Raw genomic sequence first — 72,089 nt, forward strand, 5'->3', positions numbered from 1 at the left:
ATATATATTGGAATCTCTTCATCTAAGCGTATCCAAAGCCACAATAATCTCTTCATATTTGAGAAAGCCACATACATACTGGTTTATAGAACCTACTCATGATTATGATAATTATTATTATTATTATTATTATTATTATTATTATTATTATTATTATAATTTCGTTATGTTGCTAACAGTATTTTTATCAATTTCTATCGACTCTTATTTATAATTGTATTTAATAAAAGTGTCTTTGTAAATGTGTTTAATAAAAATATCTTTTTTATAATTATGTTTAATGAAAATGTCTTTATATATGTATTTTTTAGATATATTTCTTTATACATATATTTAAAATATAATAATTAATTATTGTTGAAAATAAATTGACCTTATACTTTTCCTAATTATTATTATCCCTGTCCAGTCTTTCTCATTGGGTAATTTCTGCATTTTCATAGTAAAATACATATATTGTTCTTGCATGATTTTCTTAATTATAATGTTATTTTTATGGTACATAATATTGTTTGATATTGCAAAATAAAACATTTTTATTCATAATTCATATATATTATTAAACTTTCGTTCCCTCTAAATTTTGGTCTCAAGTTCGGGCACTTTCAAAGAGAGCTAGCCAGTACTACATACATCTAACATGATAAAAACTAGAGAGGAGATATTATCTATCTCATCACATTCCAAAGCAATGAACATCTTATAATAATGTAATTGGGTAAACAGTGAACAACACAGAAGAGCAGTCAAAAACTTGACCAACCCTGTCTGCATGAAGACCCCAAGATTAGGAAAAGTAAACGACTAAACTAAACAATACACGGTTTGTCCATGCACATGATGCATGTACAAACTAATTAAGTTTTCCTCCTATTTTCCAAAGAATAATATAAAAATTGACTAGAATAAAATATGAATACTACTACCCCATACAGAATCATTTATTTATCCTTAACAATACATACATACGTATATTTACAAGCGCAACCTAGCTAGCTAGTACCGTACGTACGTACCCTAAAACAATAGCAAGTTGTTCTTAATGTCATACCCCATCTTCTCCAAATTGGGCTGGACTGCAAACTTAATCATTGGTGGTGGTCCACAAGTCAAAGCCAAAGTATCTTCGGATGCAGGAGGAAGATGCTCCCTCAAGATACTCTCCGTGATGAACCCCACACTGTATTCCCACCCTTCTCTTTGGTTCTCCACAACGTACCAAATCTTGAACCGTTCATCGCTCTTGGCCCACGCATCAAGCTCTTCCCTCAGCAAGATGTCATCCTCGCTCCGGTTCGCGTAAACCACGTGCATCTCGGTTCGGTCCTCAGGGTCCTTCAGGATGGCTTGGGCAACTTGGTAAATTGGCGTGATTCCGGTCCCACCAGCCAGCATGGCAAGCCTCTTTGCAAACCGGTGGTTTCCGTGAACCGTGAAGTTTCCTTTGCCAGTGTACTCTATGTGTCCCAACGGACCCTTAATTTCCAAGAAAGAACCAATAGGAAGCGAGTCCAAATGTTGTGACATGAGTCCTCCGTTGGGGAACTTAGGATGCACGTTCTTGAAATAAATCTTAACCACCAAATCAAAGTGTCCCACTTCATCGACGTCGCTAGATGGAGTGTACGCACGCATGCAGAGCTTCCCGTCAATGTTTGCGCACACAAAAACATGCTTGCCAACTGGCAAGCCCAGGAGCTGGTCCTCCGACGGCAATGCGAAACGGAAGAGCCTAACGTCGTTGGAAATGGATTTCTTGGACACCAGCTTGCATGGGATTTTCTCCCGTGGGTTGAGTGCCACGCTTCGGGTCGGTGTCACCGGCGGAACCGTAACTTCATTTATCGGAGCTAAGTGAGTGGTTTCGGAGTTTCCATGGACAGTGGTGTTAGGGGAGGAGTCGGAGGAGGAGGTGTAGCCGGTGTTGATGAGCTCGCCGATTCGGTAATCTTCGAGCATTTTCTTGGCTTTGTCGGAGTGAATGGCTTCGAACTCTTCGGTGCAGTCAGTGCCGGCGTTGATGAGGATGCTGTCGGTGCCGCCGGGATGGTCCTTGAGGAAACGAGTGCAGTCGTAGACGTGGCCGTGGACGATGATCCATGCGGATTCAGCGGTGCAGTGCTTTCGGACATCGGAGATGGAAAACATCTTGGAGGAAGTGTTCATGAAGGGTGTGGAGACACTCTTCTTGAGGGATGGTGTGGTGTCAGAAGATTTCTCCAGATGCCTCTCCTTCGCCATCCACCCACCGGATTGGTTCCCCGGTTGGGTTGGGTGCTCGAATGATATTCCTATTTCACCCCTGCTGTGTGCCTTGCACATGTTGGTTTTCACCCTGAACCAGCAGTTGTTCATCATGCCCTACATATTACAAATACCTATTTAGTTTTTTTTTCATAATTATTAATTATATCTATTTTTTAGATTATACTCCCTGGTGAAAATAAAAATAATTATTTTACATTTTTTTGATATTTTTATTTTTATTTAAATGTATTAAATTTTTATTTTCACAATTATTTTTATTATGGTCATTTTTACTATAGTGTGACTATACATAATTAAATGCAAATAAAACACATTTTACAACACATAGTCAGAATTAAATCCAGCTTAAATATGTTCTACATTTTTTCTCCAAACAGTATCATTATTATAATAAGTTAGGGGAAAAAGAGAGAGATTTTTTGTTAGATGTTTGTCTAGTCAAGAGAAGTAATTAAGGCCACTAATTTGGGGTTGTGGTTGGGGGAAGTAGCCGCCATATATTATTCTCTAGTGTATATGAAAAAAAACAATATTATAAAAATATTAAAATTAACTATTAAAATTAGTTACTAAAATTAATAATTAATATAAAATATACATTAAAAATAAATTATATAATATATATTTATATATAAATATATTAATAATTAATTTTAATAATTAATTCTAATATACAAATATATTTAAAAAAAAAACATAGAGAAAGGTAGGTACCATAACATTCCAATTGAGCTTCTCAGGCTGGGTGTTGAGGGACTCATCCCAAGCACGCACCGCAATTTCCTTGGAACCAAGGAGGTCGAGCACCTCCACCTCCAACGACCAGAAGCACCAGCACCAGTATTTGCCGTATTTGTTCGGCTTCTCTGGGTGCTCTAAGCTGCACACTTGCCACGTCTCCCCACCGTCCATTGTAACCTCAACACGTGTCACCTTTCTTCCACCCCCTGCATGTTCATCAACAAATTAATTAATTAATTAACCTTACTTACAACCTCCAAGTGGACAGCAGTCGTATAAACACTTCATTTCAACCGACTGCCTACAGGTTCCAATATATATACCACCACTACTTGTCATAATAATTTGAAATATTATTATTCAACCAGTTAAAAATACTATTTAATTTAACTCCGCAAGTTCCAATTTATATTTTCAGTGATTTTTTTTTTCAACTAGGCCATGTATCTACTTTCGTAAAACAGGAAATTCAATTAATTGGTGAATCTTTTAATTTCTTGGTGTGCACTGTTATGAAACACCGTACCATCCATAGTTTTACAATTAAAGTCGTACTTTGCATCTATTTTTTTTCTTCAAATAGAATATTCAACTTTAACATGTGCTTACCCTAAATAATCACCAATTGTTCCAATCTAACTCTATGTTATTTGCTCTTCCTTTATTTAAAATTGAATCCTTGCAAAGCCGTTCATTTCCATATATAACTATCAATTTTGTTTTTTGGCCTTGCATTTTGTTTCCGTGAACAAGACACACACATATATCCACGCACTTTTGGAAATTAAAAATGATCAACCAACCAATAGCAGCAAAACATGACAAAGCTTCTGATGATTGTTTTGAGATAGTCAAATCCATCCAAACAAACTCGATGTAACAAAAGCGAATATTTAAAAAATGTATATAATAAAAATAAAACCGGTAAAAGTGCTTCGAAGTGTGAGAAATTAATATGAATGGAGATCTCAACTAGTCATACCAGAAAGTTTGCAACCAATGATTTCCCTTTCAGGTGCATGCGCACGCAGTTATTGGTGTATTTTACCAGTGCTCGGATGTAATTCTATTCATTCACTTTTACAAATTTTGAGAAATAATTTATTAATTAAAAAGAGTTGAATTAAATATTACTGCAAAAGTGAAGGAAAAGAAGAAAAAATAAGAAGAGAAGAAATTGTGTTAATCAACTCACCAGAATATGCGTATCCCCTGAGTACATAAGGCCTCTGAGTAGTCCACGAGTTTATCGGCAAAATCTCGTCATGGCACGGCGTCGTTATCACAGAATTTATGTTGAGCTCATTGATCAAATACTCTGGCTTGTACCACCAAGCTAATAAAAAAGATAATAAATTATTAGTTACCCTTAAAATTGAAAAAAAAGAAAAAAGAAAAAAAGAAAAAAAATACCTTCTGCATTGGCAAGTTCAGCATCCACATGAGAGGGGAGTACTCTGTTATCTTTGTAGTGGTAATAACTGTCAGATTGCTTCGGTGTAACTATGATGCGTTTCAACCATTTAACCATGCGTCCACCGATGAATCCGGGGATGATCATTCGAACAGGGAAACCGTGATCTGGCGCTAAACGCTCGCCGTTTTGCATGTAAGCCAGGATTATATCGCGGGAGGGATCCAGTGCAACCTCCCTCAGAATACTCGTTCCGTATTTGGATCCACCGCCACCTGGCAGATCCTCAGCGCCCTCGAAGCACACGTGGAGGGCGCCCTTCGTTTTGCTCATGATCCCGCACCGCTTCAACAAACTCCATAACGGCACACCTCTCCACACCGACGTGGAAATCGCCGCCGCTCCCCAGTTGAACCCGATGCTCTGCTTCACCATGTTTTGTTCCTTGCGCCGGTTTCCTGCGCAAACAAGCGTTGCAGGGAACTCGCGGCTTGGGAAATCGTGGAGGAACTGGTCCATGGTGAAGTGTGCGGGACGTTTTACCATTCCGCATACTTCTACGGACCAGTCCTCCCATTGTGCCTTGGGAACAGGCCCGTGGTTACGTACATAGTGGATTGGGACCGGTGTGATGAAGCCATGGTGCATAAGGCGTTGTAGCGGTGGCTCAGAGTTAAACGGGTGCTTTCCGGTGAGACGGACGAGGGAGGCGTTGCGCTGGATCCAGCTGTCAGAGGTTCCATCGTCGCGCGGGTCGTAGATTGAAGGTTCCAATTCAGCGGTTCCCTTTTGAATGAGGGTTTTGAGTTCGGCGACGTCGTTTTCGTCGTCGTCTTCGTCGTCGCTTGAGCAGGCGTTGTCTAAGTTGAACGGGGAGTCAGGTGACTTCTTGGGGCGCGTGAAGTCCGGATTTTGCGGGAGTTTGTTATAACCGCGAATGGGGAAATCTGAGCGGTTGTTGTTATTATTGTTATGCGAAGGCTTGAAAGTGCGTACGACGCCGTTTAAAGGGGTTTGGACTTGGAGCCCTGGGGCTGGGTATTGACGGTTATCAACGGAAGCCGCCATTGCGGAAACTAGTGGAGAGTAATGTGTTTTAGTGGGTGAAGAAAATTAAAGGATTTGAATGAACATGGATGCGAATGGTTGTTGAGTTGAGCGAGGGAAACCAGGGGGGGGATAAGGGGTGTTATATAGGGAAGGTTTGAGGGAAGGACAGAAAGAAACGTAGGGAAGGTACGCCACACAAATGAGAAAGGAGTTGTAGTAGTGGTAGCATTAGTATACAATATGTCCCACACACACTGATTACTGAATATAGTAGGCGTTTTTATTTAGATCAGGTGTACATGGTTTTGTAAATATTTTATTTTTGGTGTTAAAATTCAATGATAATAAAATGTGACAGAAATAATAAGCTGTAACCAAAAGTTTCTTTTTTTTTTTTACCGAAAATAAAGAGATCCGAATTTACTACCTCTTAGCTAATTATAAACAATAAAAATAGATTATTATTATTATTATTATTTGAGCTTTCTTATTTCACCATATCTTTTTATAGAATAATAGATTATTTGAATGTATAACATGATGTTTGGTTCACGGGCGGCGGAGCTAGATTAAAAATTAAGGAGGACTAAAAATATTTATATAATTAAAAAAAGATTAAAATAAAATTTTAGGAAAGATTAAACTGAAATTTACATATAATTTACATGTAAAAAACTAAAATTAGGAAGACCATTACCCCCTTTGCTACAATGTAACTCCACCCCTGGTTCGGTCCAATTTATGCATGTGAGGAGAAATTTACACGAGATCATTGAGAATGTCTTCGTATAAAAATATGTTCAAAACATTTTTTTTCATTGAATAATAATAATAATAATAATAATAATAATAATAATAATAATAATAATAATAATAATAATAATAATACACAGAAGATAATAAGTAAAAATCGACACAAATTAAAGTCATAGGCTATGCATGTTGGTGGGGTAGTGATATATGGAAACATAAATATCTGCTATTTTCGTGTGTGTACAAACATAATAAGCAAAGACATAAATATCTGTTCATTAGTTATTATATATGTGGTATAATTTTTTTGTGAACAAATATAAGAATAATATTATGAATTTAGTCGATTTGTGTCTCAAGAATATATACAAAAATATAATAATAAAAGATTTAAAATTTTTATATATTCAATACACTGAAATATAATCAAGTTCTTTTTTTCAATAATTTTGTATAACATTTATTTTATAGTGTTCTTAACCTATATTTTTAAGATACAAGTTAATAAAAATCCATTATTTATTATATGTATTTTTTGTATATTTTATTTTTTATTAAAAATGATCCATAAAAATGAAAAGAAATAAAAATATCTTTTATACCATAAAAAGAGATATATAATGAAATGTCCGCGAAAAATAATAAAAATATTATTATCAAAATATAACAGGTAAATAAGAGAGATAAAAATGAAGACGAAAAAGGCTATATAACAAAGTTTTGGGTTAGGGATACGTGTAATACACATAATCCCCTTTATGTATTTGATTACTAACGTAATAATGTTAATCAAATCTTAGATTCAGTGTGAGCATTTTCCCCCGCAGTAGAACCCCCCAACTTGGCATAAATCACTATTAAAAACAAATGATATTTTTGTAGACAAAAACATTTCCAACACGGCAACATTCAAAACATAGTGCATTTCTGTTAATACCTCAAACCTAGGTGGAGGTTTTTACTTTAAACACTTCAGTTGTTAAACAATGATCAGTGACTTCAAGAGGGTGCACGTAGCATGGTTCTGTTAGAAAAATTTTCGTGTATATATATATTATTTGATATAAAAATACTATATTTAATTATTGTATATTTATATATATTATTTAAATTATTTTTAATATATATTTTATATAAATTACTAATTTAGTAATTAATTTTGGGTGTACCTTTAAGATTAATTGTGATGCTAGTTATCGTGGCAGTGGTGTTCGACTTGGTTTTGTTTGTGTTAGCAGAAATTGGAAGGAAAAATGGCAACAAGGTTGACTGGGAAAAATTGAGAGTCGTAGCATTTTGCAAAAAAAGTTATTTGCTATTTAGAGAGGCTTTCTTTTAGCATGAGACTCGAGACAAAGAGACATTATATGTGAGACAGATTGTGTGGAGACTTTTACTATTGTCAATAATTTACAAGATTGCTCTGGGTTTATTGATCCTTTGGTGTTAAAAATCCGTGATACCATGTCTTGGAAATGACGTGCTGATCTTCGATTGATCTTGAGAGATGCAAATACAGTAGCAGACATTATGACAAAATTCGCAATGAAGATCTTTTCTCTCCAAGTGGAGCTTCCATTGCTTTAAAAAAAATTAAAAGTAATATTCAGCGAAACTGTCTTTCTTAAGCGTTTCTTATTTTTTTTCTCTCTTAATTTTTGTTTATTTTCTTTTAAGTTACCAAAAATTTTGGGTGTAAATATAACAACCTATTTGATACACTCACATATAAAGGATTCTTTTCTCTGCATGCATGGAGAGCCATTGGTTCCCTAGTTTTATCAATAAATATTTGATCTTTTTGACTAGAAGTTTTTTAATTAGCATTTTTTTTCATAAAATACTAGTAATATATGTTAACCATGTATAATAATTACACATAAATAAAAAAGATTTCTGTGTCTCATTGAATTATATTATACGAAAATATTTAATAATAATAAAAAATTAATCAAAATTAATTAAAATTTATCTTATTTAATATTTATTAATTATTATAACAAAATAATAAATATTAAATAAAATAAGTTTTCATTTTTTTTTAGTAATACCGCGTGTATATATAAAGTTGTACAGAATTGTATATTGTAATAGTTTATACAGAAGTGGAAGAAGGGACACTAAAAAGGTAAGTTGGTTAATTAATGTAGAATATGGGTAAAGTGCATGGAGACATATATGTATCTAATTATACAGCGAGATGGTCGATTAAATACGGTCTAGATGGTATCTGGCCATATAAAGCCTATGCATATATATGCACCCTTCAATGCACAAAACAATACAATGCAAATTATTAAACTCAAAGTGATCTATATGCTTCCCACGTACATTAGTTTATGTAGCAAATAATTCCCACCACTCCTTCATGCCCTCACAGCTTTTTTTTTTATTATTTTTAAATGATATATATGAAGTTAATATTCTTGCATTGTGAGGATATGCATGAGAGATATATGATGTTTTCTGGAAATTGTGATTATATGAACATATATCCATCAATCCATGACACTGCTCATTATTATCTTCTTAATATAAATGTATTGTTTTTTATTTAATTTTAATTATATTATTATCCTCTCTCAATTTTAAAATATTATTGTGACATTGCCTACTAAATACGGTTTTCTATTTAAATTAATAAAAAATGTATTTTTTACTTAAATATGTAAATTATCAAATATTTATTCATATAAATTATGTAACGTATTTTAAGTATTAAGACTCATATATACATGTCAGGCTATATATAGAATACAGTTAAAATGTTTATTCATTTGAGAGATTTTATAAATTTTAAAAAATTTGTCACACCTTTAATTTAGTACAAAAATTAAACTATATAGTTTGCTGTATTACGTGTGCTTAAGAAGTATTAACAGACAAAATACGATGTGGAACGTAATCGAGGCATTAGATTTTGGAGGTTGATTTGTCTATCGAGAGAAAAAACATATAAAAGAAGAAAAAATGTGTGATTTACGTGTAAGTTGTGGAATAATTTTTGTTAGTTTATCAATTTAATTACCAAAATAACTTAAATCACTTACATTACTGTACTTCGAAATTAATAAGACATTAATATAAATTTATAAATTAAAAATACACATACAACATATCAAAGGTGATAAAATAGATCGAACTCACCAAATTTCCAAAAAAGGTAGATTAGACTATGATTTAGAACCTGCACGGCCAAATGCAGGGGTTTTTTGAGAAAAGAGATGGATTAAATTCTGGACCAAATGTTATTTATTTATTTTTATTTTAATAAAACAGTAATTAATTTTACAAAATTAATAATTATATAATTTTTAAATATATATTTTTTATTTTTTTATTAATTTTATTAATTTTATTTTATTTTACACTTTCATATATATATTCAATTTATGTGAGTTATTTTTTAAAATAAAAATAATTTTATTGACAGATATTATTTTAAATAATTTTATTAAAATTAAAATTTTTAAAAAAATTAATAAAAAATTATATAATAATTTAATTATTTTTATTTATATTTAAATAATTTTTTATTATTAATTTTATTAATTTTTTTAAATTAAACAAATTAACCATCAATCTACCATAAAATAAGATGAACTAGTATTTTGACTCGTACTATTTTTAGGACGAATATTGACAGGACAGGACAAAGCGAAACAACTTAATTACTCAACCCTACAACATATAGATGTTATATAATCAAATTTTAAAAATGAATATGATGTAAATATTGTATTGTTTTTACCCAAACATATTTTTTGTAAAGTAATTATGATGTCGATAACAATTACTTTCATTATATTTGTTACATTATTCAAAAGAGAGATTATTCTAATTCTACATTTAAATAGAATCAATAGTAAATTCCACCAAGCTTTTAAAAAGTTAGACTATATGACATGTATTTAGATCTACTACTGCACGTAAAAATATCTACCAGCTCACCTTCTCTATCTGAGATTATTAGATATATTTAAAACTTTCTAGATACTTTTTTTCTTTTTGTATTTTTATTATCAATTGTATGTGTGCGAACCTTTTCTCTAAATATGTATTATTAGTGAAAGTTAATATAAATATGACAAATTAAAGAATGACAATTAAAATATCATATATAATCTTATTATTATAAGAAGTTAAACTAATTTCCTTATGTTAACACCTGGTTTAATATAAGGTTAAAACTCATGTACAATCGACTTTACATCATCTAACAACTCTCAACTATTAACTTCACGTGAAGTCAACTGAACCTGAATTTTTATTTTAATATAAAGAGATCTTAATTGGAAGAGTTAAAGCGTGATTTCTACGTGTTTTGAGGGTGTTTAGGAAATTAATATTGATATAAAAGTATTAATTATTAATTAAATTACGGCCAAAATAATTTTACATAGATCTTGAAGCAGAATATGAGTATTGGAGCCAATTAAATGGTAAGAATGAAGAGCCAGGGGGTATTATAAATCTACATGCTTGTGGCGACTCGTTGGTTTAACTTGCATGTTATTTATTTAAGTCCCTCCAAACAAAGATTCCCATAATTAACCACCATATATAAATTAATTATCAATGGAGAGCATATTATAGATATATAATTTTAATTTTTAAACGCTAAAAGGGACAAGAAACAAATGGTTAATACAAGTCTCAATGACTATTAAAAGAAAAAAGAATAATGTCCTAATAAATTAGTTCTTAATGAGTTTTGTTTCAAACATATTAATTTCTAATGAAAAAGGTAAATTAGTCATTACCATTTTAAAATTGTAGACAAATTAAAGACTAATTTATTATTTTTTTGAAAATATATATTAGGGACAAAAGTTGTCTTTTATTTTGTTTAGAACTACTTTATCTAATATATATATTCTAAAACATAAAATACTAATTTGTTAATTTTTCCTAAAAAATAATTTATCCAAAAACAAAAAGGGTATAAATAAGAGAGGGACAAATTTTCCAAATTGAGAAGTGGCGCATCGTCATTCCCAACAGCCAAGGAACCCCAAATCATGGGGCTGCTTTATATACCAAACTATGAGAGTTAGAGAGGAAAATATGGATATGGATCACAATAATTTTCAATTTGCCAATGAAAAATATAAAATTAAAATAAAAAATAATAACAATCCAAAAAATAATAAAGGTGAAAATATCAAAATATTTTCCGTCTAATTATTATTATTATTATTATTATTATTATTATTATTCCATCTGAAAAAAAATTATCTAATAATCAATGGCAGGTACTGCTAAGTAAATTATTAAATTTTAAAATTTATGATTATATATAAGTATTTAGTAAATTCTATTAATTAGTTAGAACAAACTTGATGAAAGTTGTGCATTACAAAATAACTTATTATTAGTGATAGGTAAGTAATATTTTTTGTGAACAAAAATAAAATCCAATTGACAACCAAATCCTAACTGATGGATATAGATAACATTTTAAATATCTTGGAAGTAATTAACCTTTTAAGATGTATTTTAGGTACAGATATTTCAGTATAAAAATGAAACTAAAAAGAAGAAAAAAAAATATAGAAAAATGAAAGGGGCATATATAGTGAGAAAATGAAGGCGGCTACTTGGAGAGTTTTAAGGTCAGAAGTTGGCTCTTTGGTGAACCCTGGAGTCACCTCTATTCTCTAATTCCTTTTTTTTTTTTTTTTTTTGGCCTCTCTCTCTCACACACACATTCACATCTTAGCCAAATTACAAGATCACCATTCATGAGTTAGTAAGCTCAGAAATTTCTTCTTCCCCTCAATTAATATCACCCAATAATTATATTACTGTCAACATAAAATGTGCTCCTCAAATTAAAATTCCGCCTAAATGTGGAATATACGAAATAATATTTGCATATCTTTTAAAATATTTTAAGTTGTACACTTTTTTTTAAATACTGTATAATTATTAGAGTTTAATTTTAATACATTGATAGTGTAAAAATATTTTACAAAATCACATAATTACATCTGTTTTTTTGGATAATTATTCACGCAATCAATAAAAATAATAATTATTTTTTATAATGTATCGTTACGAACACACATGTAAAATTTTACACGACATACAGTATATTAAAATTAAATTTATAGTTATTGTTTTTTTCTCATTAAATTCACCTTTTTTATAAAATTAGAAGATGTACACAAGAGTACACTAAAAAAAGTGTATAATATAATTTAAACTCAAAACTGATTTAAATGAACATTTTTAAAGTATTTGTGAAAACATGTTGGATTAAATACAACCATTCATGTTTAATTAATTCTTAAATGAATATTTGGAATGTGAAGTTTAATTTTTATAAGACTATATATATGTTTATAAATTAAATAGGCTAATTAACAAATACTTATAACTATTATGGTAATAACTTATTTTTTCTTATTGGTTCAAAAGATTAGATGAGTTACTACTAATAATAATAAAACAAAATTAATATATAATAAAATAGGATAATATATTACATCTAAATATGAATATTATTGTGGACAAATAAATACAACTTGAAGATATTGTGAGGACGAATGAAAAAGAAAAAATAGATTCGAAGCATTTTTTGCATATTATAATTATAAATAATGGATTATTATCATTATTATTATTATTAATTATTGAAGTCTATGCCGACTCTCTCTCTCTCACTGTCTCTCACAATCACAACATAGGATTGTAACGAAAGAAAACCACAACTCATATATGCATTTGGTGTGGGATTTTTGTGCTTTTTTTTTTTTTAATTTGTTCTTGTGATTCCATATTTACTTGAACTTGTTTTTCCATCCACATGTTTTCTGCTATTTCCATGTGGTTTCTATGCATGCTCTCCAATTGATTAAGATAAGACACAGAATTACTGAAAGCAAATCATCACCAACTTCAATTCATTTGTTACATATATGCCAAATATGTGGTGCCCCCTAACTTTATTATTTTCTGTCGCCTGATATTATATATGTCCCCTATATAAATTTAATTTTGATGCACCGATAGCATAAAATATTTTATATTAATCACATTTATTTTTTTAATAACTATTTATGCAGTTAATAACTCAATATAAAAAATATTTTTATATAATTAAATTTATGTATAAAATTATTTTACATTCATAATGTATTAAAATTAAATTTATAATATATGTTACATATTATATATGTACATATTAAAGATTATTAGAATAGTCTTTAAATAAATATGATAGTTAAGATGTAAATACATATTATATTAAATAATTTAATTTAACACATATCAAATATCTAACAAGATTTTCATTCTCATTTTTATTATATAAAAATTACTCTAATAATCTTTAAATAAATAGCAATTATTTTATATATTGTATCTATATATGTGAATTCATCAATAGTTACCCACATATTCACATTTACATTGTTTATACAATATTTATACGGTATGAGTTCAAAAGATGTTGATTATTGCTACATGAAAAAGAAAAGACAATTCAGATTTTAAAGGGTACCATTCATTGATTTTTTCTCACTTTCTACTTTCAAGAGAGATTTCTTTTGATTGCTTGTTGGAGAAAAAAAAAAGGGTTGATTCATGCACCACTAGCTAGATTCCTAAGATCAGATACTAATACCATCATTATTTAGCGGCTTAAAAAAAAAAAACCACGGTTGTCTTTACTCCTTTTCTTTTTCTTTTTCTTTTTTATTTATTTATTTTTTGCTTCTATGACTATTAGTATACCAAAAGAAACAACAAAAGCGCAAATTGATGAGAAAATAATAATCAAGTTACATGAACTTTTCTTTTGAATATTGTTCTCTCCTTATTGCAAAGATTTTTTTTTTTTATGTTGAAGGAGGAAGACGAACACAAGAACAATGAAAAAAGGACAAATTAGAGTTCGAGCAACTTGATCTACATGTCAATATCTTAAAGTCACACTTGCTTCTTATGTTCTATGCTCTCTCAAGTGCCTATTTTCTTATTCCTACCGAAAATGAAATGAAATATAATTTAAAAAAATTTAATTTTGATACTTTATCAGTGTAAAATAACTATTTTATATGTGCATTCAATTACGTAACGTCACATCAGTAAAAATAACTATTTTTTATATTAATTACGGATTATTAAAAAACAGATATAATTGCACAACTATTTTATACTATTAATACATCAAAATTAAATTCTTAAAAAAATATATGCACTTTTTCCATAGTAAACAGACTAAGCTAACAACAAGTTACAACTGGATCAATCAACATAAAAACATATTATATAGTGTGCTTAAATACCGTGTTATATATTAATTATACTGCAAAATGTCTCTTTTCACTTATAATACTTTTAGGTTGCTTTTAAGTGTACATTTATGTATGTACTAAGAAAATTCTCTTTTACGAGTAGTAGCTAGGAGTCTTCAATTCCACTCTAAACCGAATAAAAAAAAAAATTAATCTAAAAGGAGGTCATTTAGATAGAGACGCCTAAAACGTTTTTTTTTTAAAGATATTTTTATATTGTGTTTTAATTGGTTTTTGTATAATTTATTCGGTGTTCCTCATCACATATTATTAAATTTCTCAAAAAATTTTCTTTCCAAAAACAATAAAAAACATTAATTTAGACTAAAACAAAAAAGATAATAGATTAACTATTAGATTTTTTTAAAAAATTATTTACATAAAAAATATATCACATTCATCAAAATATATATATATATATATATATATATATATATATATATATATATATATATATATATATATAACAAGCTCTTAAAATTTTTATAAATAAAAAATAATTAATTTTTATTCGTATAATATATAAAACAATTACTATATTATTATTATATTATAGATTAAAATTTACTAATTTAAATTTTGTTTTTATTTTTAATATAAGTATTAGAAGTAAATAAATTTTTTATAATAAGATGTAATGTAATAAAAAATATATAATATTAATTAATTTTTAAAAAATTTTAAAAAGATGGTTTTTTCTAATAAAGTGTTATTAAAAAATTAACATTATAAAAACTAATTTCAACTAATATGATATAATAGGTTATTAAATATATTTAATACAAAACACATTGAATATAAATTTTTATTGAGTTTAAATTTCAACTAATATGATATAATAGGTTATTAAATATATTTAATACAAAACACATTGAATATAAATTTTTTATTGAGTTAGAATATTTTAACATCATTTTTTTTTGTATCTTTTTAATTGAGTCTTTGATTTTTTAAATTATAAACCTTATTTATAATTAAGAGTAATGTTTTAACACCACCAACTAGTCACACATATAAAAATACAAGAATAATTCTATTGTCATAATTATAATCTAACTTTATAAGCAATACAATACAATGAAACGATATATAAGTAATATAACTAAATTTTATCTACATCTATAGTCACAATTCATAAATAATATAATTAAATTATATTTATGTTTATAATTAAAATATGAATAAAAATACAAAAAATTATCAGAATGGTTAATTTTTCTCGTTCATAATTTTTTATTATTTTTGTTGTGAAAAGTTTAATTATTTTAATAATTAATTATTTTTAAAAAAGATAATTGAATAACACAAAAAATATTATTAAGAGTAATTTATTTATATATGATTAAAAAATAATTGAATAATTATATACGATAAAAAATTAATATTATTAAAAAATAAAAAAAATTATTTAAAAATAAAATTCAAAATCATGGTTTTTTTTCTTTTTTCTAAAATTTATCTACGAGTAATTCTATAAATATTTTATGATGAATAAAAATATTAAACTCGTACTAAAATTTATTCTAATAAAATTTATTTTTATTCTACTAAACGTTAAATAAACTATTGAAAAGAATTTTGTTTCCTCCATTAGAGAAGAATGATAAACTTCCATACTTTTATTATGTTATGGTAATAATTTGGCCTGTTATTTTTTAATGTACATAATAATAACAATAATAATAATAATAATAATAATAATAATAATAATAATAATAATAATAATAATTTTGATGAATGTGATATATTTTTTTATGTAAATAATTTTTTTAAAAAAATCTAATAGTTAATATATTATCTTTTTTGTTTTAGTTCAAATTAAATATTTTTTTATTATTTTTGGAAAGAAAATCTTTTGAGAAATTTAATAATATGTGATGAAGAACACCGAATAAATTATACAGAAACCAATTAAAACACAGCATAAAAACATCTTTAAAAAAAAATGTTTTAGGCATCTTTATCTGAGTGGTCTCTAATCTAAAGTATTTGAAAATATATCTGTTAGTAAGAAAATTTTTTGTCGATAGAAGGTAATTATGATAAGAAATTAAAATAGTAATAAAGACGTCAACGACAGCGTTAGCAGAGTGCGAGTCGAATAAACACTTTGAAAAACCTATTATTCATCCTAAAGACACAAATTATAATTTACAAGTTGTCTTAATGATTATGTTCTTGCCTTTGTCATTTTGATTCTATTTTTTATTCAAATTTCTTCTTTACAATTTGTATCAAGTTAGGGGTGAAAATTTTCTTAATTTCTGCAAAATCAAGCATATCCTTAATTAATGCGAAATCCTGTAAAAATTAAGATCAGAGTTGTTTGAATTTTATTGATTTGTTTACTTTTGTAATTTTGAAAAGTCTAAGACAAATATTTGAAACAATTTATTCTGCTATAGTTATCGTTGACATGTTTCTATTGATATACGTATTTTCTACTTTTCTTTATACACTAATTCTACTTCTAACTATTAGATCTTGAACATGACTATAATAAAAATATTAGAAAGTATAAAAAACAATGATAATTGTGAATAATAGATTAGAAAATAAAATAAAATTAAAATGAAAAATTAAATTATTAATTAATTATTTAATTTTAAATTTTAAAATTTTAAAAATTAGAATTCATAATTAAATACATTCACATTATGTACAGTTATCTTTATTCTTACTATAACCTTTTAATATGTACAATTACTCCTACTCTCACCATAATCTTTTCATTTTCGATATACGCCCAAAATTTGCCGTTATTTGTAACATCCTAATATTCAAATCTTTATACTCGAGTCATAAGTCAATGATGTTACGGTGGTACGACTTTCAGGGAGATTTTTAACATATAAGTATAGGTAATTTCGAAAGGAATATTGATCGAGAAACCTGAAAATGGAGTAAAATAAAATCGGGAAGACGTATCACTCACGTTTCGACAACTAAAAGATAAAGCGTGAAGTCGAAAGCGATATACAAATAAAGGCACAAAGGAGATTGAAAGATAGACAACATATAGATATATATAACATAAGTAAATAGTCACTAGTCGCGACCCGCGAAGTTTAGGCCGGATAGGATACAGTATAAAAGTAGTTGACAACAGAATCTCCTAATCTCTCCCAAAAGAAATATAAGAGCCTCTATAGGCAAATTCAAAAGAGTTCAACACATAATATAATCTTTTCAAAACAAAGGTGGAGAGATTCTAAACAAAATATATAATAGAGAATATAAAGATCTTCGCCATGTCTCAGACGAACCACAGCTCACTCCTGAGCACCTGGACCTGTATCTGAAAAACAAGAGATATATACAGAATGAGAACACCCGATCCATGGGTTTCCAGTACGGTAAAAGTGTCAAATAAATACAATGCACTGCAACAAAAACTCACTAAGCATCCTAAACTTCTTTTCACCAATTATCCATCCTAGGTTCTCGCTAATCCATGAATAGGCAACTGTCATAAGGGAAAGCTAAATCTAACTCATATCTTTCATGCTCTCCAACTTTCTAACTCTCCAACAAATCAGAATCACAATCATAAACAAAACCATAACCAGTTATTCTGTCTCAGCAATTCTATACCAATACATCATATCCTCACCTGGAGCAAGTGAATCCACTTCACTACGTCTACCCAGAGAGCTCAAATTATCTCATTCAACAATCATCATCATTATTCAATTATATCATCAATTCATCTCATCAAGAACAGCCCTCAGCGTCCACCGACACCAGCATGAGGGGCCTCTCAGTTGTACAAACACAAGCAATACAAGCAAGTAATACATAATTAAGGTACAAGTAGAACAAGTAGCACATAATTAGGTAACATAGCATATATGATGTAGCAATCCAAAACAAATAGGCAAATCCAAACAATTCAAACATATGCAAATGATGCATGCCTGCCCTATGGCTGATGATATCATCTGTCGGTTATATAGCCAACCCGACAAGTCCTGGTAGTTAACCATTGGACTGTTCTTCTATCGTGCATCCCCAACTCGAGTTATTCTCAATCATAATCATGATCATAATCATAATCATACAACACCCACACTGGTGTTTATCCACGGAGGCGAACTCATCCGGAACTTTCAGTGTCCGACCACATTTACGACATAGGGTCAGCAGAGTATCGAGTATCAACCTAGAGCACGTGGTGGCTAATCATTGCTTCCATCCAGGAAAACTCGTATCTCAGATAATCATTCCACATTCATTCACAACATTCCATAATCATACATCATGACCATATCGTCATTTATACATCACATGATTGCACATTTATACATCACTCATCATAATCCAGGGAAAGTGGGACGAAACCACAACCCTTGCATCCACCCGTGGAGCCTCTATACTAACCAACCTGTAGCAATTAAGTGGGACGCAACCACAACCCTTATTACTATCTACGAGATACGTTCTCATATACTCAAGAGAAACCAAGGAGGGGATCCTAACCTCCCACCATCTCGCTGGGGGCGATTTTACAGTACCAGGAAGAACAAGGAAAGGGATCCTCACCCTTCCTCCATTTCACTGGGGTCGCACTTTCGAGAAAAGAGCTCAAGATAAAGCAATCATTCAAAGTCTTAATTTCATTTCCAGCTATAAATCAATATCCATCATAGCCATCCGGCTCATGGCATAACCCATAACCAGCCAATAATCAATATTTATCGTAGGCATCCGGCTCGTGGCATAACCCATAACCAGCCAATAATCATTATTAAATACAGCCCTTTGACTCACGGCATACACCGCACTTCTATCATCACCCTCAACAACTCATACAGTCATCATTAAACATAACTCATCATTAATCCCACTTACTTCATTCACAAGTTATCACATGTCCTAGCCTCTTTTCATTACTAGGCATACTACAAAGATTTAGGACATAAAGGGTGAGAATAAAGACTTAGAAGTCTGAAATTTTGCTTTGACAACTCAAAAATCAACCTTGGGTGAAAACAGGGTCACGCGTGTGCGTCGCCCACGCGCACGCGTGGATGGGAGAAAAACCAAGTGACGCCTATGCATCTACCACGCGTACGCGTAAACCATGCGCACGCGTGGGGAGTGAAAATTTGAAAACGACGCGTGCGCGTCGGCCACGCTTACGCGTGGGATTGCGTTCTGCCAAAAATTTTACTAAGTTAAAAAGCTGCAGAATTCACAATTTTAAACCCTAAACTTCCAACGGACATAACTTCTTCTACAAAATTCCTTTTCAACCATTTTTGAACCTTTAGAAAGATCTTTGAATAAATTTTCATAAAAATTCATTTTTGAAGGATTCCAAACTATGTGGACCGAGTTACGGACCGCCAAAGTTGGTCAAAAATCGGTTTTTACCAAAAGATAGAAATCACCAATTTTTCCAATGTTCACAAGCCAAATTCATTTCCACTCATCCAAATGACCACAACCCAATCATATTCACATAATTATACTCAACCAAAGCCCAACCTATCTCATCTACACAATTTCACCCAAAACCATCAAATTCCACACTTCAATTTCTCAAACTTTATTATTCAAGAACCAACCAAATTATTCACACATTCAATATCTAAAATCCAGCCAATTAGTCATATCATCACATAATACACACATCAACTTACCATCCTTACCTCTTTCCGGCCTCCGGCCCAAAACTCACGGCTTCTGGCCCAAATTCACAATTTGATTGCATAATTTACAAACCAATACTCATTATCCAATACTTCATATTCGCAACACACCAAACATATAATTTCACATAATTCTCAACCCAATCATTAATTCACACTACATATCAATTATGTACATTAACACCAACCATCCACACAATCCAAACTTAATCCTAGGGGCATCTAGCCTAGAAATTCTCATCACACCATACGGTACTTAAATGAAACTTAAATCGTACCTCTTGTAGCCAAATCAATTGAGCCTCTTCTTTGGAAGTCTCCACCAACCTTAGCTCCAAGCCTCACCAAAGCTCCTCAAGCAACACCAATCTCCCAATTGTGCACCAAAATCACCAAATACACTAACATAACCAATTTCACATATATACATTAACCTAGGATTCATGAAATTGATAAATCACAAGGGTTGAAGGGTTTCTTACCTTAACCCACTAAAGTTTGTGATGAATATCACCCATGGCTCATACTAGAGAATCCCGAAACAACCAAAATCACAAGATTTCCTCAAAACCCAAACCGATCACGTTTCCAGAGGTAAAAATCAAAACTGGATAGATAAGAACGAAATACTTACCACAATATCTAGATAGAATCCAAGAGGGCAAGAAGGGCGATGTGTGGCCATAAACGGCTCATCAATCGGAGTTTCAGAGAGAAAGTTATGATGATTTGAAGATCAAAGAGAGTTTTAGGGTTTTTCTCTCTTCTTCCTCTCTTCACCATGCTGCGCCCCACACCCTTTCTTTAGGGTAAGCTGAAATGCTCATATCTAATGTTTATATATGTTGGGTCTTGGACCCACTTAGACCCGGTTCATTTATTTTTGTCTGTTGGCCCAATTTTGGGCTAAAACCTTCAAGATTAGAGCTTTAAATCGTATTTTAAATATTTCTACCTTCTCTAATTAAAATTCCTAATTTCTTAAACTCATTTACACATAATCAATTTTCTCAGCTGCAGTACCAGACAGATCTCAGCCGGTACTGCCGGTCAAAATTCCACTGCGCGTTTTTACGCGGAAAACTATGTTTTCTGACTCAGAAAAATTCACTGAATTCAAATATCATATTTAAATTACCAAATTTCGATTGCTAAGTTTTTGAACCATATTTGCTCCTATTTAATTTATTATTTAATTAATTACGGTTTGACCAGATTTTACATTATAAATCTACGGTCCACAGTAAAAACTTGCTATTGTTGTCGGTTACAGCCATTCCAACAGAGCATAAAGCCGTCGTCCCTTCTACAGCCGCACCCGTGCATCTCCTTTGCCGCTGCACCCCCCTTCGCCAGCCGTGCCGACGCCACTCGCAGCCACAACCACACCCATGCCTTTACTCTCACATGCCCATTGATGGATGTTTTGTTTAATAAATTGTCGGATGGTTATTGTAATTCTTACTAGGATGGTTAGTTTAAGTATATATAATTAGCAATTGCTAGATGTTCATTTCATTAGATAGCCGGATGGTCATTTTTAATAACTACCTGAATGATTGTTTGTTGGATTTAGATCTATCTCAAATTTTCCAGATGTCGCAAGGTTGGTGTCCGACGGGTGAGAGCTCGATGATGGATGGGGATGGCTGGCATAGAGCGACGGGGCCGACGAGATCAGCGGCAAGGATTATGACGGTATGAAAAGAGAAAGATGACGGTGGTTGAAAATGACCCTGATGTTGGCTTCCAGCTCGGGAGAGAGAGACGAGCGGGGCATGCCGGATGCATGACAGAGAGGATGAGCCCTCTACGATGTTGGCTGCCAGCAAGGGAGAGACAAACACGCGACGGGGATAACTTGCCCTCTGCGATGATGGATGCCGCCGAGTGAGAGAGAGACGCGCGACGGGGATGACGGGCCCCTCCGCGATGTTGGCTGTCGGCGAGGGAGAGAGAAACGCGCAGGGGAGGGGCTATAGGGGGCGACAATGATGGTCAGTGAGAGAGTTTCTAACGCCGGTGAGGTGGAATGATTGATGAGGGTGGGGTGGCAAATGGTTTGGGGAGAAGAAGGTGTTTAGGTGAAATGCGTTGGTAAATTAGAGTTTGGGATGGTTAATTATTTAAAATAACTGGGTGAATTTTTTTATTTAGGTAATTTGGGGAATGTTTGTTACCTTTTTTTTGTATTGAACTAAAGTTGAAGCCTATTGTTCACATTATTCGGATTCCTTATGGTCTCCCTAGCAAAATTGTAAAAATATTTTTTGGAACTCATGGTAACCAAAAACCCAAAAAGGTTAAAAAACAACATCAATCACCAACAAACATTACTCAGTTCATTTTTTATTTTGGGTCATTTTGACATTTTTGTTACATTTATGAATCAATTTATTTGAATATATATAATTTTTTGGTTGTATACAATATCTTTCAGTCTGACAGATTAAGAATTAATCCGTCGTAAATTGGAGTTCTATTTAAAAGTTTACTGGCAGCATACACAAGATGAAATTCGAATTCCTGATAGTTATTTAAATAGACTAGTAAACTAACCACTAAACCAACTCAAATTGGTTAACTTATCTACATATATATTACTCCATCATTATTCATTAGTTTTTTTCTTATTTTGGACTTGAGAGAACACATGGTCAAAGAAAAAGTACACTGCTTAAAAGGTTTACCCATTTAAAAAACTTATCACGGATATAAGAGCTACAACCTTCTATTCCGCGAAAAAATGTACAACCTTTACCAAAGAGTTATAACTATCCAGCTCAATAGAAAAACTGCAGAAACATTGCTAGAACATTCTAAAGAAAAAAGGTCTACAATAGTGACAAAAATATTGCCAGTGTCCACGTTCCGAGAAGAAAAAAATGAAATAAAAAACTTTGCAATCTTTATTTCTCTTGTTTTTCAATGGGGCTTAGGCCCAAAAAAAATACACATTAATGATCTTATTTTAAGCTTCAATCTGCAATAAATTAGGACTTAAAAAAAAAAGAAGCAAAAACCTAATAAATCTTAGGATCAACTTTATGTAGTACAATTTAATTCCAAGATAGTACAACAAAAAACCTTAACTCCTAAGATTTTTGTTGACCAAAAACAAGGACCAAAATTCATTGTTAATTTGTTACAAATGTCTTAAGGCCTTAATCTCCATGGCTTTAGCTTCCTTCTTAGCCATTCTATGATATACAAGAATGAAGATTTTACATACATTTTCTTAATATAAAGAGATTCTATCTACATTTGCTTAGTATATTCCGAATACAGCATCACATTCTAAAATCAATATCATTAACTTCTATTTGCTTCCTTATCTCAAAAGCGGTGATGTTTTTATTTCCCTCGTTTGTCCATCGAATAATGTTGATAGTTTTCTGAGGAACAAAAACCAAATCCATCATAATGACGGCGTCAAAACAAATCATAGAAAAGAAGAAACAGAAATAGACTACCCAAGACAAAAATACAAGTAGGGTTGTAATAATAACAGTGTACAAAGAATTAGTGAAACCTCGTTCAACAAGGAAACAATCACATGGTTTCATCAAAACAAAGCCAAATTCCACACTCGGCTATGATCGTCGTGCGCAGCTTCTCGCTCACTCTTGACAGCTTCGAAACCATGCACTTACACACTCCAAAAAGATTCGATCACCCCATTCAGTTACAAATAAAAAACAAGGTTATTAACTTCTTTTTTCTCTCTTCTATTTTTTGTTTTGATAAACTAATATTATCAATCAATCCGAATAGTTTGTTGCTCCACATATCGTTTCTCTAGCCATATTTTCTAAACGAACCAGAGCCAATTCAAATTGATCTTGTAAGAGATCTGTTACGGAACGAATACCTTTATTTTTTGCATGGAACGAAGGTTTATTTTTATTTTAGAAAAAAACATGTTGGATCATGCATCTTCTATAATATTTAAAAAAATTAAAAGTGACCAATTGATTCACACCGGATATCTATGCCATTGATCATCGACCAATACTAACTATATTAATTCATATAGTTATGTTCTATTAAGTAGAATAAAGATAAAATAGAAATTGACTTTTTAGTTGGAGAGATGACTGAATGGTTGATAGCCTCGGTCTTGAAAACCGGTATAGTTCACAACACGAACTATCGAGGGTTCGAATCCCTCTCTCTCCTTTTGTTTTTGCTCGACGAAAGTATTCTTTTTTTTATTGGTTTTGGTTGGTTTGATTTTTTGGGCTCGGCTAAGTTACACCTACTTGTTCAACACTATACTTCAATTCTGCTCTTCGAAAAGGAACATCGACTCTAACAATTTCGTCTCCGTCTATTAAAACAACTGAAAATGTCTCAAAAAAGTAGGCATACACCTTACAAAAAGTTCATGTCCATCTTTATCTCTAAAGATAGGATGTCCTAACCAACCGACGGCTATTCTATCTCCATTATCCATTGAGCCCGCTCTAAATAAGCCCATTTTGCCAGATTATTGAACATGGTAAGACAAGGGGGTTAATTAACTAAAAAATAAGATGAGTAAAGAATATTCTTTGAATGCTAAATTTACGTATTGAATTCTTTTTCTTGTCCTCATAATTTAAAAAGTTTTTTTTATTATTGTCGAAGAAAAAAGATAGTGTAGAGGAATGGCAGTTATTATATGAGGTCTACCCAATGCTAGATGCAAAGGCACATAATAGATCGATATAAACATGATGAATTTTCCCGTAATAAACCCAGTTGTTGCTGATAGTTTCTTTTCGGTCCTTTCTTCATATCTTTCGAGATCCACCCTACAATATGGGGCCAAAAAGTCAAAATAAATCATTTTAGCCCTTAGATTATCCCTTTCACGCTCATGTCATGGTGAGGTACTGTAGAAGAAAAAATCGCAAAATCTAATCTAATTTATCGTAATCGATTAGTTAACATGTTGGTTAACTGTATTTTGAAACACAGAAGAAAATCATTGGCTTATCAAATTATTTATCGAATTATGAAAAAGATTCAACAAAAGACAAAAACAAATTCACTATTTGTTTTACGTCAAGCAATACGTGGAGTAACTCCCAATATAGCAGTAAAAACAAGACATGTAAGCGGATCTACTCATCATGTTTCCATTGAAATAGGATCCACACAAGGAAAAACACTTGCCATTCGTTGGTTATTAGGGGCATCCCAAAAATGTCCGGGTCAAAATATAGCTTTCAAATTAAGTTCCGAATTAGTGGATGCTGCAAAAGAGAGTGGCGACGCCATACGCAAAAGGGAAGAAACTCATAGAATGGCAGAGGCAAATAGAGCTTTTGCACATTTTCGTTAATCCATGATGTTAATCCTAAGAGTTCTTCCATAAAAACAACTATCATGAATAAGAATTTAACTAAAAGAGAGGATTCTAAAAATCTCGATAAAACTAAAAAATACAAGCATTTATATATTGAATGCAAAAATTGTTATGGATTAAATTATAAAAATTTTTTAAATTAAAAATGAATATTTGTGAACACTGTTGGTATCATTTGAATATGAGCAGTTTAGATAGAATCAAACTTTTGATTGATCCAGGTACTTGGAATCCTATGGATGAAGACATGATCTCTATGGATCCCATTAAATTTTATTTGAAAGAGGAATCCGAATTCTATAAGAATCGTATGGACTCTTATCAAAGAAAGATAGGATTAACTGAGATTGCTCAAAGAGGCACAAGTCAACTAAACGGGATTTTTGTAGCAATTGGAATCATGAATTTTCAGTTTATGGAGGGTAGTATGGGATCTGTAATAGGCGAGAAAATAACCCGTTTGATCGAAAATGCTGGCAATCAACTTGTACCTCTTATTTAAGTATGTGTGTTTAGAGGAGCACGTATGCAAGAAGGAAGTCTGAACTTGATGTAAATGGCTAAAATATCTTCTGCTTTATATGAGTATACAAAAAAAGGTTATTCTATGTATCCATCCTTACATCTCCTACTACTGGTGTGGCGACCACCAATTTCGGCATGTTAGGCGATGTTATTATTGCCGAACCCGATGCTTACATTGTATTTGCGGGTAAAAGAGTAATTGAACAAACGTTGAATACGAAAATATCCGAAGGTTCACAAGCAACTAAATTTATTTGATTCAGTCGTACTGCGTAATCCTTTAAAAGGGGTTTTAATTGAGTTATTTCAGCTCCATGTTTTCTTCCCTTTGTGAAAAATTTAGCCGAACTTAAAAGATTTTTTTTCTTTTCAAATAAAAAAATAAAAAAAGTGTATTATCATACCTATGTTCCTTGCGAAAATAGAAGGCGAAATCAATCCATTTATTTAGTTCTACATTTTACATTCATTCTTTCTATTTTTTATTATTTTAATAATATATTATTATATATAGAATTTGATTCTATTTTATACTCTTAATATACTCTTTTCTACTCATCCTATTCCTATTAGTTGAATAAAAATAGATTCACTTTTTTTTGTTTTTACTGAATATATAATTGTTCCATTTTTTCTAAAAACCTAGAACAAATATAAATCCTTTACCAGATATAATCAACTGCAAAGGGGGTTCCATAGTATATTTTTTAGTATCTTTTTTCTAGTGCAATAAAGTTACATAGTGTCTATTTTTTGCTGAAAAAAGGAATATTCTCATGGGTTTGCCTTGGTATCGTGTTCATACTGTTGTATTAAATGATCCCGACCGCTTATTTTCTGTCCATATAATGCATACGGCTCTGGTTGCTGGTTGGGCTGGTTCAATGGCTCTATATGAATTAGCAGTTTTTGATCCCTTTGATTCTGTTCTTGACCCAATGTGGAGACAGGGTATGTTTATTATACCCTTCATGATTCATTTAGGAATAACCAATTCGTGGGGCTGTTGGAGTATCACAAGAGGTACTACACCGAATTCGGGTATTTGGAGTTATGAAAGTGTGGCTGGAGCACATATTATGTTTTCGAGCTTGTGCTTTTTGGCAGCTATTTGGCATTGGGTCTATTGGGATCTAGAAATGTTTTGTGATGAACGTACAGACAAACTCTCTTTGGATTTGTAAAAAATCTTTAGAATTCATTTATTTCTTGCAGGGGTGGCTTGTTTTGGTCTTGGCGCATTTCATGTAACAAGAAGATGGTTGATGATTGGAACGAATATATAATCGAAATTCTGGGCATTTCTTGGGGATTCTTTATTTGTACTGAGCTAACTATTGTCCAAAGTCGAATTTCTTTGGTTAATAAAATCCAAAGGGTTTATCGATTCCAAGGAGTGCATTTCTTTTGTATAATACTAATCGATAGGTTCTCATTGGTAAGTGCTATAGGATCTCGTACATTGGAGCCCATAGTTATAGTTATGCACCCGAGTCCATTAGTATGGAACATTTTCTTTTCCAAGTGAAATCTCCTAGTATATGAAAGAGTGAAAAAGTGCTTTCGTTGTTGTGGAATAAGAAGCATTCATATCTTAATGCATGTATTTAATTTATTCAGAGCTATTAGAGAGGGATCCACTTTTTGGAAAATATGAGTCGAAGCAATAACAAGAATGTTTTTAGTGGAATATTTTTCATAATCCCTGGAGAGATAGTTCACTAATAGACCGAGGGATAAGTAATTCAACTCATTCACATCCAGATCATGAATGTTTGGAATCCATATTATGCAAGGAGACGTTGCTTTTGCTAATTCGAATTGAAGGGTGATATAAAATTGGTCTATTTCTGGCATCATATCCATAGTTAGCGCATTCATCATAGTTAGAAGCTCCATCTCCATATCAAGGTCACAGACGATATCGTCACTATCATAAAAAAAACTCTTAGGCTTGATATCGAAAAACTTGTTCAGAAATACTGTAATGAAAGGAACATAGGAATTTGTCGCTAGGTATTTGACCAAATAGGATCGTCCTGTTCCTATAGAATCTATCACTAAAATACCCAGGAGGGTAGGGCTAAGTAGAGCGAAAAGGGTTTTCCATGAGATGGGAAATGAAAACTATTAGCCCCACAAGAAGTTTGTTAATAAGTGATTGTTTGATAATAAAAAAAGAATTTCCGTCTTTCTACTAAACAGGATGTATTGAACTCATAATTCATTAGATACTTTTTATGAATGTCAATTAAGTATCGTAAGTAAATTGCTCCCGGTTGTTCAATCATTTGATAACCAGAGTTATTCTTTGATAAAGGATCACTATGAGTCAGACTCAATAGAATTTGATCAATCCTTTTTTCTATCGTTAAGGTAGAGAACTGAACCAAAAATTTTCTTTTTTTTTTAATCATCAATCGAATAGCTTTTTTGAGAACCAGGATTCTATTTTATTATCAATACAATCACCATTCACGTTTTTTCTTTTTTTTTTATCAAGAAATAGATCGCTAATATTAAGAGAGTAAGACCGAAAATGGAAATAGAATAGTTAGGTTGGGGGCAACAATATCATTTAAGATACTTAAATGAAACCAAAATGCTGTATTGCAATTCGAAAATACTTCAAACAAAAAAGGAAGGATAGTTATTGGATCATTTACTGATGCTGATTTGGGTTTGATAGACCTAGTATATGTTCTATTTCTTTAATAAAAAGTCTAAATCAATTCTATAGTAAAGTCGTATGCAATCCGCAAAAGATGCCTATACGGTTGTTCGATTCTATCTTTTTCCCCTCTCTTACCTTATCGTGCGGCAGTATATTCTATATTTTTTTATCTAATTTTATTTTAATATTCTATTACAGTAATCATTAATATAGTAATATATAGTATTAATATAGATAGTATCTAGAATTTAAAATATTCTTATCCATTAATGGTATTAGTTGTTTGTTAATTTCATATAAAAAAAGTGATTGTTGCTGGGAGTTTAATATCCGTATAGATATAGAATAGAATAAAATTAAAATAATTGATCATTTCGTTATTGGATTAGCCATACACTTCACATGTTTCTAGCGATTTACATGATATTATCAAATGATACAAGTCTTGATAAAAATCTACAACGCACTAGAACGATCTTGTTGACAATCTTTTACTCCAATAGCATCTAGAATTTCTTAATCAATGTGATATCTCATACCGGGTAAATCCTTAACCCTCTCTCAAATTGAACTTTTTTTCATCCTAAAGACACAAACAATAATTTACAAGTTGTCTTAATGATTATGTTCTTGTCTTTGTCATTTTGATTCTATTTTTTATTCAAATTTCTTCTTTTCTGTATCAAGTTAGGGATAATTTTTTTTAATTTCTGCAAACTCAAGCATATCCTTAATTAATGCGAAATCCTATAAAAATGAAGAAAATTTTATTCTTCTTTTGGAATTTTGTAAGGTCTAAGACAAATATTTAAAACAATTTATTTTGCTATAATTATCTTTGACATGTTTCTATTGATATCCGTATTTTCTGTTTTTTTTTATACACTAATTCTGCTTCTAAATATTAGATCTTGAACATAATTATAATAAAAATATTTGTCGAAGCTCAAGGTACCCAATAAACCAAAAAAAACAATATCAATCACCATACAAACATTACTCAATTCATTTTTTATTGAGGGTCATTTTGAAATTTTTGTTACATTTATGAATCAACTTATCTAAATATATACTTCGGCAAAATAAGGACTAATTCATCGTAAATCGAAATTTTATTTAAAAATTTTACTGTTGGAAAATAGGTTGCTACATATCAAGAAAAGATTCGAACATATTTGTTTAAACGGACTAGTGAACTAATTACTAAATCAACTTATATTGGATAACTTATCGAATTTCGACACTTAAGCGGACTAGTGAGCTAACCACTAGACCAATCCAACTTGGTTAATAGTGTTTTTTTTTTTTTATTGTTGATTAGTTTCACTTTTGGAAACATAAACTCAAAACGTTTTTGTCCTATTCGTTGATATCTTGGACTTTGAAAAGAGCTCTTACTATCCAGCTCAATAAAAAAAACTGAAAAAAAATAAATGCAACCGTGGCAAAAAGTTAGCCAGTGTCCACATTCCCAGAAGAAAAAAATGAAATGAAAACCTTTGCATCCTTAGTGTTTTTTGTTTTCCAATGGAGCCTAGGTCCAAAAAACATTACACGTTAATTATCTTATTTGGAGGTTCCATTTGCGACAAATTAAGATTTAACAAAACATTCCCCGAAAAAAAGAAACCTAACAAACCTTAAGCTTAACTTTATGTAGTATAATTTAATTCCAAGATAGCACCAAAAAACGAGTAATATTATAAGTCTAAATTTTTTTGTTAACTAAGTCTAATATTAACAAAAATTAATTATGAGTAACATTATTACAAGTCTTATTATTTAATTAGATTTTATTCATAAAAAAATTTGATTATGTAATATTATTTTCAAAAAAAAACTTGATTCCAAGATTCTTGTTGACCCAAAAAAGGGGCCAAAATTCATTGTTAATTTGTTACCAATGCCTTAAGGCCTTAATCTTCATGGCTTTGGCCTCCTTCTTAGCCATTCCATGACATACAAGAATGAAGATTTTATATACATTTTCTTAATATAAAGAGATTCTATCTACATTTACTTAGTGTATTCCGAATACAGCATCACATTCTAAAATCAAGATCATTAACTTCTATTTTCTTCCTTATCTCAAAAGCGGTGATGTTTTATTTCACTCGTTTCTCCATCGAATAATGTTGATAGTTTTCTGAAGAACCAAAAGCAAATTCATCATGACGACAGCGTCAAAACAAATCATAGAAAAGAAGAAACAGAAAGAGACTATCCAAGACAGAAACACAAGTAGGGTTGTAATAATAACAGTGTACAAGGAATCACTGAAACCTCGTTCAACAAGGAAACAATCACATGGTTTCATCAAAACAAAGCCAAATTCCACACACGGCTATGATCGTCGAGCTCAGCTTCTCGCTCACTCTCGACAGCTTCGGAATCATGCACTTGCACACTCCAAAAAGGTTCCATCACCCATCATTCAGTTACAAACAAAAAACAAGGTTATTATTAACTTTTTTTTTTTCGCTCTCCTATTTTCTGTTTTGATTCGAATACCAATAGTAATGAAACTGATTCTGCGAGTTTTTAGCAGAAGAAGATGGGGTTTTGGTTAACCAGACCGGTTCGAATCTGCTCGTGTTCGCCGTCGAGATATACGGCTCTATACTCCGCCTCTGGTGGTGGTGGTGGTGGCTGGTGCAGATATGAACGAGTGACGTCAGAAGAGAACAAAGAAAGAAACCGTTCCAAGAACAGAAAGTTCGGTCAAGCGCGTCCTTCATTTTTGGTAATTTGAGATTCCTTATGTATTCTATTCTGATTTGGATTGCAAGTCCTTGATTTTGTATTTAATGTTATTTTTACCAACAGAGTAGAGTGGCCAAAATGTTGAAAGAGCTATCATGCAAAGAAATCTAGTGGGAAACAGAACATTGTTTGTTTCATGCGTCTTTTTTTCGCCTTATCTGATGATGAAGCTCAAATCTACAGCTCAGAGTGGTTCAACATAGACATTTGAATAAGAAAATATGAAGGTATAAGGAGAATGCATATTATAGGCTTGAATTAATGTATAGTTTGTTGGTTGTTGGGCTCCTTATTTATTTATTTGTTAATCTCTAACGGTTAATATCATCACGTCTCGAAGTTTTAAGTGGAAGATTTGGACTCGTCAAAAAATGGAGATAAACACATAACAATCCATGTATTGTGTGGTATTTGGTCGACATTGTTATCAATAACAATGGATATGAATTTACAGATGGAGGCGTAAACAGCCAATCAGGAATTTAGCGAGCAGGACGCACAAATTATAGGAGAAGCGTTTAGTTCAACGCATCGATGCTTATGTAATTTAGTTATGGGGTTAACTAATGCCATATAAAAATGAAGTTCAAGAAATAGGTATTGCGCTTATCTTGTCTTCCTATCAAAGAGGGTAAGTTTAAAGCCAAACTAGTAAAATTCATGAGCTACTATTCAGCTTTTAGTTGCAAGTGAGTTAATTTATGCTTTTAAAGTCGTCAAATAATATAAATTCTTAAATTTTCGAAATATATTTTACCTGAAAGAAAAAGAACGGAGAAATACAAAATAAATGAATCAGATTAAATTAGAGTTTAAAAAGTAAATAAATATACATTTCTTTTCCTCCATTATTCTAATTTCTAAACACTAAGAAAAATCAAATCATTTTCATCGCTGTTACACTTAAAAGACGATCTGACAATCTAATACAACCAAGTGCCGCATGCACTCATCGATATGACAAGAACTTAACAAATGAACAAACACTTACAATTTACGTATCAGTCATATTCTCCGTGATAATGGTGACAAACACTCCATGCCATGCTGACACGGTTAGAAAGATCTTCCATGTTAAGCCACATTGCCAGCAAGAATAGTAGGTCCAAGAATCCATCGAAGAAATTATTTATGCAATAATTCAAACTGTACAGTAAACATCAACTGAAGAATAAAGCATCATTTTTGAAAACGCATTATTTGGGGCATCTCCTCCTTGCCCCTAAACACCCTGTTCAGTTGACCACTTTCTGTGGTAGAAAGACAGCCAGCCAGTCCAAACCTATGTGATCTAAAATAATAATGACCTTGATATGCTAAACCTAGAAATAAAGGAGGCAGTGAGCGCTATGAAATTGCATTGCCTTTTAAAACAATAAATTCGAAAAGCTAAAAGAAGCTAGTAAAGTGATGCAAATATCAGTTGACAGATGAGATAGTAATATAACCAGAATGGGGTCTCAACTGCTATACTCTGCTAATTAAATAATAAAAATCGTTTGGCATAGCAACAAAACAAGCCATGCCAAGGTATCTGGCACACTAATGCAGAAGTGAAGCTTACTCCCCATATCTATGTAGTTCATCTCCGAATTTACCTGCCTGCATTTGGCATCCTATGCCTCCGTCGTCTTCTAGACCTCCCTAACAGTAGCCTGTGGATTCCTCGTCCAGAGACAGCAGCAGAAGCTGCAGGTGCAACATTGTGCAAACCAAAATGATCAACATTGAAAGAAACAGCAGCGCGGTCCTGATTGTACCTAATGTTGGAGAAAATGTGGCTATTTCTCCCCAGACCAAATGGCCTCATGGAGAAGAAATCGTCCTCCAAATATTCCTCTTCGGAATCATACTCATCACTATAAAAGGCATGATCATTCGGCTCAAGCACATAATCCCCCAATACCATAGCACCTGGTGTTGAAGATAGAATTGTGCTGATCACATCATTCCGTTCTCTTTCACACTCTAGCCTCTTCCATTTTTCTTCTCGAACAGGGTCCACCTCTCTTGGTCGAGAAAATGGATGCTTAGACTTAACATGCCTCCTGAGCTCCTTGTAATTCCCTACGAAAGAGCAATCATCCTGCATGCAACTTCTTTTCTTGGCATTCAGAGACTCTCGAGCCGCTTCAACCACTGTCCAACCTTTCACCTGTCTGCGACAAAGGGGGCAAAGAAGCTCAGGCACTTCTCTATTGTCATCAGGTTCACCTGCACTTAAGTCAAAATTTGAATTGTCTATTGCTAGCTGCATACTTTGAACAGAAGTTGCTTTTGTGTAGGCCTTCTTGTACTGCTCAAAACAGTTTGAATATCGATGACTAGTAGCACACATGTAAGGGCGACAACCTTTGTTATATGACGAACAAAGAAGAAGAATCGCATTGTGTGGGACCTCCATACACACAGAGCAAGTTGCATCTTCCCAATCCTTCTTCTCTGATGATTTGGTGGAGCTCTTCTTTCCACGAACATCTTTCATATTCTTTTGTGCACAAGATAAATGATATGGGGTTTCCTTGCGACCTTGAGGCTGGGACTTGGACCGTGTCTTACCAACTTTAGCCATTTACAAACTGAACCTGAGACAAATCAAAGAGGTAGAGATAATTATTGAAAATGGTACCATTCTAACAAAATAAACGAAAAAGGATCACCATTCCAAACACAATAAACCACAAGTATAAAATCTCATCATATCATTTAAATGACATCATACTCGTCAATCCTAAGCAAATCGGTGTGGCAAGTCCCAAAACAATGCAGATTGGAGATAATGGATAGAGAATAAATGTTATGCAACTTATTATAAAGTATTTACTCATGCAAAAATAGGAACTATATACAAATACAAATATAACATCAACATCAACAATAACAAGACTTGCCTTTCTATATAAGGTTTGGATTCAGATGACACCATTATCCAACCATAAGTGATAATTCATATTTACATCTAAATCATTAACAACTCATTCTATTTTATTAGTTTTACCTATGGCCTTTTCTAGGTCTCCCTCTACTGCTCATTGTTCAGTTACCTTCCATCTGAACCACTTTGTTATTGGAGGTCTCCACAAGCCTTTTTCACAAATGCCGTTATGTCGAAACACCCTAAAATGAGATTCTACCATTTTCTCTACAAAATTTAGGAACTAAATCCAAAACAAAAATCAGACGATCAGATCAGATCACACATATCATGAGCAGTGAAAAAGGTATGCACATTGCAGTTACGTATCACAGTCTTAAACTACAATGTCCTTAGATTTCTGAGGCATGGCATCTCAGAAGTAAACAAAGGACATAAAAGCGTGAAAAAATTATCCTTCCAGTTATCATCCTTATGTAATATATGTAGCCCCTATATGATGAATCAAACCAGTGGGAGCTAACTGCTTGGTTGGTAAACTGCGAGAAACCAAGAATATAACATTCAAAAGATGCTCAACTATCAACTATTTTCCAAAGGGTTATGTTAGGTGACCAATGACTTTGTTGAACAACATGAACAACCAGTCCTAAAATTGGCCAAATTCAATTAAAACACACTACACTCTAAATTACTCACATAAATCTTAAATTAGAATAATCATCCGCACACCTAGTGAATTGAACATCCGATATATCCATTGTTCACATTGTTTAATATTTTCATTGTCTAGCTATACTTTTTCTTTTCCAGAAGAGAAAGTCCAAGTGAAACAGTTTTGTAACCAACATGACTCTTTACGCAATCCACTATTTACACAATGAAAGAATCATACGAAGAACCCTGAACCGCTTCGATTTACCTACAGATACAGTTAATCTGTTTCGGAGAGATGGGGGGGGGGGGGAGGGGGGGAAGGTAAATTGTATATCGCTTATCGCTTTCGATTTTAGCACCAGAAAGCAGAGTTTTCTGCCACTCTTAAGAAATGCTAGCTACAATAGATCATAGATCGTACAAAATCATAACAAATTGACACAATTCAAGATCACAAATAGATTTCCGCGAAAATAGAATCAAGAGCTCGTAATTCAGAAATATTAACCATGGGAAGCTCATCCAAAACGAATTATATAATTTTTAATAAAAAAAAAGCATAAGCGAATTCAAAAAAGCCGCGCGAAAAAGTGAATCAAGAAAATGAGGGATGAAGAATTAGAGAAGCAAATGGAAGAGTGAATAGGAAAGGAAACGAAACCCTGGGAGAGGGAATGGAAAAGGAGGAGGGAGTACCTGGAATGAAGCGAAAGCGTTGCGAAGGGAGGGAGGACTGAATCGTTGGTTGGTTAGTTTGGAAAGAGGGATAGGGAAGGAGGGGAAGTGGCAAGGGAAATCGGAGAAGAATGGAAAGCCGATCTTGGCGCTCACGTTCTCCAAAAATCCGAAAATGAAGGCTTCAGTGGTGACGTGGGAAGCAACACCAACCCCCTCTCTCTCTCTCTCTCTGTTCTCTACCATGGACAGTGGACTCTACGCTTCTGTCTTCTCGCACCTTCAGACAAAAAAAAAATAAACAGAAAGTGAGTCGGCTGGGTTCTGGGCTTCTGGCCCTATTTTCTTCCTCTCTTAAAACCCATTCACATTTTTTTTGAACGGCTTTTAGAAGAGTTTTTTGGACCTGAACGGGTTTTAGTAGTTTAGGGCTTTAGGCAGACACCGTTGATTTTTCATGTAGCACATGTGGAAACTTCAAGTTTTAGGCTCAATAAAAGTTTCGAATGATGGTGCGTGGCCCAATAGTGATTGCTGAGTGATTAGTGAGCCGATTGCTGCATTTCATTTCAAGAGAAAGGAAGGAAATAAGAAGAAAGAAATGCAACCCTAAAGATAAAACTGGGGGCGAGGAGAGGAAGACGTTAAGCTGAGTCCATGGAAGAGTCTTCTAGCAACCTCCACCGTCTCCTTTTGCTCGAGATGGTAAGCAACTTTGTAATCTGAGGATACTTCGTAGTTACCCGATTTATGGTAGAGCCATTGAATTTTATCAGAACCGTCATCAATCCGTACCTTGAGTATTTGTTGAGCTATATTTAATTAATTGGGAGTTCCATGGAGTTTCATTCTCTATTCACATTTATCAGGTCACAAACTCTCGTCACATTTGGTTCTGTGAGATTTCGATTGAAACGGCAAAATCCAAGGATTAGAAGCAATGTTGATGTTGGAGCCATCCCCAACCTTCCAAATCAGTTCTCTTTTTCAACAACTTTGCGGCCCTCCAACAAGCTCCTCCATCTCCACGAAGGTAAGACACCATTCTTAGCTTTCATAACATTACGTACTTGGAGTATTTGTCTTTAAGCATTTTAGACAGCATAGAGTTAGGTTGAACCATAACTCTCCAACATTATTTTTCAAGTAAGGCTAGATTTTGTGCTATGAGATCTTTCCATCCCAAACCCCATTCCGTTTTGAGCCGTGACATCTTTTCCCAACTAACCTAAGAGTTTTTTTTTCTGTACCCTTTCGCCTCCATTAAATTTGGGTTAAAATATTGTAGATTCTCTAGATTAATGAATAAGACAGCTTAAAGCAGGAGAGAGAATAAATCGGGACTGCCGATCCCACGGCCTTTATTGGAATGTATCTTTCACCTATTGATAGCAATATTCGTTTTCACCCCTCTACCTTCTTATAAACTTTATCTGTAATCAGCCCAAAAGTGGCTTCTTGGATCTCTGATCCCAAGTATTTATCCTGAATATTTACATGAGGGATGTTCAATCTGTTCTCAAGCATCTGTCTCATTGTCAAAGTAGAGTTATTACTAAAAAACACAGACAAATTGTTTAGATTGAACTTTTGTCCACTAAAAGCCTCATAAGTGTCTAGGAGGACTGAAATGTTGTCACAACATTGGAGAGAAATTTTGCAAAAATTGTAAAGTTGTCGGCAAATAGAAGATGATTGATCTTAGGGCACCATTTCTTCAGTTGAATACCTTGAATGGTGTTGTTTCTTCTACTTTGTTTAGCAAGAAGAAAATGCATTCTGCACAAAATAAGAATAGACATGGGGATAGATGAATTTTTTTACGGATATTTTTTTGAAAAAATCAAAAGGTTGTCATTGTCATTCCACAATAACAGAATAAGAAATATTGGTAATCAGTTCCTAAATCAAACCAATCAATTTAGGACAAACCCTAATCTCGCCGTTATAAATCACAAAAATCGTCATTTAACTCTATCATAAGTCTTGCTCATATTAAATTTTACAGCTATTTCAGCGTCGAAGCCCTTCTTTTTATTCTTCAGGTATATCATGCATTTGTGAGAAATAAGGATATTATTTGAAAGGGTAAAATACTATTTTAGTTCCCAACATTTGGGTTAAATTCTAATTTAGTTCATAACATTTTATACGTCTTATTTTTTCTCAAAAAGTTTTAAACATGTTTAATGTGGTCATATCATTAATGAATGACGTAGACATTAATATCGTTACTAGTTAAGACATATATTCTCTCGTGTATTAGAAAATTAAAACCAAAACCTTCTTGTAATATTTTTTTCTTCAATTCTTTTTGCACAAAACCTTAAATCCTAATAATCAATCATTAACGCTTCAAATTCAAAGGAGAAACTTTTATATAATGATTGTCGGTGGATCGATTTTACTTACATACTGAAATCGAATGTTATTGGTTCTTTAATATGCAAATTATTTATGTCAAAGTTTAATGGTGGGACAATATTGGACCTACCTAATTTTTTTTTTTAATTGAAATACGACGTTTGAAAGCTTTTGGAATTGAAATAGAATGTTTGAAACGTTAGAGACCAAATCATGATTCGGCTCAAACGTTTGGGATTAAAATAATACTTTATCCTATCTAATATAAGCATACCCTTAAAAAAATTTTGTAGAACATAGAGGATATGTTAATCAGTCTCACGAGTCATATCACTAGCATTAGAAACCTCAGGGATTAGACACATTTGGGTGTGATTGAAACTTTTTAATATCCACCCTCCTGAAAAAACACATCCGTAAATAGACACATACGTAGAAGACACGAGCAAAATAAATAACCCATATATAGACACCTTCGAAAAAGACACGACAAAAAGAGACACGTCCCTCAGAAGATACATTCATGGTTAAACGAAAACACGAAAGACACATTGGAAGAAGACACCTCTAACAGAAGACACATTCATATATAGACACTTTCAAAGAAGACACGGTAAAAACAGACATGTCTCTCAGAAGACACATTCATAGTTAAATGAAAATACAAAAGACATATTGGCAAAGACACTTCCAGCAGAAGACATGTTCGTATACAGATACCTCCAAACAAGACACAACTAAAATAGACATTTACGTCAGAATACACATCCATAGATAACGAAAGACACATACATTAGTAGACACGTCCATAAGTAGACACATCCAGAAATAAACTCTTTAGCCACTTTAAACATGTACAATTTAAAACGTAGCAAGTGTTTAGCCTGTGCAAAATAAAACAAACCAATCCCCGAAGACATGATTCACATCCACAATACACGCATTCTCTGTTAATTAACCAACAAATTTCAACAAGGTTCACAAAATAAGTACCCACTAACAACATAAGAATCTAAAACAAACAGTCACCGTGTATAACACAAGGAAAATATCAAGTTCCAACAAAATATAACTCAGCATGGGAGGGTATCCTTAGATAAGGTAAAAAAGAATGTTAAATGCATCTTTTTTCTTCCCATGTTTAGCTCCTTTTGATGGGCTATTTTTTCGGCAATCCTTCAGCTCACCGAAGCATGCTCTTTGTGTCAGGTGCTGTGAACGATGTCCGAACCTCCTTATGTTCGTTTCTTGGTTGGTTGTGTCGCACGGCAGGGTAAGGAAAGGGCATTCAGTGCTCTCCAATGACTGAATTTTTTTTACCCAGAATGATATCAAACATTGTTTCCATCTTGTCTAACTTGTTGGTGTCCTGCATGTGAAAATAAATATTGTATACAATGATGTGTTATTTATTTAGCAATAAAATTTGGAATCTCACTTAATCCCAATCATTCGGTTTTTCGCCTTTGGTTCAGTACTCCATGAATTTTATTACATATACACAACAATCAAATTTATGTGAATGGAAACAATGGGCTGTATTAGGAGAACCGGTATACATCTCAATTGAACTTACTAATTAAGGTATTGTTAGGATTTGAGGGGGATTCATCCATTTGGTTGTATTACAACAGAGGCGAATGTGCAAGGCAAGCCTCTCTGAGTGGGCTTATACGTGGGGATGACCACTTAAGTTATGTCTTCAATGAACCTTTTCTGAAATGCATTCAAAGTTTAAACGTAATACAATATTTTAGGTTAAATAGATTAACAGAGACATTAGATCTTTTGCTACCGTATATGCATCTAGTTTCATCCGTGATGTATCATGTGGTTTAGCGTGTACACTATCTAGTACAAAAAGACTTTTTCCAAAGATATTGAATATATACATCCACCAGCGACGAGACATACCTAAAGGAAAAATTCACTGCAATAGTATACACTTGTAATTAAGCAGATTACGTACACGGATAAACAGAAATAGATCTTGGTTGCTTGGTTGCAACGATGTAATCCATGCGTACGCACCCCGTACGCCTGGAAAAACAATCGGCGTAAATCGCTGATTTGGTCGAGAGTTATGTTGTCTTGGTGCTGGCACTGTGCATTTCGCACGACCAGTAGGCACGCGTACGCGTCGCCTGCACCTTCCACAAACCCACGCGCACGCGTGCTTTCCGCGTACGCGTGGATGTCCAAAACGACGTAAATGAGTTTTTGAACTGAGAGTTACGCGGGAGTGAGGCTGGATTCGTGCGTTTCGCACGATTCCTAGTCACGCGTACGCGTGACGGACGCTTACGCGTCCCTCCCCTATACGCTCACCCACACGTATGCGTGGACGACGCGTGCGCGTCGCCGTGTCACTTGCACATAGCGCACCGCTTGTGCTGTTTAATTTCAATTTCCCTTTCAAATCCTAATTATCTCTTCCTCTTTCTTTCTTCTTTCTTCCCTATTCTTACTCTCTTCTTCTCTCTTTCTTAACTTCTTTTTCCTCCATTCTTATTACTTTTCTTTCACTTACATTCTCCATTACCTCTCTATTTTCATCTTTTTCTTAAGGTTCTTTTTTTTCTCTTCTATTTTCTATTTTTGCATTCATATGTTGGTGTTGGAGATTTATTTAGGTATTATTTTATTATATTTGAGCTTATGGATATTATGAAGAGTGATTTGACAATTTCTATTTTATTTTAGATCTCATAAATGCTTTGATTAATTACTTTACTTTCAAATTTTAACCGTGCATACCAAGTATCTGTAAAAAAGCTCTCATGGCATTTTGTGCTCTCTTTTATTTTATTTTTACACTTTAATGCATTCTTTTTCACCACCCTTGATTCCCTTGTAAGTTAAGTATATTAGTCATTAATTGTCAACATTCAAGTGCTATTTTATTTTGTTCCATGTGATAATTATCTTTGCTAATTAATGCTTGGACTATGCTTCTCATGCCTCTTACATGCATTCCATATACCCTCTTACATCTAGTTCTTCTCATATGCCCGCATACTTTTAATTGCTGTCCCATGTGCATGTTTATTTCCTTGGGCATTTATTATCACTTGAACTTTCTTCCTCTCGATTTTTTGTTATCTACATTTAATGTTTTCCCTTTCTTTCTTCCTTAGGATGGGTACCCAGAAAGGGAAGGGGAAAGCCACTGATAAGACACCAGTAAGAAAAGGCACTAAGAGAGCAGCGGCCAAGGCGCAACCCACTACAAGCATTCTGCTACCCACGAAGCGGATGAAGCGGACAATCAAAGTTGATGAGGCGGAAAAGGCGTTTCCTGTGCGGGACTCTGCACGATTCACTAACTGTTATTGTGAGCGAATGTTTCCCATCCTGGCTGAGAGGAACTACAATAATGAGCATTTACTCATCCTTCCAACACACTTTGTTGATTTTGTGGAACCCTGCATTGAAAGGAGACAGTGGGGATTCTTGAGGAGGCAGCCGCGGGAGGCCAATCTGTCATGGGTAGTTGAATTCTACTCCAACTTTCACTTGCCAACTCTTCAGTCTGTCTATGTTGGTCAAAAGCAAGTCACTGTCTCCGAGGGTGCTGTTAAGAGAGTATTGGATCTTTCACCTAGCCCAGAGGGATTGGACGCCTATCAAGAGGCCTCTCTCAAGCGCCAGACATACTAGTTTGACTGGGATAGCGTCCTTGGAGTTATAGCACAACCTGACAGCACTTGGATTTATGGCCAACATTGGACTCGACCTAAGAGCATCTCAGCTCCTGCACTTACCTTGGAGGCTTGCATGTATGCCCAAATTATGTCTCACTATGTCTTTTCGAGCACTCACGAGTCCATCTTCACTGCGGACATGGCTGTTATCATCTAGTGCATTCTCACAAAGCAGCCCACAACTTACCCAGACACATCTGGCAGGCCATGGGACACGTGCAAATTGTGGGCGACTGACCTTTTTCCACACTGGTTTCGGATCTTGTCTCTGCAGTTGGAGTTTCCTATAGGGCTGGAGACTCCAGAACCATGCTCTCACGGGCTGATCGGTATGTCTCAAATGGGAAGTATTTCAGACCCCCGGTACCCTCTGCTAGCCGGCATCTAGACCCATCTTTAGACACTCCTCCTACTTCTGCACCGCCATCACCCACACCTCTTACACTATTCACTACTCAGATGTTTCTTCAGAGGTTAGACCGGTAGATGGAGCGCCGCCATAGGCGCCGATACAACTATCTGAAGGAGCTCATTGTTAATACTCTTCCACCTCCAGAAGAGAAGGATACCCCGAACTCCGCTTCACCTACCAGCACCGGAAGCCAGACTGACCCCAACTGTAGAGGGGATGTTACCAACCCCACCTTGCTCTTTACTGATGGAACGGAGGACCGTGCCAAGCCTTAAGTGTGGGGTGGTCAGTACCTGACTTCCGGATGTAATCTCTCTTTCTTAACACCAATATGTCAATTTTCTTTTGTTAGATATGATAAATTGCATGATAATAATTGCTTGCATGTATGTTCTACTTGGTTGAAGTAATGAACTTCTTTTCAAGACATTATTTATAATATTTCACTAATTCAAATTAAAAATGCGTTAACCTTGTTTGAAGATTGTAATTTGAAACATGGTTTATAGTTAAGAATACACAATCTGTAAGATTTTGAACTTAATTATATGGTCACATTATTTAACTATAATTTTTGTTCTTGTGTGCTTGTTTCTCTATGATCGCACTCTTTGTTTTATTACATTCTATATGTCCATTGTTTAGTGTATATTTATGCATACATATGATTGAGCTCATCATTTGTTATTAGCTCACTTATCCCAAATAGCCTACCATTTCATCTGCTTTTGTTTGTCACTTTGAGCTTTTTTAATCCACAGTTGTTCTTTATATTATCACATTACTAGCCTTAAGAGGAAAAACAAGTAATTATCCCAATTGAATTTTTGGCTAGTTTAGGATAAAAATTGTGTGGCAATTAAGTGTGGGAAAATGTAAAAGGTTGGTGAGAATGTGTTTTGTTTCTATTGACAAATTTTAAGAATTTGGGTACTACTTATGTGAAATTTTACAAAAACTATAGGCATTAATCTATTATATTTTTCTATTTAAAAAAAGAGAGAATAAATAAATAGGGGACAAAAATTACCGCAATGTTAAGTGCAATAAAAAGATCAATGCATATGTGATGAAATTAAAGAAAATTTGATACATGAGTATGTGAAATATACAAAAGTGAGATTATGAGTATTTAGGCATGATTCTAAAATTATATAGGGTGTATGTGTGTTAGGAGAGAACTTATATTAGTCAAAGATTCAAATTATATCTTATTTGGCCATACATATATTCTCACCCTTATCTTAGTTTCATTACAATCTTGAAAAGACTTCATGATGTTTGCATTTGTATACTAGATATCTGTTGATTGGTTAGATAAAGAGCAAAGTTTAGAAAGCATGATTAGAGGAGACTAGAGTGGATTAACCCTAGACACATGAGTGATTATAGTGCATATACACTTCCAGTGAGGGTTTAATGCTTGACTTTATGGGTTTTCATGAGCTATTTTCATATAAGTTTACTTGTCTTTCGTTGTGTGATTTGAATTAGTGGAATCTGATTCATGTTTGTTTGGAAGAACTTGTTTACTTTTGCTTTAATGGGTGCCATACTGAAAAAATGTGGGGATCCGAGTCCATGCATGGTTACTTGTACTATTGAGGGTATACAATTTTTTGACTGCATGTGTGATTTAGGCGCATGTGTGAGTATTATGCCATTATATGTATATGATGCTTTGAGGATACCTCCCTTAAAAAGGTCGGCAGCACGTTTTGTTTTGGCAGATAAAAGCATTATCTCGGTTGTTGGAATTGCTGAGGACGTGCTAGTGAGCATTAAGGGGCTAACATTCCCTACTGACTTTTACATTTTAGAGATGCCCTTAATGACTCAGGAAGACCATCATCGATTCTGCTTGGAAGGTCATTTCTGAAGACTTCAATGTTCAAATTGGATGAAGCTATGAAGCACCCACCGGAAGATCACTCCATCTTCTAGTGCGACATTATTGATGAGACCATGGCTGAAGTCCACCAAGAAGAAGTAGAAGGGATGAACATGGAGCAAGGTGCAAGTGTGGGAAAATCCTCTAAGTTTATCGCAGACACCCTGCCACCACCAGTGGCTCCAGACGATCAAGAGAAGGAGATGGCAGCCGAAAATAATAATAATAATAATGCAAGGAGAATGCTTGGTGACTTCACAAAGCCAACATCCAAGTTTGATGGAAGAAGCATCTCCATTCCTGCCATTGGAGCCAATAACTTTGAGCTTAAGACTCAACTAGTTGCATTAATGCAACAAAACTGCAAGTTTTATGGACTTCCATCTGAAGATCCTTATCAATTTTTAACTGAGTTCTTGCAGATCTGTGAGACTGTAAAGACGAATGGAGTTGATCCTGAAGTCTACAGACTCATGCTTTTCCCTTTTGCAGTAAGAGACAGAGCTAGAATGTGGTTGGATTCACAACCTAAGGATAGCCTGGACTCCTGGGATAAGCTGGTCACTGCCTTCTTGGATAAATTCTTTCCTCCTCAAAAGCTGAGCAAGCTGAGAGTGGATGTTCAAACCTTCAAACAAAAAGATGATGAATCCCTCTATGAAGCTTGGGAAAGATACAAGCAGCTGACCAAAAGATGTCCATCTGACATGTTTTCAGAATGGACCCTATTAGATATATTCTATTATGGTCTCTCTGAATTTTCGAAAATGTCATTGGACCATTCTGCAGGTGGATCTATTCACCTGAAGAAAACGCCTGAAGAGGCTCAAGAACTCATTGACATGGTTGCAAACAACCAGTTCATGTACACCTCTGAGAGGAATTCCGTGAATAATGGGATACTTCAGAAGAAAGGAGTTCTTGAAATTGATGCTCTGAATGCCATATTGGCTCAGAACAAAATGTTGACTCAACAGGTCAACATAATCTCTCAAAATCTGAATGGATTGCAACATGCATCCAACAGTACTAGAGAGGTAGCTTCTGAAGAAGCTTATGATCCTGAGAACCCTGCCATGGCAGAAGTTAATTACATGGGTGAACCTTATGGAAACACCTATAACCCATCATGGAGAAATCACCCAAATTTCTCCTGGAAGGATCAACAAAAGCCTCAACAAGGCTTTAACAATGGTGGACGCAATAGGCTGAGCAATAGTAAGCCATATCCATCATCTTCTCAGCAACAGACAGAGAATTCAGAACAAAACACTTCTAATTTAGCCAATATTGTCTCTGATCTGTCAAAAGCCACTTTCAGTTTCATGAATGAAACAAGATCCTCCATTAGAAATTTGGAGGCACAAGTGGGCCAGCTGAGTAAGAAAGTCATTGAAACTCCTCCCAGTATTCTCCCAAGCAATACAGAAGAGAATCCAAAAGGAGAGTGCAAGGCCATTGATTTAGTCAATATGGCCGAATGCACAAGGGAGGAGGAGGACGAAAATCCTAGTGAGGAAGACCTCCTGGGACGTCCTTCAAGCAAGAAGGAGTTTCCTATTAAGGATCCAAAGGAATCTGAGGCTCATCTAGAGACCATAGAGATTCCATTAAATCTCCTTCTGCCATTCATGAGCTCTGAAGACTATTCTTCCTCTGAAGAGGATGAAGATGTGACTGGAGAGCAAGTTGCTCAATATTTAGGAGCTATCATGAAGCTGAATGCCAAGCTGTTTGGTAATAAGACTTGGGAAAGTGAACCTCCCTTGCTCATTAGTGAACTAGATACTTGGATTCAGAAAACTCTACCTCAAAAGAAACAAGATCCTGGCAAGTTCTTAATACCTTGTACCATTGGCACCATGAGCTTTGAAAAAGCTCTATGTGATCTGGGGTCAGGGATAAATCTTATGCCACTCTCTGTAATGGAGAAGCTGGGGATCATTGAGGTACAACCTGCCTTGTTCTCATTGCAATTGGCAGATAAGTCATTGAGACAAGCTTATGGAATAGTAGAGGACGTGCTAGTAAAGGTTGAAGGCCTTTACATCCCTGCTGATTTCATAATCCTAGACACTAGGAAGGAAGATGATGAATGCATCATCCTAGGAAGACCTTTCCTATCCACAGCAGGAGCTATGATAGATGTCAACAGAGGAGAATTAGTCCTTCAATTGAATGGGGACTACCTTGTGTTTAAAGCACATGGACATCCCTCTGTGACAAAAGAGAGTAAGCAGGAAGAGCTTCTCTCAGTTCAGAGTCAAGAAGAGCCCACACAGTCAAACTCTAAGTTTGGTGTTGTGAGGCCACAACCAAACTCTAAGTTTGGTGTTCAGACCCCATATCCAAACTCTAAGTTTGGTGTTGGGACTACACTAACATTGACCTGATCACCTTGTGGCTCCATGAGAGCCACTGTCAAGCTATTGACATTAAAGAAGCGCTTGTTGGGAGGCAACCCAATTTTAATTATCTAATTTTTATTTTATTGTTATTTTGTGTTTTATTAGGTACATGATCATGAGGAGTCACGAAAAAATCAAAAAAATTAAAAACAGAGTCAAAAAACAGAAGAAAAAAATTTCTCACCCTGGAGGTAGCACAGACTGGCGTTCAACGCCAGTAAGATGCATCTGGCTGGCGTTCAACGCCAGAATAGAGCACCATTCTGGCGCTGAACGCCAAAAACAAGCAACATCCTGGCGCTGAACGCCAGGAATGTGCCTGGAGGAGACAAGCTGGCGTTAAACGCCAGCAACAAGCATGAAACTGGCGTTCAACGCCAGAAACATGCATTACATGGGCGTTGAATGCCCAGAACGTGCACCAATGGGCGTTTGAACACCAGAATGATGCACGAAGGCAATTTACATGCCTATATGGTGAAGGAATGGTATTTCTTTTCACCTCAGGATCTGTGGACCCCACAGGATCACCTCAGGATCTGTGGACCCCACAGGATCCCCACCTACCATATTCCCACCTTTTCTTTTAATCCTAATCACACTCTCCTAATCCTAATCTCATTTCACTCTTTCCCATGTCACACTTCCCAAAAAAAAAAACCTTCACCAATCACTTCAATTCCTCTTCCCAATTACCCCATTCACCATTCACATCAACCCACTCTTCCCCATAAACCCCACCTACCTTCATACAATTCAAATTCAATTTCCCACCCATTCCCACCCAAAATGGCCGAACACCCACCCTCCCCTCTCCCTATAAATACCCTTCCCTTCTACTTCATTTTCACATAACACAACCCCTTCTTCTCCCACATAGCCGAACCTATTTCTTCCCCTCTCTACCATATTCTCTTCTTCTTCTTCTCTTCCTTTCTTTCTTGCTCGAGGGCGAGCAAAATTCTAAGTTTGGTGTGGTAAAAGCATAAGCTTTTTGTTTTTCCATTACCATCAATGGCACCTAAGGCCGGAGTATCCTCTAGAAAAGGGAAAGGGAAGACAAAAGCTTCCACCTCCGAGTCATGGGAGATGGAAAGATTCATCTCCAAAAGCCATCAAGACCACTTCTATGATGTTGTGGAAAAGAAGAAGGTGATCCCCGAGGTTCCTTTCAAGCTCAAAAAGAATGAGTATCCGGAAATCCGACATGAAATCCAAAGAAGAGGTTGGGAAGTCATAACCAACCCCATGCAACAAGTTGGAATATTGATGGTTCAAGAGTTCTATGCCAATGCATGGATCACTAGGAACCATGACCAAAGTATGAACCCGAATCCAAAGAACTATCTCACAATGGTTCGGGGGAAATACTTAGATTTTAGTCCGGAAAATGTGAGGTTGGCATTTCACTTGCCCATGATGCAAGAAGATGAACGCCCCTACACTAGAAGGGTCAACTTTAATCAAAGGTTGGACCAAGTCCTTATGGACATATGTGTGGAAGGAGCTCAGTGGAAAATAGACTCCAAAGGCAAGCCAGTTCAACTAAGAAGACTGGATCTCAAGCCTGTGGCTAGAGGATGGTTGGAGTTCATTCAACGCTCTATCATTCCTACTAGCAACCGATCTGAAGTTACTGTGGATCGGGCCATCATGATCCATAGCATCATGATTGGAGAGGAGGTAGAAGTTCATGAGGTCATCTCCAATGAACTCTACAAAATAGCCGACAAGTCCTCCACCATGGCAAGGCTAGCCTTTCCTCACCTTATATGCCATCTATGTTACTCAGCTGGAGTTATCATAGAAGGAGATACCCCCATTGAAGAAGACAAGCCCATCACCAAGAAAAGGATGGAGCAAACAAGAGAAGCTCCTCACGGCCCTCAAGAAGTGCATGAGGAAGCTCATCATCAACAAATTCCTGAGATACCTCAAGGAATGCACTTTCCTCCCAACAACTATTGGGAGCAACTCAACACCTCCTTAGAAGATTTGAGCCATAATGTGGAACAATTAAGGGTGGAACATCATGAGCACTCCATCATTCTCCAAGAAATAAGAGAAGATCAAAGAGCAATGAGGGATGAGCAACAAAGGCAAGGAAGGGACATAGAAGAGCTAAAGAACATCATTGGTCCTTCAAGAAGAAGACGCCACTAAAGGTGGATTCATTCCTTGTTCTTTATTTCTTTCTGTTTTCGGTTTTTAATGTTGTGTTTATCTATGTTTTGTGTCTCTACTTCATGATCATTAGTATGTAACCATGCCTTAAAGCTATGAATAAAATCCATTAATCCTTCACCTCTCTTAAATGAAAAATGTTTTAATTCAAAAGAACAAGAAGTACATGAATTTCGAATTTATCCTTGAATTTAATTTAATTATATTGATGTGGTGGCAATACTTTTTGTTTTCTGAATGAATGCTTGAACAGTGCATATTTTTGATCTTGTTGTTTATGAGTGTTAAAATTGTTGGCTCTTGAAAGAATGATGAACAAAGAGAAATGTTATTGATGATCTGAAAAATCATGAAATTGATTCTTGAAGCAAGAAAAAGCAGTGAAAAAGTAAGCTTGCGAAAAAAAAAAGTGGCGAAAAAAAAATAGAAAGAAAAAGAAAAAGCAAGCAGAAAAAGCCAATAGCCCTTAAAACCAAAAGGCAAGGGTAAAAAGGATCCAAGGCTTTGAGCATCAATGGATAGGAGGGCCTAAGGAAATCAAATCCAGGCCTAAGCGGCTAAATCAAGCTGTCCCTAACCATGTGCTTGTGTCATGAAGGTCCAAGTGAAAAGCTTGAGACTGAGTGGTTAAAGTCGTGATCCAAAGCAAAAGAGTGTGCTTAAGAGCTCTGGACACCACTAACTGGGGACTCTAGCAAAGCTGAGTCACAATCTGAAAAGGTTCACCCAGTCATGTGTCTGTGGCATTTGTGTATCCGGTGGTAATACTGGAAAACAAAGTGCTTAGGGCCACGGCCAAGACTCATAAGTAGCTGTGTTCAAGAATCAACATGCTTAACTAGGAAAGTCAATAACACTATCCGAAATTCTAAGTTCCTAGAGAAGCCAATCACTCTAAACTACAAAGGAGAAAGTGAGATGCCAAAACTGTTCAGAAGCAAAAAGCTACAAGTCCCGCTCATCTAATTAAATTAATATTCATTGATATTCTGAGATTTATAGTATATTCTCTTCTTTTATCCTATTTTTTTTCAGTTGCTTGGGGACAAGCAACAATTTAAGTTTGGTGTTGTGATGAGCGGATAATTTATACGCTTTTTGGCATTGTTTTTAGATAGTTTTTAGTGAGTTTGAACTACTTTTAGGGATGTTTTCATTAGTTTTTATGTTAAATTCACATTTCTGGACTTTACTATGAGTTTGTGTGTTTTTCTGTGATTTCAGGTAAATTCTGGCTGAAATTGAGGGACTTGAGCAAAACTCTGAAGAAGGCTGACAAAAGGACTGCTGATGCTGTTGGAATCTGACCTCCCTGCACTCGAAATGGATTTTCTGGAGCTAAAGAACTCCAAATGGCGCGCTCTCAACGGCGTTGGAAAGTAGACATCCAGGGCTTTCCAGCAATATATAATAGTTCATACTTTATTCGAAGATTGACGACGTAACTTGGCGTTGAACGCCAAGTTCATGCTGCTGTCTGGAGTTAAACGCCAGAAAAACGTCATGATCCGGAGTTGAACGCCCAAAACACGTCATAACTCAGAGTTCAACTCCAAGAGAAGCCTCAGCTCGTGGATTAATCAAGCTCAGCCCAAGCATACACCAAGTGGGCCCCGGAAGTGGATTTATGCATCAATTACTTACTCATGTAAACCCTAGGAGCTAGTTTATTAAAAATAGAACATTTATCTATTGTATTAGATATCTTTGATCACTTTAGGTCTTTGATCATTCGGTCTTGTGACCACAAGGGGGCTGGCCATTCGGCCATGCCTGAACCTTTTACTTATGTATTTTCAACGGTGGAGTCTCTGCACACCATAGATTAAGGGTGTGGAGCTCTGCTGTACCTCAAGTATTAATGCAATTCTATCGTCTTTTATTCAAATCCCTCTTATTCTTATTCCAAGATATTCATTCGTACCCAAGAACATGATGAATGTGATGATAAGTAACCCTCATTATCATTCTCACTTATGAACGCACGTGATTGACAACCACTTCCGTTCTACATGCAACAAGAGCTTGAATGTGTATCTCTTAGATTCCCCAACAGAATCTTCGTGGTATAAGTTAGATAGATGGCGGCATTCATGAGGATCCGGAAAGTCTAAACCTTGTCTGTGGTATTCCGAGTAGGACTCTATGATTGAATGACTGTGACGAGCTTCAAACTCCTGAAGGCTGGGCGTGATGACAAGCGCAAAAGAATCAAGGGATTCTATTCCAACCTGATTGAGAACCGACAGATGATTAGCCGTGCTGTGACAGAGCATAGGAACATTTTCACTGAGAGAATGAGATGTAGCCATTGACAACGGTGATGCCCTACATACAGCTTGCCATGGAAAGGAGTAAGAAGGATTGAGTTGAAGCAGTAGGAGAGCAGGCGTCCTTGAGCCATACAGTATCTTCATTCGCTTATCTGAAATTCCCACCAATGAGGCTGCATGAGTACTCTATCCCTTTTATTATATATTTTCTTATTTCTATTTTCAAAAACCCATAAAATCTGCCTAACTGAGATTTACAAGGTGACCATAGCTTGCTTCATACCAACAATCTCTGTGGGATCGACCCTTACTCACGTAAGGTTTATTACTTGGACGACCCAGTACACTTGCTGGTTAGTTGAACGGAGTTGTGTCCACTCGTGCCAATTTCAAATTCCATAATTTTACAATTACGTGCAACTACAGCACCAAGTTGATGAATGCAACTCAAAGAATAGTGATCACAATTTCGTCCACCAAGTTTTTGGCGCCGTTGCCGGGGATTGTTCGAGTATGGACAACTGACGGTTCATCTTGTTGCTCAGATTGGGTAATTTTCTTTTCAAAAATCTTTTTCAAAAATTTTTCTTTTCTTTTTCGTTTTTCCAAAAATGTTTTTTTCGAAAAAAATTAAATAAAAATACAAAAAAATTAGAAAATCATAAAAATAAAAAATATTTTGTGTTCTTGTTTGAGTCTTGAGTCAATTTTTAAGTTTGGTGTTAATTGCATGCTTTTAAAATTTTTCTTGCATTTTTTTCGAAAAACTCATGCATTCATAGTGTTCTTCATGATCTTCAAGTTGTTCTTGACAAGTCTTCTTGTTTGATCTTGATGATTTCTTTTTTTGTGTCTTTTGTTGTTTTTCATGTGCATTTTTGCATTCATATTTTCCAAGCATTAAAAATTTCTAAGTTTGGTGTCTTGCATGTTTTCTTTGCATAAAAAAATTTTTCAAAATTATGTTCTTGATGTTCATCATGATCTTCAAAGTGTTCTTGGTGTTCATCTTGACATTCATAGCATTCTTGCATGCATTCATTGTTTTGATCTAAAAATTTCATGCATTGAGTATTTTTGTTGTTTTTCTCTCTCATAATTAAAAATTCAAAAATAAAAAAAATATCTTTTCCTTATTTTCCTCCAAATTTTCGAAATTTTGGGTTGACTTAGTCAAAAATTTTTCAAAATTAGTTGTTTCTTACAAGTCAAGTCAAATTTTCAATTTTAAAAAAATCTTATCTTTTCAAAATCTTTTTCAAAAATCATATCTTTTTCATTTTTTTTATAATTTTCAAAAATTTCAAAATTATTTTTTTCAAAATATTTTCAAAATCTTTTTCTTATCTTTATATCATATTTTCGAAAATTAGCTAAACAATTAATGTGATTGGTTCAAAAATTTGAAGTTTGTTACTTTCTTGTTAAGAAAGGTTCAATCTTTAAGTTCTAGAATCTTATCTTGTAGTTTCTTGTTAGTGAAATTATTTTTAAAATTAAATCTTTTTCAAAATATCTTTTTCAAATATATCTTTTTATCTTTTATCTTATCTTTTTCAAAAATTTTATCTTTTTCAAAATTTGATTTCAAAATATCTTATCTAACTTCTTATCTTCTTATCTTTTTCAAAATTTGATTTCAAATCTTTTTCAATCAACTAACCAACTTTTTGTTTATTTCTTATCTTTTTCAAAACCAACTAACTACTTTTCCCTCTCTAATTTTCGAAAATATCTCATCTCTTTTTCAAAAATTCTTTTTGTTTAAATTTTAATTTTAATCTTATCTTATCTCTAATTTTCGAAAATTACTAACCTCTTTTTCAAAAATTATTTTCGAAATTTCTCTTCTCTTCTCTTATTCTATTTAATTAATTAATTACTAACACTTCTCTTCACCTCTCTTCATCTAAGAATCCGAACTTCTTATATCCCTTGTACTTGGATTCTTCTACCCCTTTCTTCTTCTACTAACATAAAGGAATCTCTATACTGTGACATAGAGGATTCCTCTTTCTTTTCTTGTTTTCTTCTCTTTCATATGAGCAGGAACAGGGAAAAAGGCACTCTTGTTGAAATTGATCCAGAACCTGAAAGGACTCTGAAGAGAAAATTAAAAGAAGCTAAATTACAACAATCCAGAAACAACCTTTCAGAAATTTTCGAACAAGAGAAGGAGATGGCAGCTGAAAATAATAATAATAATGCAAGGAGAATGCTTGGTGACTTCACAAAGCCAACGTCCAAGTTTGATGGAAGAAGCATCTCCATTCCTGCCATTGGAGCCAATAACTTTGAGCTTAAGCCTCAACTAGTTGCATTAATGCAACAAAACTGTAAGTTTTATGGACTTCCATCTGAAGATCCTTATCAGTTTTTAACTGAGTTCTTGCAGATCTGTGAGACTGTAAAGACGACTTCACAAAACTGTGAAGGCTGGGCGTTAGTGACAAACGCAAAAGAATCAATGGATTCTATTCCAACCTGATTGAGCACCGACAGATGATTAGCCGTGCTGTGACAGAGCATAGGAACGTTTTCACTGAGAGGACGGGATGTAGCCATCAGCCATGGGTGATGCCTCCAGACGATTAGCCGTGCAGTGACAGCGCATAGGATCATTTTCCCGAGAGGATTGAAAGTAGCCACCGTTGATGGTGATGCCCTACATACAGCTTGCCATGGAAAGGAATAAGAAGGATTGAGGGAAGAGTGAGTAGTGAAGCAGAGTTTCAAGAGGAGCACAGCATCCCCATACACCTATCTGAAATTCTCACTATTGATTTACATAAGTATTTCTATCCCTTTTATTATTTCTATTTTATTATTAATTCTCGAAACCATAAACCAATTTAATCTGCCTAACTGAGATTTACAAGGTGACCATAGCTTGCTTCATACCAACAATCTCTGTGGGATCGACCCTTACTCGCGTAAGGTTTATTACTTGGACGACCCAGTACACTTGCTGGTTAGTTGAACGGATTACGCGAGTAAGGGTCGATCCCACAGAGATTGTTGGTATGAAGCAAGCTATGGTTACCTTGTAAATCTCAGTTAGGCAGATAAAATAGTTTGGGTTTCTAAAATTAATAATAAAAAGAAAATAAAAGGATAGAAATACTTATGTAAATCAATAGTGGGAATTTCAGATAAGTGTGTGGAGATGTTGAGCTCCTCTTGAATCTCTACTTCACTACTCGTTCTTCCTTCAATCCTTCTTATTCCTTTCCATGGCAAGCTGTATGTAGGGCTTCACCATCAACGGTGGCTACTTTCAATCCTCTCGGGAAAATGATCCTATGCGCTGTCACTGCACGGCTAATCGTCTGGAGGCATCACCCTTGGTTGATGGCTACATCCCGTCCTCTCAGTGAAAAGGTTCCTATGCTCTGTCACAGCACGGCTAATCATCTGTCGGTTCTCAATCAGGTTGGAATAGAATCCATTGATTCTTTTGCGTTTGTCACTAACGCCCAGCCTTCAGGAGTTTGAAGCACGTCACAGTCATTCATTACCGGAATCCTACTCGGAATACCACAGACAAGGTGAGACTTTCCGGATTCCCAGGATCCTACTCGGAATACCACAGACAAGGTTAGACTTTCCGGATCCTCATGAATGCCGCCATCTATCTAGCTTATACCACGAAGATTCTGTTGGGGAATCTAAGAGATATGCGCCCGGCCTAGAGTAGAACGGAAGTGGTTGTCAATCACGCGCGTTCATAGGTGAGAATGATGATGAGTGTCACGGATCATCACATTCATCAAAGTTAAGTGCAACGTATATCTTGGAATAAGAATAGAAGAGAATTGAATAAAAAGTAATAGTGATTGTATTGAAACTTGAGGTACAGCAGAGCTCCACACCCTTAATCTATGGTGTGTAAAAACTCCACTGTTGAAAATACATAAGTAAAGGGTTCAGGCATGGCCGAATGGCCAGCCCCCATGTGGTCACAAGACCGAATGATCAAAGATCTCTAATACAATAGTTAAATGTTCTATTTATAATAAACTAGCTCCTAGGGTTTACATGAGTAGGTAATTAATGCATAAATCCACTTCCGGGGCCCACTTGGTGTATGTTTGGGCTGAGCTTGATCAATTCACGAGCTGAGGCTTTTCTTGGAGTTGAACTCCAAGTTATAACGTGTTTTGGGCGTTCAACTCCGGATCATGACGTTTTTCTGGCGTTTAACTCCAGATAGCAGCATGAACTTGGCGTTCAACGCCAAGTTACGTCGTCAATTTCCGAATAAAGTATGGACTATTATATATTGCTGGAAAGCCCTGGATGTCTACTTTCCAACGCCGTTGAGAGCGCGCCAATTGGAGTTCTGTAGCTCCAGAAAATTCATTTCGAGTGCAGGGAGGTCAGATTCCAACAGCATCAGTAGTCCTTTTGTCAACCTTTTTCAGAGTTTTGCTCAAGTTCCTCAATTTCAGCCAGAATTTACCTGAAATCACAGAAAAACACACAAACTCATAGTAAAGTCCAGAAATGTGAATTTAACATAAAAACTAATGAAAACATCCCTAAAAGTAGCTTGAACTTACTAAAAACAACCTAAAAACAATGCCAAAAAGCGTATAAATTATCCGCTCATCACATCAAAAACTTGGTGCACGAATTTGTAATTCGCACAACTAACCAGCAAGTGGACTGGGTCGTCCAAGTAATACCTTACGTGAGTAAGGGTCGATCCCACGGAGATTATTGGTTTGAAACAATCAATGTTTATTTTATTAATCTTAGTCAGGAGGCCAATAAGGTTATTTGGATTTAATTGTAAGAAGTCAAAGTATTTAAAATTGTAAGAAAAATAAGAGAGAATCAAATTGTTACTTGTTGTGCAGTAATGGGGAATATGTTGGAGTTTTGGAGATGCTTTGTCCTCTGACTTCAACTCTTCCTTGAAATCCTTCAACACACGCAAGGCTCCTTCCATGGCAAGCTCTATGTAGGGTGTCACCGTTGTCTGTGGTATTCCGAGTAGGATTCTGGGATTGAATGACTGTGACGAGCAACACCAAACTCAGAGTTTGGATATGGGGTCTTAACACCAAACTTAGAGTTTGGTTGTGGTCTCACAACACCAAACTTAGAGTTTGACTGTGTGGGCTCTTCTTGACTCTGAACTGAGAGAAGCTCTTCATGCTTACTCTCTTCTGTCACAGAGGGATGGCCATGTGCCTTAAACACAAGGTAGTCTCCATTCAATTGAAGGACTAACTCACCTCTGTTGACATCTATCACAGCTACTGCTGTGGCTAGGAAAGGTCTTCCAAGGATGATGCAATCATCCTCTTCCTTCCTAGTGTCTAGGATTATGAAATCAGCAGGGATGTAAAGGCCTTCAACCTTTACTAGTACGTCCCCTACTATTCCATAAGCTTGTCTCACTGACTTGTCTGCCAATTGTAATGAGAACAAGGCAGGTTGTACCTCAATGATCCCCAGCTTCATGTGGTGATGCCCTACATACAGCTTGGTAACGGTGATGCCCTACATACAAGAATGATGATGAGTGTCACGGATCATAACATTCATCAAAGTTAAGTGCAACGTATATCTTGGAATAAGAATAGAAGAGAATTGAATAGAAAGTAATAGTAATTGTATTGAAACTTGAGGTACAGCAGAGCTCCACACCCTTAATCTATGGTGTGCAGAAACTCCACCGTTGAAAATACATAAGTGAAAGGTTCAGGCATGGCCGAGAGGCCAGCCCCCTGAATGATCAAAAGACCGAATGGCCAAAAGATGACTAATACACTAGTAAAAAGTCTTATTTATACTAAACTAGCTACTAGGGTTTACATGAGTAAGTAATTGATGCATAAATCCACTTCTGGGGCCCACTTGGTGTATGTTTGGGCTGAGCTTGATCTATCCACGAGCTGAGGCTTTTCTTGGAGTTGAACGCCAAGTTATAACGTGTTTTGGGCGTTCAACTCCGGATCATGACGTGTTTCTGGCGTTTAACTCCAGACAACAGCATGTACTTGGCGTTCAACGCCAAGATACATCATAAATTTCCGAATAAAGTATGGACTATTATATATTGCTGGAAAGCTCTGGATGTCTAATTTCCAACGTCATTGAGAGCGCGCCATTTGGAGTTCTGTAGCTCCAGAAAATCCATTTCGAGTGCAGGGAGGTCAGATTCCAACAGCATCAGCAGTCCTTTTGTCAGCCTTTTTCAGAGTTTTGCTCAAGTCCCTCAATTTCAGCCAGAAATTACCTGAAATCACAGAAAAACACAAAAACTCAAAGTAAAGTCCAGAAATGTGAATTTAACATAAAAACTAATGAAAACATTCCTAAAAGTAGCATGAACTTGCTAAAAACTACCTAAAAGCAATGCCAAAAAATGTATAAATTATCCGCTCATCACAAACTTGGTGGACGAAATTGTGATCCATGTTCTAACTATTTTGAGATGAAGGCTTTATTATGGCACTGGTTGAATTCACAACTCCGTTCAACTAACCAGCAAGTGTACTGGGTCGTCCAAGTAATAAACCTTACGTGAGTAAGGGTCGATCCCACAGAGATTGTTGGTATGAAGCAAGCTATGGTCACCTTGCAAATCTCAGTTAGGCAGATTAAAATGGTTTATGGGTTTCGAAAATAAAGATAAGAAAATAGAAATAATAAACGGGATAGAAGACTTATGCAGATTCATTGGTGGAAATTTCAGATAAGTGAATGGAGGTGCTGTATGGCTCAAGGACGCCTGCTCTCCTACTGCTTCTACTCAATCCTTCTTACTCCTTCCCATGGCAAGCTTTGTATAGGGGTTCACCATCAGCTGTGGCTACTTTCATCCTCTCGGGAAAATGATCCTATGCGGTTGTCAGTCGCACGGCTAATCGTCTGGAGGCATCACCCATGGTTGATGGCTACATCCCATCCTCGCAGTGAAAACTAATGCTCACGCACTCTGTCACAGTACGGCTAATCACCGGTTGGTTCCCGCTCCTACTGGAATAGAATCCCTTGATTCTTTTGCGTCTGTCACTAACGCCCAGCAGGTTGCAAGTTTGAAGCACGTCACAGTCATTCATTACCGGAATCCTACTCGGAATACCACAGACAAGGTTAGACTTTCCGAATTCCCAGGATCCTACTCGGAATACCACAGACAAGGTGAGACTTTCCGGATCCTCATGAATGCCGCCATCCATCTAGCTTATACCACGAAGATTCTGTTGGGGAATCTAAGAGATACACATTCAAGCTCTTGTTGCATGTAGAACGGAAGTGGTTGTCAATCACGCGCGTTCATAAGTGAGAATGATAATGAGGGTTATCTAACTCATTAGATTCATCATATTCTTGGGTACGAATGAATATCTTGGAATAAGAATAAAAGAGGATTTGAATAAAAGAAAATAGAACTTCATTAATACTTGAGGTACAGCAGAGCTCCACACCCTTAATCTATGGTGTGCAGAAACTCCACCGTTGAAAATACATAAGCAAAGGAGGTTCAGGCATGGCCGAATGGCCAGCCCTCTCCATGATCAAGTGACCGAATATTCAAAGAGATTAAACTGTCAAAAGATGTCTAATACAATAGATAAATGTCCTATATATACTAGACTAGCTACTAGGGTTTACATGAGTAAGTAAATGATGCATAAATCCACTTCCGGGGCCCACTTGGTGTGTGCTTGGGCTGAGCTTGATCTATCCACGAGCTGAGGCTTCTCTTGGAGTTGAACTCCGAGTTTTGACGTGTTTTGGGCGTTCAACTCCGGATCATGACGTTTTTCTGGCGTTTAACTCCAGACAGCAGCGTGAACTTGGCGTTCAACGCCAAGTTACGTCGTCATTCTTCGAATAAAGTATGAACTATTATATATTGCTGGAAAGCCCTGGATGTCTACTTTCCAACGCGGTTGAGAGCGCGCCAATTGGAGTTCTGTAGCTCCAGAAAATCCATTTCGAGTGCAGGGAGGTCAGATTCCAACAGCATCAGCAGTCCTTTTGTCAGCCTTCTTCAGAGTTTTGCTCAAGTCCCTCAATTTCAGTCAGAATTTACCTGAAATCACAGAAAAACACACAAACTCATAGTAAAGTCCAGAAATGTGAATTTAACATAAAAACTAATGAAAACATCCCTAAAAGTAGCTTAAACTTATTAAAAACTATCTAAAAACAATGCCAAAAAGCGTATAAATTATCCGCTCATCACAACACCAAACTTAAATTGTTGCTTGTCCCCAAGCAACTGAAAATCAAATAGGATAAAAAGAAGAGAATATACTATAAAGTCCAAAATATCAATGAATATTAATTTAATTAGATGAGCGGGACTTGTAGCTTTTTGCTTCTGAATAGTTTTGGCATCTCACTTTTTCCCTTGTAGTTCAGAGTGATTGGCGTCTCTGGGAACTCAGAATTTTGGATAGTGTTATTGACTTTCCTAGTTAAGCATGTTTGATTCTTGAACACAGCTACTTATGAGTCTTGGCCGTGGCCCTAAGCACTTTGTTTTCCAGTATTACCACCGGATACATAAATGCCACAGACATATAACTGGGTGAACCTTTTCAGATTGTGACTTAGCTTTGCTAAAGTCCCCAGTTAGTGGTGTCCAGAGCTCTTAACCACACTCTTTTGCTTTGGATCACGACTTTAACCACTCAGTCTCAAGCTTTTCACTTGGACCTTCATGACACAAGCACATGGTTAGGGACAGCTTGATTTAGCCGCTTAGGCCTGGATTTTATTTCCTTGGGCCCTCCTATCCATTAATGCTCAAAGCCTTGGATCCTTGCTACCCTTGCCTTTTGGTTTTAAGGGCTATTGGCTTTTTCTGCTTGCTTTTTCTTTTTCTTTCTATATTTTTTTTTTCGCCACTTTTTTTTTTCACAAGCTTTTGCTTTTTCACTGCTTTTTCTTGCTTCAAGAATCAATTTCATGATTTTTTTTTCAGATCATCAATAACATTTCTCTTTGTTCATCATTCTTTCAAGAACCAACAATTTTAACACTCATAAACAACAAGATCAAAAATATGCACTGTTCAAGCATTCATTCAGAAAACAAAAAGTATTGCCACCACATCAATATAATTAAATCAAATTCAATAATAATTTCGAAAATTATGTACTTCTTGTTCTTTTGAATTAAAACATTTTTCATTTAAGAGAGGTGAAGGACTAATGGATTTTATTCATAGCTTTAAGGCATGGTTACACACTAATGATCATGAAGTAGAGACACAAAACATAGATAAACATAATACTTAAAAAAAACGAAAACAGAAAGAAAATAAAGAACAAGGAATGAATCCACCTCTAGTGGCGTCTTCTTCTTGAAGGACCAATGATGTTCTTCAACTCTTCTATGTCCCTTCCTTGCCTTTGTTGCTCCTCCCTCATTGCTCTTTGATCTTCTCTTATTTCTTGGAGAGTGAGGGCGTGTTCATGATGTTCCACCCTTAATTGTTCCACATTATGGCTCAAATCTTCTAAGGAGGTGCTGAGTTGCTCCCAATAGTTGTTGGGAGGAAAGTGCATTCCTTGAGGCATTTGTTGATGATGAACTTCCTCATGTTCTTCTTGAGGGCCGTGAGGAACTTCTCTTGTTTGCTCCATCCTTTTCTTGGTGATGGGCTTGTCTTCTTCAATGGAGACATCTCCATCTATGATAACTCCAGCCGAGTAACATAGATGGCATATAAGGTGGGGGAAGGCTAGCCGTGCCATGTATGAAGGTTTGTCGGCTATTTTGTAGAGTTCATTGGAGATGACTTCATGAACTTCCACTTCCTCTCCAATCATGATGCTATGAATCATGATGGCCCGATCCACAGTAACTTCAGATCGGTTGCTTGTAGGGATGATGGATCTTTGGATGAACTCCAACCATCCTCTAGCTACAGGCTTGAGGTCCAGTCTTCTTAGTTGGACCGGTTTGCCTTTGGAGTCTATTCTCCATTGGGCGCCTTCCACACATATGTCCATTAGGACTTGGTCCAACCTTTGATTAAAGTTGACCCTTCTTGTGTAGGGGCGTTCATCACCTTGCATCATGGGTAAATGAAACGCCAACCTCACATTTTCCGGACTGAAATCTAAGTATTTTCCCCGAACCATTGTGAGATAGTTCTTTGGATTCGGGTTCATACTTTGATCATGGTTCCTAGTGATCCATGCATTAGCATAGAACTCTTGAACCATCAATATTCCAACTTGTTGCATGGGGTTGGTTATGACTTCCCACCCTCTTCTTTGGATCTCATGTCGGATTTCCGGATACTCATTCTTTTTGAGCTTGAAAGGGACCTCGGGGATCACCTTCTTCTTTGCCACAACATCATAGAAGTGGTCTTGATGGCTCTTGGAGATGAATCTCTCCTTCTCCCATGACTCGGAGGTGGAAGCTTTTGCTTTCCCTTTTCCTTTTCTTGAGGATACTCCGGTCTTAGGTGCCATTGATGGTGATGAAAAACAAAAAGCTTAGGCTTTTTACCACACCAAACTTAAATTTTGCTCGCCCTCGAGCAAGAAAGAAAAGAAAAAGTAGTAGAAGAAGAAGAGAATATGGAAGAGAGGGAGAAGAGGTGGTTTCGGCTATGTGGGAGAATGTGGGTTTGTGATGTGTGAAAATGAAGAAGAAAGGAAGGGTATTTATAGGGAGAGGGGGGGTGGGAGTTCGGCCATTTTGGGTGGGAAAGGGTGGGAAATTGAATTTGAATTTTATGAGGGTAGGTGGGGTTTATGGGGAAGAGGAGGTTGATGTGAATGGTGAATGGGGTAATTGGGAAGAGGAATTGAGGTGATTGATGAAGAAGATTGGGAATTGTGACATGGGGAATTCAAATCACAAAAATAGGATTAGGAGGTAAGGTGGGAATATGGTAGGTGGGGATCCTGTGGGGTCCACAGATCCTGAGGTGGGGATCCTGTGGGGTCCACAGATCCTGAGGTGAAAAGAAATACCATTCCTTCACCCTATAGGCATGTAAATTGCCTTCATGCATCATTCTGGCGTTCAAACGCCCATTGGTGCATGTTCTGGGCGTTGAACGCCCATGTAATGCTTGTTTTTGGCGTTGAACGCCAGTTTCAAGCTTGTTTCTGGCGTTCAGCGCCAGTTTGTCCTCTGTGTGCACCATCCTGGCGTTTAACGCCAGGTTGTTGCTTGTTTTGGGCGTTCAGCGCCAGAAAGATGCTCTGTTCTGGCGTTGAACGCCAGCCAGATGCATCTTACTGGCGTTGAACGCTAGTCTGCGCTGCCTCCAGGGTGAACAATTTTTTTCTTCTATTTTTGACTCTGTTTTTAATTTTTTTTTTTTTTCGTGACTCCTCATGATCATGTACCTAATTAAACACAAAATTAACAAAGAAACAAAATAAAATAAAATTAGATAAATAAAATTGGGTTGCCTCCCAACAAGCGCTTCTTTAATGTCAATAGCTTGACAGTGGCTTCTCATGGAGCCACAAGGTGATCAGGTCAATGTTGTATAGTCCCAACACCAAACTTAGAGTTTGGATATGGGGTTTGAACACCAAACTTAGAGTTTGGTTGTGGCTTCACAACACCAAACTTAGAGTTTGACTGTGTGGGTTCTTCTTGACCTTGAACTGAGAGAAGCTCTTCATGCTTACTCTCTTTTGTCACAGAGGGATGGCCATGTGCCTTAAACACAAGGTAGTCCCCATTCAATTGAAGGACTAACTCTCCTCTGTTGACATCTATCACAGCTTCTGCTGTGGCTAGGAAAGGTCTTCCTAGGATGATGCATTCATCATCTTCCTTCCTAGTGTCTAGGATTATGAAATCAGCAGGGATGTAAAGGCCTTCAACCTTTACTAAAACGTCCTCTACCATTCCATAGGCTTGTCTCAAAGACTTATCTGCCAATTGTAATGAGAACAAGGCAGGTTGTACCTCAATGATCCCCAGCTTCTCCATTACAGAGAGTGGCATAAGGTTTATCCCTGACCCCATATCACATAGAGCTTTTTCAAAGCTCATGGTGCCTATGGTGCAAGGTATTAAGAACTTGCCAGGATCTTGTCTCTTTTGAGGTAGAGTTTTCTGAATCCAAGTATCTAGTTCATTAATGAGCAAGGGGGGTTCACTTTCCCAAGTCTCATTACCAAACAATTTGGCATTCAGCTTCATGATAGCTCCTAAATATTGAGCAACTTGCTCTCCAGTTACATCTTCATCCTCTTCAGAGGATGAATAGTCTTCAGAGCTCATGAATGGCAGAAGGAGATTTAATGGAATCTCTATGGTCTCTATGTGAGCCTCAGATTCCTCTGGATCCTTAATAGGAAACTCCTTCTTGCTTGAGGGACGTCCCAGGAGGTCTTCCTCACTAGGATTTTCGTCCTCCTCCTCCCTTGTGCATTCGGCCACTTTGATTAAATCAATGGCCTTGCACTCTCCTTTTGGATTCTCTTCTGTATTGCTTGGGAGAGTACTGGGAGGAGTTTCAATAACTTTCTTACTCAGCTGGCCCACTTGTGCTTCCAAATTTCTAATGGAAGATCTGTTTTCATTCATGAAACTGAAAGTGGCTTTTGACAGATCAGAGACTATATTAGCTAAATTAGAATTATTTTGTTCAGAGTTCTCTGTCTGTTGCTGAGAAGATGATGGATATGGCTTACTATTATTCAGCCTATTGCGTCCACCATTGTTAAAGCCTTGTTGAGGCTTTTGTTGATCCTTCCAGGAGAAATTTGGATGATTTCTCCATGATGGGTTATAGGTGTTTCCATATGGTTCACCCATGTAATTAACCTCTGCCATGGCAGGATTCTCAGGACCATAAGCTTCTTCAGAAGCTGCCTCTCTAGTACTGTTGGATGCATGTTGCAATCCATTCAGATTTTGAGAGATTATGTTGACCTGTTGAGTCAACATTTTGTTCTGAGCCAATATGGCATTCAGAGCATCAATTTCAAGAACTCCTTTCTTCTGAGGCACCCCATTATTCACGGAATTCCTCTCAGAGGTGTACATGAACTGGTTGTTTGCAACCATGTCAATGAGTTCTTGAGCCTCTTCAGGCGTTTTCTTCAGGTGAATAGATCCACCTGCAGAATGATCCAATGACATTTTCGAAAATTCAGAGAGACCATAATAGAATATATCTAATAAGGTCCATTCTGAAAACATGTCAGATGGACATCTCTTGGTCAGCTGCTTGTATCTTTCCCAAGCTTCATAGAGGGATTCACCATCTTTTTGTTTGAAGGTTTGAACATCCACTCTCAGCTTGCTCAGCTTTTGAGGAGGAAAGAATTTATCTAAGAAAGCAGTGACCAGCTTATCCCAGGAGTCCAGGCTATCCTTAGGTTGTGAATCCAACCATATTCTAGCTCTGTCTCTTACAGCAAAAGGGAAAAGCATGAGTCTGTAGACTTCAGGATCAACTCCATTTGTCTTTACAGTCTCACAGATCTGCAAGAACTCAGTTAAAAACTGATAAGGATCTTCAGATGGAAGTCCATAAAACTTGCAGTTTTGTTGCATTAAAGCAACTAGTTGAGGCTTAAGCTCAAAGTTATTGGTTCCAATGGCAGGAATGGAGATGCTTCTTCCATCAAACTTGGACGTTGGCTTTGTAAAGTCACCAAGCATTCTCCTTTCATTATTATTATTATTTTCGGCTGCCATGTCCTTCTCCTGTTCGAAAATTTCTGAAAGGTTGTTTCTGGATTGTTGTAATTTAGCTTCTCTTAATTTTCTCTTCAGAGTCCTTTCAGGTTCTGGATCAACTTCAACAAGAGTGCCCTTTTCCCTGTTCCTGCTCATATGAAAGAGAAGAAAACAAGAAAAGAAAGAGGAATCCTCTATGTCACAGTATAGAGATTCCCTTATGTTAGTAGAAGAAGAAAGGGGTATAAGAAAGAAGAAGGAAGGATTCGGATTTTTGGATGAAGAGAGGTGAAGAGAAGTGTTAGTAATTAAATAATTAAATAGAAGAAGAAAAGAGAAGGAAGATTTCGAAAATAATTTTTGAAAAAGAGGTTAGTAATTTTCGAAAATTAAAGATGAATTAAAATTAAAATTAAAACTTGAAACAATTAGTTAATTAAAAAGAATTTTTTTTTTGAAAAAGAGGGAGGTATTTTCGAAAATTAGAAAGGGAAAAGTAGTTAGTTGGTTTTGAAAAAGATAAGAAATAAACAAAAAGTTAGTTAGTTGATTGAAAAAGATTTGAAATCAAAATTTGAAAAAGATAAGAAGATAAGAAGTTAGATAAGATATTTTGAAATCAAATTTTGAAAAAGATAAAATTTTGAAAAAGATAAGATAAAAGATAAAAAGATATATTTGAAAAAGATATTTGAAAAAGATTTAATTTTAAAAATTACTTAACTAACAAGAAACTACAAGATAGGATTCTAGAATTTAAAGATTGAACCTTTCTTAACAAGAAAGTAACAAACTTCACATTTTTGAACCAATCACATTAATTGTTAGCTTAATTTTCGAAAATTTGATAAAAAGATAAGAAAAAGATTTTGAAAATGTTTTGAAAAATAATTTTTGAAATTTTCGAAAATTATATAAAAAATGAAAAAGATATGATTTTTGAAAAAGATTTTGAAAAGATAAGATTTTTAAAATTGAAATTTTGACTTGACTTGTAATAAAAAAACAACTAATTTTGAAAATTTTTGACCAAGTCAACCCAAAATTTCGAAAATTTGGAGGAAAATAAGGAAAAGATATTTTTTTGATTTTTGAATTTTTAATTATGAGAGAGAAAAACAACAAAAATACTCAATGCATGAAATTTTTAGATCAAAATAATGAATGCATGCAAGAATGCTATGAATGTCAAGACGAACACCAAGAACACTTTGAAGATCATGATGAACATCAAGAACATAATTTTGAAAAATTTTTGATGCAAAGAAAACATGTAAGACACCAAACTTAGAAATCTTTAATGCATGGAAAATATGAATGCAAAAATGCACATGAAAAACAACAAACAACACAAAACAAGAAATCATCAAGATCAAACAAGAAGACTTGTCAAGAACAACTTGAAAATCATGAAGAACACTATGAATGTATGAGATTTTCGAAAAAATGCAAGAAAAATTTTAAAAGCATGCAATTGACACCAAACTTAAAAATTAACACAAGATTCAAACAAGAAACACAAAATATTTTTGATTTTTATGATTTTCTAATTTTTTTGTATTTTTATTTTAATTTTTTCGAAAATATTTGTGAAGAAAACGAAAAATAAAAGAAAAATTTTTTTTGAAAAAGATTTTTGAAAAGAAAATTACCTAATCTGAGCAACAAGATGAACCGTCAATTGTCCATACTCGAACAATCCCCGGCAACGGCGCCAAAAACTTGGTGGACGAAATTGTGATCACTATTCTTTGAGTTGCATTCATCAACTTGGTGCTGTAGTTGCATGTAATTGTAAAATTATGGAACTCTTTTGTTTTTCATGTGCATTTTTGCATTCATATTTTTCATGCATTAAAGATTTCTAAGTTTGGTGTTTTGCATGTTTTCTTTGCATCAAAAATTTTTCAAAATTATGTTCTTGATGTTCATCTTGATCTTCAAAGTGTTCTTGGTGTTCATCTTGACATTCATAGCATTCTTGCATGCATCTTGTGTTTTGATCCAAAATTTTTATGTTTTGGGTCATGTTTGTGTTTTTCTCTTTCCTCATTAAAAATTCAAAAAAAATAAAAAAATATCTTTTCCTTATTTTCCTCCAAATTTTCGAAATTTTGGGTTGACTTGGTCAAAAATTTTTAAAATTAGTTGTTTCTTACAAGTCAAGTCAAAATTTCAATTTTAAAAATCTTATCTTTTCAAAATCTTTTTCAAAAAATCATATCTTTTTCATTTTTTTATAAATTTCGAAAATTTCAAAAATCTTTTTCAAAATATTTTAAAAATCTTTTTCTTATCTTTATATCAAATTTTCGAAAATATGCTAACAATTAATGTGATTGGTTCAAAAATTTGAAGTTTGTTACTTTCTTGTTAAGAAAGGTTCAATCTTTAAGTTCTAGAATCTTATCTTGTAGTTTCTTGTTAGTTGAGTCTTTTTAAAAATTAAATCTTTTTCAAAATATCTTTTTATTAAAATTTTTATCTTATCTTTTTATCTTTTATCTTATCTTTTTCAAAAATTTTATCTTTTTCAAAATTTGATTTCAAAATATCTTATCTAACTTCTTATCCTCTTATCTTTTTCAAAATTTGATTTCAAATCTTTTTCAATCAACTAACTAACTTTTTGTTTGTTTCTTATCTTTTTCAAAACCACCTAACTACTTTTCCCTCTCTAATTTTCGAAAATTCTCCCTCTCTTTTTCAAAAATTCTTTTTGTTTTAAATTTTAATTTTAATTATATTTTGTCTTTGATTTTCGAAAATTACTAACCCCTTTTTCAAAAATTATTTTCGAAATTTCTCTTCTCTTCTCTTATTCTATTTAATTAATTAATTACTAACACTTCTCTTCACCTCTTTTCATCTAAGAATCCGAACTTCTTATATCCCTTGTATTTGGATTCTTCTACCCCTTTCTTCTTCTACTAACATAAAGGAATCTCTATACTGTGACATAGAGGATTCCTATTTTTCTTCTTGTATTCTTCTCTTTCATATGAGCAGGAACAGGGAAAAAGGCACTCTTGTTGAAATTGATCCAGAACCTGAAAGGACTCTGAAGAGAAAATTAAGAGAAGCTAAATTACAACAATCCAGAAACAACATTTCAGAAATTTTCGAACAAGAGAAGGACATGGCAGCCGAAAATAATAATAATAATGCAAGGAGAATGCTTGGTGACTTCACAAAGCCAACGTCCAAGTTTGATGGAAGAAGCATCTCCATTCCTGCCATTGGAGCCAATAACTTTGAGCTTAAGCCTCAACTAGTTGCATTAATGCAACAAAACTGCAAATTTTATGGACTTCCATCTGAAGATCCTTATCAATTTTTAACTGAGTTCTTGCAGATCTGTGAGACTGTAAAGACAAATGGAGTTAATCCTGAAGTCTACAGACTCATGCTTTTCCCTTTTGCTGTAAGAGACAGAGCTAGAATATGGTTGGATTCACAACCTAAGGATAGCCTGGACTCCTGGGATAAGCTGGTCACTGCCTTCTTGGATAAATTCTTTCCTCCTCAAAAGCTGAGCAAGCTGAGAGTGGATGTTCAAACCTTCAAACAAAAAGAGGGTGAATCCCTCTATGAAGCTTGGGAAAGATACAAGCAGCTGACCAAAAGATGTCCATCTGACATGTTTTCAGAATGGACCCTATTAGATATATTCTATTATGGTCTATCTGAATTTTCGAAAATGTCATTGGACCATTCTGCAGGTGGATCTATTCACCTGAAGAAAACACCTGAAGAGGCTCAAGAACTCATTGACATGGTTGCAAACAACCAATTCATGTATACCTCTGAGAGGAATTCCGTGAATATTGGGATACCTCAGAAGAAAGGAGTTCTTGAAATTGATGCTCTGAATGCTATATTAGCTCAGAACAAAATGTTGACTCAACAGGTCAACATAATCTCTCAAAATCTGAATGGATTGCAACATGCATCCAACAGTACTAGAGAGGTAGCTTCTGAAGAAGCTTATGATCCTGAGAACCCTGCCATGGCAGAGGTTAATTACATGGGTGAACCCTATGGAAACACCTATAACCCATCATGGAGAAATCATCCAAATTTCTCCTGGAAGGATCAACAAAAGCCTCAACAAGGCTTTAACAATGGTGGACGCAATAGGCTGAGCAATAGTAAGCCATATCCATCATCTTCTCAGCAACAGACAAAGAATTCAGAACAAAACACTTCTAATTTAGCCAATATTGTCTCTGATCTGTCAAAGGCCACTTTCAGTTTCATGAATGAAACAAGATCCTTCATTAGAAATTTGGAGGCACAAGTGGGCCAGCTGAGTAAGAAAGTTATTGAAACTCCTCCCAGTATTCTCCCAAGCAATACAGAAGAGAATCCAAAAGGAGAGTGCAAGGCCATTGATTTAGTCAAAGTGGCCGAATGCACTAGGGAGGAGGAGGACGAAAATCCTAGTGAGGAAGACCTCCTGGGACGTCCTTCAAGCAAGAAGGAGTTTCCTAATAAGGATCCAGAGGAATCTGAGGCTCATATAGAGACCATAGAGATTCCATTAAATCTCCTTCTGCCATTCATGAGCTCTGAAGACTATTCTTCCTCTGAAGAGGATGAAGATGTGACTGGAGAGCAAGTTGCTCAATATTTAGGAGCTATCATGAAGCTGAATGCCAAGTTGTTTGGTAATGAGACTTGGGAAAGTGAACCTCCCTTGCTGATTAGTGAACTAGACACTTAGATTCAGAAAACTCTACCTCAAAAGAAACAAGATCCTGGCAAGTTCTTAATACCTTGTACCATTGGCACCATGAGCTTTGAAAAAGCTCTATGTGATCTGGGGTCAGGGATAAATCTTATGCCACTCTCTGTAATGGAGAAGCTGGGGATCATTGAGGTACAACCTGCCTTGTTCTCATTGCAATTGGCAGACAAGTCAGTGAGACAAGCTTATGGAATAGTAGGGGACGTACTAGTAAAGGTTGAAGGCCTTTACATCCCTGCTGATTTCATAATCCTAGACACTAGGAAGGAAGAGGATGATTGCATCATCCTTGGAAGACCTTTCCTAGCCACAGCAGAAGCTGTGATAGATGTCAACAGAGGTGAGTTAGTCCTTCAATTGAATGGGGACTACCTTGTGTTTAAGGCACATGGCCATCCCTCTGTGACAGAAGAGAGTAAGCATGAAGAGCTTCTCTCAGTTCAGAGTCAAGAAGAGCCCACACAGTCAAACTCTAAGTTTGGTGTTGTGAGACCACAACCAAACTCTAAGTTTGGTGTTAAGACCCCATATCCAAACTCTAAGTTTGGTGTTGGGACTACATTAACATTGACCTGATCATTAACTTCATGTGGAAGACCAGAATACTGGCAGTTTTGCTGCACCATGATAATGAGCTGAGGATTCAGCTCAAAGCTACTAACTCCAATGGAGGGTATACATATACTACTCCCATATGAAGCAGTAGTGGGGTTAGCATATGACCCCAGAGTCCTCTTGGACTGTTCATTCCTACTTGCTTCCATGATGGAATACAAGAGATAATTTATATGTTGATTTTTTTTAATTAAAATAAAAAACTAAATAAATAAAAGAAATTGGAAATATTTTGAAATTGAAATTTGAATTTTTATATAAAATTTTCGAAAAAAGAAGTTCAAAATTAGTTAGAAAATATAAATTTTTTTTGAATTTTGAATTTTATGATGAAAGAGAAAAACACACAAAAGGCACAAGAGTTAAAATTTTTAGATCTAATGCTCCTTATTTTCGAAAATTTTTGGAGGGAAAACACCAAGGAACACCAAACTTAAAAATTTTAAGATCAAGACACAAGAAAAACTCAAGAACACCTTGAAAATTCACAAGAACACCAAGAACAAAAGGCAGAACATCAAACTTAAAATTTTTAGAAAACTTTAATAAAATTTTCGAAAATTAAAGAAAATTTAGCAAGAAAACACCAAACTTAAAGTTTGGCACAAGATTCAATAAAAGAAAAATTATTTTTGAAAAAGATTCCAAAGAGGATACCCAATTATGAAGAACAACTACTAAGGCTCCAGCAAAATGGGCAGCAACTTCAGAGTTAATTTTAAAAATGGATATAAGTAAAAATTTTTGAAAGTTACTGTTTGAAAAAGCACAAGAGAAACAAGAAAAGACACAAAACAAGAAAAACTAAAGATCAATCAAGAAAAATGGACAAGAACAACTTGAAGATCAAGGAAGAACCAAGAACACTAACACGAAAATTTTTAAGGAAAATATAAAATATGCAATTAACACCAAACTTAAAATAAGACACTAAACTCACGAAAAATTAACAACTAATTAAGAAAAATAATATTTTTGAAAAGAAATTTTTGAAAAGAGACTATCCTATCAAAATTTAATGACTCTATAACAACAAAAATAAATTATTCATAATCTAAGAAATAAAATAAGCCTTCAATTGTCCAAACTCAACAATCTCCGGCAACGGCGCCAAAAACCTGGTGGATGAAATTGTGATCACATCAATGTAGTATTCTTTGTTGTTGTATGGAATCCTTATTATGGCACTTATGTGTGGACACAACTCCGTTCAACTAACCAGCAAGTGTACTGGGTCGTCCAAGTAATACCTTACGTGAGTAAGGGTCGATCCCACAGAGATTGTTGGTATGAAGCAAGCTATGGTCATCTTGTAAATCCCAGTCAAGAGGATAAAATTATGGAATTTAGAAAATCAAATATGATTAATAAAAATAAACAGAAAATAAAATGGATAGAGATACTTATGTAAATCAATAGTAGAAATTTCAGATAGGCGTATGGAGATGTTGTGCTCCTCTTGAATCTCTACTTTCTTATTACATTCATCCTATCCTTCTTACTCCTTTCCATGGCAAGCTGTATGTAGGGCATCACCGTTGTCAATGGCTACATCCCATCCTCTCAGTGAAAACGTTCCTATGCTCTGTCACAGCACGGCTAATCATCTGTCGGTTCTCAATCAGGTTGGAATAGAATCCCTTGATTCTTTTGCGCTTGTCATCACGCCCAGCCTTCAGGAGTTTGAAGCTCGTCACAGTCATTCAATCCCAGAATCCTACTCGGAATACCACAGACAAGGTTTAGACTTTCTGGATCCTCATGAATGCCGCCATCTATCTAGCTTATACCACGAAGATTCTGTTGGGGAATCTAAAAGATATGCGCCCGGCCTAAGGTAGAACGGAAGTGGTTGTCAGTCACGCGCGTTCATGGGTGAGAATGATGATGAGTGTCACGGATCATCACATTCATCAAGTTGAAGTGCAACGTATATCTTGGAATAAGAATAAAAGAGAATTGAATAGAAAGTAATAGTAATTGTATTGAAACTTGAGGTACAGCAGAGCTCCACACCCTTAATCTATGGTGTGCAGAAACTCCACCGTTGAAAATACATAAGTGAAAGGTTCAGGCATGGCCGAATGGCCAGCCCCCAAAACGTGATCACAGGATTCAAAATGCAATCCAGGATGATAA

General features: G+C 35.0%; 3 protein-coding genes and 1 long non-coding RNA gene across 7 annotated transcripts; 2 read left to right on the forward strand and 2 right to left on the reverse strand.

Annotated features, from left to right (window-relative positions):
* Nucleotides 1–681: 681 nt before the first annotated feature.
* Nucleotides 682–5,764, reverse strand: LOC112706114 (inducible nitrate reductase [NADH] 2). Its single transcript, XM_025757243.3, has 4 exons — nucleotides 4,423–5,764; nucleotides 4,205–4,345; nucleotides 2,983–3,215; nucleotides 682–2,361 (listed from the first exon to the last, which is right to left on the reverse strand). Exons 1-4 carry the CDS (start codon nucleotides 5,489–5,491, stop codon nucleotides 1,018–1,020), a joined length of 2,787 nt encoding a protein of 928 aa, XP_025613028.1. The 5' UTR covers nucleotides 5,492–5,764; the 3' UTR covers nucleotides 682–1,017.
* A 24,876-nt stretch (nucleotides 5,765–30,640) lies between these two features.
* On the forward strand, nucleotides 30,641–32,245 carry LOC112706116 (uncharacterized). Its single transcript, XR_011864534.1, has 3 exons — nucleotides 30,641–31,191; nucleotides 31,284–31,478; nucleotides 31,562–32,245. It is a non-coding gene; the product is annotated as an uncharacterized lncRNA (long non-coding RNA).
* A 357-nt stretch (nucleotides 32,246–32,602) lies between these two features.
* On the reverse strand, nucleotides 32,603–36,261 carry LOC112706115 (uncharacterized). Of its 2 annotated transcripts, XM_025757245.3 has the most exons (3): nucleotides 35,727–36,261; nucleotides 34,497–34,656; nucleotides 32,603–34,083 (listed from the first exon to the last, which is right to left on the reverse strand). In XM_025757245.3, exon 3 carries the CDS (start codon nucleotides 34,068–34,070, stop codon nucleotides 33,093–33,095), a length of 978 nt encoding a protein of 325 aa, XP_025613030.1. In that variant the 5' UTR covers nucleotides 34,071–34,083; nucleotides 34,497–34,656; nucleotides 35,727–36,261; the 3' UTR covers nucleotides 32,603–33,092. The 2 variants fall into 2 exon arrangements, with proteins under 2 accessions (XP_025613030.1, XP_025613029.1); XM_025757244.3 differs by lacking the exon at nucleotides 34,497–34,656.
* LOC112706117 (uncharacterized) lies at nucleotides 36,262–50,556 on the forward strand. 3 transcript variants are annotated; one of them, XR_011864533.1, is made up of 4 exons: nucleotides 36,273–36,410; nucleotides 36,575–36,738; nucleotides 41,207–42,491; nucleotides 49,893–50,556. XR_011864533.1 is itself a non-coding variant. In XM_072200680.1 (3 exons), the coding sequence occupies exon 3, from the start codon at nucleotides 44,151–44,153 to the stop codon at nucleotides 46,467–46,469; it is 2,319 nt and encodes a 772-aa protein (XP_072056781.1). In that variant the 5' UTR covers nucleotides 36,596–36,738; nucleotides 41,207–42,491; nucleotides 43,916–44,150; the 3' UTR covers nucleotides 46,470–46,660. The 3 variants fall into 3 exon arrangements, 1 of the variants encoding a protein (XP_072056781.1); XR_011864532.1 differs by lacking the exons at nucleotides 41,207–42,491; nucleotides 49,893–50,556 and adding an exon at nucleotides 39,279–39,517 and having other exon boundaries at nucleotides 36,262–36,410; XM_072200680.1 differs by lacking the exons at nucleotides 36,273–36,410; nucleotides 49,893–50,556 and adding an exon at nucleotides 43,916–46,660 and having other exon boundaries at nucleotides 36,596–36,738.
* Nucleotides 50,557–72,089: the final 21,533 nt, after the last annotated feature.

This window comes from Arachis hypogaea, chromosome 8 (assembly GCF_003086295.3).
Source record: "Arachis hypogaea cultivar Tifrunner chromosome 8, arahy.Tifrunner.gnm2.J5K5, whole genome shotgun sequence".
In the NCBI taxonomy this organism is placed as follows: domain Eukaryota; kingdom Viridiplantae; phylum Streptophyta; class Magnoliopsida; order Fabales; family Fabaceae; genus Arachis; species Arachis hypogaea.

What these genes read in the sequence shown, in the direction of transcription:
- LOC112706114 (XM_025757243.3), bottom strand. Translation starts at nt 5,491, where the DNA reads ATGGCGGCTTCCGTTGATAACCGTCAATACCCAGCCCCAGGGCTCCAA. An exon ending in TGAACTTGCCAATGCAGAAG is followed by an intron (nt 4,346 to 4,422) that starts GTATTTTTTTTC and finishes CTTTTTTATTAG; the next exon opens with CTTGGTGGTACAAGCCAGAG. An exon ending in CAGGGGATACGCATATTCTG is followed by an intron (nt 3,216 to 4,204) that starts GTGAGTTGATTA and finishes ATGAACATGCAG; the next exon opens with GGGGTGGAAGAAAGGTGACA.
- LOC112706115 (XM_025757244.3), bottom strand. Translation starts at nt 34,070, where the DNA reads ATGGCTAAAGTTGGTAAGACACGGTCCAAGTCCCAGCCTCAAGGTCGC.
- LOC112706117 (XM_072200680.1), top strand. Translation starts at nt 44,151, where the DNA reads ATGGCTGAAGTCCACCAAGAAGAAGTAGAAGGGATGAACATGGAGCAA.